The sequence below is a fragment of the Abramis brama genome, assembly GCF_963993115.1.
Source record: "Abramis brama genome assembly, chromosome: 3".
NCBI lineage: Eukaryota > Metazoa > Chordata > Actinopteri > Cypriniformes > Leuciscidae > Abramis > Abramis brama.
Window position 1 is genome coordinate 24381646 of NC_139965.1, and position 61879 is coordinate 24443524.

The 61879-nt window shown below is 37.9% G+C and overlaps 6 protein-coding genes across 15 annotated transcripts in view; 2 read left to right on the top strand and 4 right to left on the bottom strand.

The window, feature by feature from the left end:
• The window catches only part of herc1 (HECT and RLD domain containing E3 ubiquitin protein ligase family member 1), a 51163-nt gene extending 47102 nt beyond the window's left edge, over positions 1-4061 (bottom strand). For 5 of the 8 annotated variants that reach the window (XM_084107474.1, XM_084107476.1, XM_084107475.1 and 2 more), the window contains exons 1-3: positions 3850-4054; positions 1150-2093; positions 951-1046 (exon numbers count right to left, since the gene is read on the bottom strand). In XM_084107474.1, the coding sequence (XP_083963600.1) occupies positions 951-1046; positions 1150-2064 (1011 nt within the window). In that variant the 5' untranslated portion in view covers positions 2065-2093; positions 3850-4054. Of the gene's footprint in view, positions 1-950; positions 1047-1149; positions 2094-3849 lie in introns of all 8 variants that reach the window. The other 3 variants (XM_084107478.1, XM_084107477.1, XM_084107473.1) reach the window with 1 other exon arrangement.
• Positions 4062-9917: 5856 nt separating this feature from the next.
• Positions 9918-18550, bottom strand: dapk2a (death-associated protein kinase 2a). 2 transcript variants are annotated; one of them, XM_084107479.1, is made up of 10 exons: positions 18262-18550; positions 16934-17001; positions 14218-14439; positions 13939-14077; positions 13638-13767; positions 13263-13311; positions 13143-13169; positions 12907-13059; positions 12175-12220; positions 9918-11638 (listed from the first exon to the last, which is right to left on the bottom strand). In XM_084107479.1, the coding sequence occupies exons 2-10, from the start codon at positions 16993-16995 to the stop codon at positions 11012-11014; spliced, it is 1455 nt and encodes a 484-aa protein (XP_083963605.1). In that variant the 5' UTR covers positions 16996-17001; positions 18262-18550; the 3' UTR covers positions 9918-11011. The 2 variants fall into 2 exon arrangements, with proteins under 2 accessions (XP_083963605.1, XP_083963606.1); XM_084107480.1 differs by having other exon boundaries at positions 14218-14455; positions 18262-18396.
• Positions 18551-23156: 4606 nt separating this feature from the next.
• Positions 23157-26842, top strand: sh2d7 (SH2 domain containing 7). The gene is made up of 6 exons (XM_084109858.1): positions 23157-23431; positions 23602-23691; positions 24077-24260; positions 25262-25453; positions 25584-26231; positions 26327-26842. Exons 1-6 carry the CDS (start codon positions 23226-23228, stop codon positions 26369-26371), a joined length of 1365 nt encoding a protein of 454 aa, XP_083965984.1. The 5' UTR covers positions 23157-23225; the 3' UTR covers positions 26372-26842.
• Positions 26843-29426: 2584 nt separating this feature from the next.
• On the top strand, positions 29427-35143 carry rab8b (RAB8B, member RAS oncogene family). Its single transcript, XM_084108947.1, has 8 exons — positions 29427-29714; positions 31407-31467; positions 31822-31882; positions 31986-32063; positions 32160-32249; positions 32405-32470; positions 32592-32642; positions 32840-35143. The coding sequence occupies exons 1-8, from the start codon at positions 29591-29593 to the stop codon at positions 32930-32932; spliced, it is 624 nt and encodes a 207-aa protein (XP_083965073.1). The 5' UTR covers positions 29427-29590; the 3' UTR covers positions 32933-35143.
• Positions 35144-35288: 145 nt separating this feature from the next.
• Positions 35289-57785, bottom strand: trpm1a (transient receptor potential cation channel, subfamily M, member 1a). 2 transcript variants are annotated; one of them, XM_084108944.1, is made up of 27 exons: positions 57570-57785; positions 53961-54037; positions 53403-53601; positions 53070-53283; positions 52419-52543; positions 52146-52317; positions 51621-51795; positions 51251-51374; positions 48864-48936; positions 48554-48654; positions 48218-48391; positions 46767-46901; positions 46374-46424; positions 45928-46068; positions 43842-43871; positions 43402-43694; positions 42509-42737; positions 42286-42417; positions 41176-41313; positions 40938-41066; positions 40606-40857; positions 40324-40498; positions 39081-39101; positions 38835-38979; positions 38509-38711; positions 38278-38410; positions 35289-36725 (listed from the first exon to the last, which is right to left on the bottom strand). In XM_084108944.1, the coding sequence occupies exons 1-27, from the start codon at positions 57657-57659 to the stop codon at positions 35522-35524; spliced, it is 4935 nt and encodes a 1644-aa protein (XP_083965070.1). In that variant the 5' UTR covers positions 57660-57785; the 3' UTR covers positions 35289-35521. The 2 variants fall into 2 exon arrangements, with proteins under 2 accessions (XP_083965070.1, XP_083965071.1); XM_084108945.1 differs by lacking the exons at positions 35289-36725; positions 38278-38410; positions 38509-38711; ... (15 more) ...; positions 48864-48936; positions 57570-57785 and adding an exon at positions 54802-54892 and having other exon boundaries at positions 51238-51795.
• A 1038-nt stretch (positions 57786-58823) lies between these two features.
• On the bottom strand, positions 58824-60393 carry gtf2a2 (general transcription factor IIA, 2). The gene is made up of 4 exons (XM_084109569.1): positions 60208-60393; positions 59539-59643; positions 59262-59388; positions 58824-59160 (listed from the first exon to the last, which is right to left on the bottom strand). The coding sequence occupies exons 1-4, from the start codon at positions 60277-60279 to the stop codon at positions 59135-59137; spliced, it is 330 nt and encodes a 109-aa protein (XP_083965695.1). The 5' UTR covers positions 60280-60393; the 3' UTR covers positions 58824-59134.
• Between the last annotated feature and the right edge of the window lie 1486 nt (positions 60394-61879).

A 61879-nucleotide genomic window follows, 5' to 3' on the forward strand; every position in this document is an offset into this window, starting at 1 on the left:
AATTTATTTAAATTTATTTTGGTCCACATTTCCATGTATTGTTATGGTGGCACATTGAGCTTTGGCAGCAGCTGCTACCTTTTAAGGATGAGAAAATAAAATTAACAGAAAACAACAAAGACTCTTTTGTGTTGATGAATTACATCACCAAACATTACAACCATTTCACTCTATTCTAGGTCATAAACAATTGCTTATTTGGACTCTTGAGAACTTGAAATAAACTGAATGTGTAAAGTCCTTATGAAAGACGTCCTACATTCCCAACAGAATAAGAGTGATAACATTCAAATAGTTTTGTTTTCTTAACCCTATAAAGCCTATATATATACTTAAGACCTCTAAATTATCAACATAATAAGAATCAACATAAAAGTAACCTAACTATACTGTTAATAAAATTGCAAAATGAACACTGAAGCAAGGTTAGGTAAGGTTAACTTGATCATCCACACATTATTTTTTAGAAAAATGTTCAAATGTGAGTATCAAATATGATACATTAATCTCATTTAAGGAATGTTTATTTGTGTATTGTATAAATTACCTATTTTGCTCAGTTTAGGCTACAGAATAAATCTGGGTATTTTTTCCTCCTTGAGTATGAGCTCCATATTCTCCATAAAGACTAAAGAGTCATAAAGCCTGATGTATCAAATATGATCCTCAATTAAAAAAAAACATAGGCTATGCAGTTTTTTGAAAAAACATTTTGCCTAAAGGTTCAATAAACTTCTATTTCGAAATATGTGATTTTTCTATTTTCTGACTTTTATTTCATATGTCAGGCTTTACATGGTTAAAAGACTATATCAAAATACCCACACTGTAATAACATTATTATTTCAATGAGTAATTCATGTAAAAAAAAAAAAAAAAACCTCTCAAATGGCATGGCCTCTTCTTATCTATACTACAAATATACATAAATATATTAATGGGTATGTTACCTCCTCAAACAAACAGAGCGCAGCCTCATATAGGGAACAGAGTCCATCAGGCGTGCGTGTTGGTTCCCTCCACTGGCTACGATCAGCAGATGAACCCTACAACACCAGACATCCAGTCATTTCACAATATCCAAGACTATGAAAAACACTTGTGTAAACAGATTGGTGTTAGCGTATGAGAGTTTTAGTGAGGACATACCAGTGAACGTCTCATCTGCATCAAAATGTTCATGAAGCAGTCATATCCCATCAGCCCCTCCTGGCTCTGCTCCAGGCTGCTGACACCGGCTGATGCTGCCAGGGCCATTTCAACCCACTCCAGCAGGTAGCGCAGTGACCCTCGTTGGGCTGCCAAGCCCAGCAGCAGCTCACATGCCAGCCTCCTCCCCACCACATCAGCCCCGGAGTTCCGCATGGTCACCCCTTTCAGAAACGTGGTGACTTGGGCCAGGCAGTCCAAACCCATTGGTGGAATCTTGCTCTCATTGGCCAAGGAGAGTGGTGGAAGAGAGCCCACCACTTCAATGGCTGTGGTGATGACATCGTTGCAGAGGTTGATCCCTGGACCGGCTGGAGGAAGCGTCCAGCTTTGCCTGAGCAAAGCGAACAGCAAGCTAAGACCCGTTCGCACGCCCATCTCGATGAGGGCGTCTGTACTAGAGCGCGGCCTCTCGTTAACTGCTTGTAAGTCTGCAGAACCCAGAGTATTTTCAGTCGAGTGCTGTTGCTGTTTGACCTTGCCCTTGTCATGGTATTTGTTGGAAAGTGCATAAAAAACCCGCTGCAGGACCAGCAGGCGTTTACGTAGGGCAGAGGCGAAGGGCGAGTCCGAGCACACTGTCTTGGCCAGAGCCAGCTGACTGGCCAGCAGCGCGTCAAGATAATGCTCCTGTTCATCGCTGGACAGACACTCTCGCTCAAAGTCCGGCAGCTGAGGGCCCTTCAAACATAGCACCTGCTGAGGGAGAAGAACCACCTCCTTATTGGCCAGCAGCTTGCCATACAGCAGAGCGACGCCTTCACGGGTGGAGATGGACTCGCTGTCCTCAGCGATCCAGGAGCTGTTGAGATGCTCCAACCATTTTAGTTTTACTGGTGGTATCATCACAGCCATGGTGCCACCTTACACCCTCACCCTCACATCTGAGAGACAAAGAGGTACAGTGACTTAAGGGACACAGAAACATCAATATTTGATACAGATAAGTCAATAACTACTTTTATGTTATAAATATATTAAAGATTAAGTGGGCAACCACAATTAAGTGGGAAAACGTTTAAAAACATTCAAAAATCATACCGATCCCAAATGTTTAAATGGTAGTGTACAATCTTAACTGATAAAGACAAATTAAAAACAATCTCTAACACTGGTTCGAAACCAATATTTAAACCTTAACTGTTAACCTTAACCTCTAGCTCTATAAGTCTATCTCTCCACATTCTTGTATACCAAGGTCCATAACCAAAGATTAACAATACAAAGTGAAATATGCATTCGTCCTAAAACCAGTTTGATTCTGAGAAATGGACTTCAGAACTAGAAAGTTTATCAATTGTAGATGATGTTTTGATGACACATACTTGTCATCTTTCTAATGTTCCTAATGATGCCTGGAGTACTTCCAGCAAGATGACAGCCTCTGCCTACACAGCATGAACACATGTATAAATGTAGGTCTTGAGTCAACCCATTGATTATTAACTTATTTATCTAGTCAGCAAACTTTCGTAAGCAGGTTGACGTTAGACTTTTTTGGGTCTGATCTTCTTTTAACTATGGTTTGTTGAAAACCTGACCAAAAGTATGACACTAATGAAAGAGACATGCATATCTAATGTATGCATGGTTTACACCTGTTTACACCCCCCTTTTTTTGGTGCTATATAGACAGAATTTTGCTTATTCTCCCCAGGTACCTGTGGAAATATAAGGAACCTGGGTGTATATTCCAATCTGATCTACCCTTCAGCTTGTCATAAGGATAAAACAGTCTTGCAAGTTCTTACAGCCAGTTATATAATATGACATGACTCTATAAGTTACAGGTTGTCAGCTAAAGCATTAGTAAAACAGCAAAGGAGGTTATTTTAAGCCATTCTTCTGCTCCGAACATTATCATATCTTGCTAATAAGCACTTTGATTGTATATGAAAATTAGGGTGACATTTCCACCCAGCTGTTTGCGTTGCGATTAACGGTGTTTGGCTTTGACAACCTTGTGGTTTGCTTATTCATTCAGCTGGCTAACCCATCTTATCACATAGCTTGCCTTGCATAGCCAGCGTACGTAAAATACATTCTCGATGAACATCTGTCAACTTAAATTATTATACGACATCTGCAGCATATTTTATATGCATTCAAAAGGAGTGTAACGTTACTTCTATGCTAACGTCTGTGAGTGAAATGGAACTTATAGGCGTTGTTAGCTTGTTAGCATGAGAACAGCTAACAGACCAGTAGAAGCCAACAAGCTAAGCTAATCCACTACACTGAGATGATTCTCTAACGTCACAATTTATGTTGTGGGCCTAGATTGAATTATCACATTGATAGAGCCTCAAGTAAAATAGTAACGTTATAGAACTATATAGCACAGGTAGCCCGGCGCATTAGCCCGGCTGTAGAGCTGCTTATCGGTTGCCAGGCTGTGATCAACTCCCTCCGCCACTCACTTTACATGAGTCAGCTCAGCAGCTGATATTTCACATTAAAATCATGCACCCAAACAAACATCTGGCCCATGTACAAGGCATGCATTTGACACAAATGCTGCTACAAAAACAGGGATGCCAATTCAGAAGATTAGGCTAAACATAATGTCACATTTGAAATGGTTTGAACCTGTCGGCTGTTGTGGTAATAAAGAACTGAAAAGGTGAGGCTGGAGCTTACCATAAACTGCCAAAGGCCTATTCAGTGAATGAACGAAAGTGGCTTTCATGGTGATTAATGATCCCTCGGCACCTGCATGTGACCGTGCATGATAGAAAAGACTCGTAATCGCTGGATTGAGGATCTGGTTAGGCTGAATAATTGAGAGTTGGGAGTGAGCAGAGCAGTGCTCAATCCCTCTCGACTCAGCTACTGTGAAATAAGCAGCAGGCTCAGTGTTCAGTCCCTCCCTATCATTCATTACCCGCTGCACAGAAAAACAACGCTCACAGCCCTGAGCGACTATACACAACCATACCTGTCCTTTAGAATAAATATATATTGTTTAATTTATAAACAATATGCTAGTGGTGTCCGTTATTTAAAATGCGCACACCCTCAATGCAAAATTCACACTACGCTACAGTGAACAGTGTTATTTTTGAATTATTTACATACTATTATAGTATATATTAATATTTTGAATTAGCTTTTATTTTTATATTTTCAGTTTATATTTATATCTTCATTTAAATGTAAGTTTTGGTATTGTTATTGTCATTTCTATTCGTTTTCTTTTCTTATGGTATTTCTAGCTTTAAAAAAATCAGTTTCAGTAATTGAAGTAGGCTGCTTTAACTTGCAATAATTTCCCTTAGTTGTCAAGACAGTATTTCAGTTTTTTTTTTTTTTTTTTAAAGTTTTTTTGAAGTTTTCATTTATTTATATTTCAGTTCAAAATGCATAGGCTAAATAATACTGGCTACATTCAACCGCTAAACCTAAATCGGGTCACTGGATATTTACACATTTTGATAATGAAACCAGTCAAACTTAATAATAAAAAAAATAACAACATTTTTGTTTTTATCTATTTAAAACGTCATAATAATTTATCATTTCAACTCGATTATTTCATGTAATTAAATAAGAAATTAAGTTTAATTTTTAGTGGGACAACATTGTACAGAATGAATAAAACAAAAATAATGGTTTAAAAAATTGGTGGCTACTGCACACGTACAGATAAGCATTGTCCAGAACTATCTGAGTACACACAGCAGTTGCGCGTGCAAGCTTCTGCAGTCTAATAAAAGGTGGATGTGGTTGTGTAACAGAAGAATTGGCACACGTTTGTTCTTTAATTGCAACAAAACATTCGATCATCCCTGACCTGTCCAACCTTTATAAGGGACAGCTAAACACCAGTGAGTCACTGCCCTCAGAGTTATCTAACAACAAACACATTATGAGGCCTTTAGATGAAACTAAACCTACTTTTCATGGACTACATGTCTGTGGGTTCCAGAGGAAATAAGATGTAAACGCTGCCCCCTGTAGGACTAAAATAATAATGCAAAAACAAGTTTTTTTCGTGCTGCTTTGTGGTATGCTGTATAGAGACTCGTGGAGTGGGGAGTGGAAACCACAAGCGTTATTGCAGCAGAATGTCTTGTGCTGATGTCTGTGGACACTCTACTTTATTACTTTGTAAACACATTCTATTGGAGTTGAAAATGACACACTTCCTAGGGTTCTGCCTTTTCTGATAAAACCATCCACAAATTGTTATTAAAAGGGTTAACAGCTGCAGCATATGAATGAAGAGCTCTGTTGCTCACGAGAAAAAACAAGTCAAAGTAGCATGACAGTTTCATTTAAGGATCCTGGTCAGTGGTTTAGCTTTACGGTTGCACTTACACAACACAATGTGTCCTTTATGACAGCATGTGACAATGACAAATACATTGGGGGAAAACCCAAATAAAAACACTGCAAAAACTTTTTTATCAAGAGAAATTGAAAATAAAGAAATACCATGTACCCTACAACATGCATGCATTTGAATTTATCAGAATATAGCAGTTAGTCCTTAAAAGGATGCTTTGAAGAAATCTTGCAAAGAATGAATGCAACATAACACTGAAAATGACAATGTATCTAACATACTTTGAGTATTAGAACAATTCTAACAAGACAGTAATGCTAAAGCTTCAATGCAACTCACCAGTAATGGACACAATGTAGCAGAGTGATCATATGGTTATGGAATAACCTCCTTTAGGGGTTAACAGCTTCTCCCAACAGTTCACTGAGAATCAACATCCCTTTCCAGTAGTTCCAATAGTGTAGTCAACTGTTTAAAAGAGTCTGCACTCTGATAGGTCGATGAGTACATGCTGGAAGGGGCATCATTCCACTAAGCATAGCAACTAATGTCATGCAGACATAACAATCAGTACTTTTTAAACACAATATAAAATAAAACACTCATTCCTCTGGAACGTTACAGTAGACGGCAATTGAAAAAAATGGAATCTGAAACTGAGGCATATTCAATAAATTAGCAGGGTTTAATCAAATAAGCTTGTTTCACTTCCCATTTCAACCTTATTTAATCAGATCTGGTAAACAAATAACCAAAGGTTAACCAATACCAATAACCAAACCACCATGTTCTGTGTAAACACAGCGTGAAAAAATTACAGCTGATGACTTGTGTATATAAAGCACCATGATTCTAAATACGCCTACTACATAACATAAAATCAAAACATAAAAGCACAACATCTTGCTTTATGATTTTACAACTTACGGAAAAAAAAGATCAGATCTATTTTCTATTTTTAATAGAGCAAAGAAAAAGACAAATAATTTGTTTTGTGGCACCATTTTCCCCTCAACTTTATAGCAGTAATCTTAAACTATATATCAGAATCATTATATAAATGGTGATTCTGATCATTATATACTATTATAGCGTCTTCAGGTTGAGAGTCTCCTCAGGGTCATTAACATCTGCCTGGCATCAGCTGGAGAAGGGCATAATCACTGGCTGTTCAATCTCTGTGCCACTCTATTCATTGGCCATGAACATGATTATCAAGTCAGCGTAGGTGGAATGTAGAGGCCCCATGTCTAGATCTGGTACTCGGCAGCCCCCCATAAGAGCATTCATGGACGACCTGATGGTGATGGCAACATCCGTGCCCGGGTGCTGATGGCTCCTTAGAGGGCTGGAAAAGCTCATCTCATGGGCAAGGGTGAGTTTTAAACCAGCCAAGTCCAGATCTCTGGTCCTGAAGAAGGGAAGGGTGGCTGACCAGTTACTCTTTAACCTGGGAGGGACCCAGATTCCAACGGTGACAGGAAAAACCGGTCAAGAGCCTGGGCAAGATTTTTGACAGCTCCATAAAGTACACAGCCGCATTTCAGCATACCAAGAGCGACCTGACTGCCTGGCTTACAGCGAAAGACAATCGGGGCTTCCAGGAAGTTCAAAGCCTGTCCTGCCAAGGCTACTCTGGCTCCTGCTAGTGTACGAGGTGCCAATCAGTCAGTTTCTCTGGAGGTGGTTGGGGCATGGGGTATGGGCATTCCACCAAACTGCAGCTCCCCATCAGCGGCCTGGTGGAGGAGTTTAAAGTTGCTCGAGCCAGGGAGGATATGATGTACCGAGACTTCTCTGACGCTAAAGTTGCAACTGCAGGAATCTTCGTGAAGACTAGAAGGAAGTGGCAGGCCCAGGAAGCTGTCGACAGAGCGGAGGCATGACTGTGGCACAATATTTTGGTGGGCACTGTGGCAGTGGGGCGGTCAGGACTGGGCGGTTTTCCCAAACCTCGCTATGACAAAACCCATGGAAAGGTGAAGCGTCAACTGGTACAGGATGAGATAAGAGCAGAGGTGGAGGAAAATTGCTGCACCAAGATGGTTGGTATGTACAAACAAGGAGCCTGGACCAGATGGGAGCATGCAGAATCTCACAAGATCACCTGGTCAGAGCTCTGCTATGCATTCAATTTCACATCCAATCAGTTTATGACGTTCTCCCCAGCCCGGCCAACCTACATAGCTGGGGAATGCCAAAAACTCCAGCGTGCCAACTGTGCAAGAGGAAGGGCACCTTGGAGCACATCCTCAGTTGCTATTTGAAGGCAAAGTGTGAAGGGCGATATCGCTGGCGCCATACAGCCTTTGGTGGATACAATCAACACAGCGATTCAAGATAGCAAGAACCAGCACGCCCCCAAACAGCACAACCCCTTCAACAGAGCTGGGGAGAAGGCACCTCATCGGTCTAGCTCCGCGGGAGGGTTTATAGCCATTGCACGGGACTGGCAGCTCCAGGTCAACCTAGGAAGGCAGCACAAGTTCCCAGAAAACATCGCTACCACTCTGCTCTGCCCAGACATGGTATTAACAACGGAGTCGACAAAGCAAATGGTCTTGCTAGAACTGAACCATTGGCCCTGGGAAGACTGGATTGAGGAAGCCAATGAGCAAGCGCAAGAAGGCTAAATACGCAGACCTTGTCACAGAGTACTGGAGCAATGGTTGGAGCCCGATGTGAGCCAGTTGAGGTTATAGATATATATATATATATATATATATATATACACAGTGAGGAAAATAAGTATTTGAACACCCTGCTATTTTGCAAGTTCTCCCACTTGGAAATCATGGAGTGATCTGAAATTGTCATCGTAGGTGCATGTCCACTGTGAGAGACATAATCTAAAAAAAGAAATCCAGAAATCACAATATATGATTTTTTAACTATTTATTTGTATGATACAGCTGCAAATAAGTATTTGAACACCTGTCTATCAGCTAGAATTCTGACCCTCAAAGACCTGTTAGTCTGCCTTTAAAATGTCCACCTCCACTCCATTTATTATCCTAAATTAGATGCACCTGTTTGAGGTCGTTAGCTGCATAAAGACACCTGTCCACCCCATACAATCAGTAAGAATCCAACTACTAACATGGCCAAGACCAAAGAGCTGTCCAAAGACACTAGAGACAAAATTGTACACCTCCACAAGGCTGGAAAGGGCTACGGGGAAATTGCCAAGCAGCTTGGTGAAAAAAGGTCCACTGTTGGAGCAATCATTAGAAAATGGAAGAAGCTAAACATGACTGTCAATCTCCCTCGGACTGGGGCTCCATGCAAGATCTCACCTCGTCTCAATGATCCTAAGAAAGGTGAGAAATCAGCCCAGAACTACACGGGAGGAGCTGGTCAATGACCTGAAAAGAGCTGGGACCATCGTTTCCAAGGTTACTGTTGGTAATACACTAAGACGTCATTGTTTGAAATCATGCATGGCACGGAAGGTTCCCCTGCTTAAACCAGCACATGTCAAGGCCCGTCTTAAGTTTGCCAATGACCATTTGGATGATCCAGAGGAGTCATGGGAGAAAGTCATGTGGTCAGATGAGACCAAAATAGAACTTTTTGGTCATAATTCCACTAAACGTGTTTGGAGGAAGAAGAATGATGAGTACCATCCCAAGAACACCATCCCTACTGTGAAGCATGGGGGTGGTAGCATCATGCTTTGGGGGTGTTTTTCTGCACATGGGACAGGGCGACTGCACTGTATTAAGGAGAGGATGACCGGGGCCATGTATTGCGAGATTTTGGGGAACAACCTCCTTCCCTCAGTTAGAGCATTGAAGATGGGTCGAGGCTGGGTCTTCCAACATGACAATGACCCGAAGCACACAGCCAGGATAACCAAGGAGTGGCTGTAAGAATCATATCAAGGTTCTGCCGTGGCCTAGCCAGTCTCCAGACCTAAACCCAATAGAGAATCTTTGGAGGGAGCTCAAACTCCGTGTTTCTCAGCGACAGCCCAGAAACCTGACTGATCTAGAGAAGATCTGTGTGGAGGAGTGGGCCAAAATCCCTCCTGCAGTGTGTGCAAACCTGGGAAACGTTTGACCTCTGTAATTGCAAACAAAGGCTACTGTACCAAATATTAACATTGATTTTCTCAGGTGTTCAAATACTTATTTGCAGCTGTATCATACAAATAAATAGTTAAAAAATCATACATTGTGATTTCTGGATTTTTTTTTTTAGATTATGTCTCTCACAGTGGACATGCACCTACGATGACAATTTCAGACCCCTCCATGATTTCTAAGTGGGAGAACTTGCAAAATAGCAGGGTGTTCAAATACTTATTTTCCTCACTATATATATATATATAATTTTGTAAAAATTATTATTATTATTATTATTGGGTCAATCCATCTCAAGTGGTCCAATTGCAAATTTACATTTTTTCTATTTTTTTATGAATGCATATTTGAAAAAAAAACTTGGTTTAACCACAGCGCCTGTCAATATTTGGGATATATGGAAGTTTAGGATCTCCAGTGCATATTTTAAAATAACAATAAAAAACTGGTGACTTTGCAATACCAATACATAAGAGGTAATCACAAAAAAAATTAAGGCAAATTTAAAATAGTCAAGCAGCCAAATTTAAATTGGATTAAAAGCGCTTGAGATGGAATGACCCTATTAATATATATTTTTTTAAAAAAACATTAATTAATGAATACAAGGTTCCTACACATTTTCAAATAAAAAATGTCATACTTTTCCAGACTCAAATTTCCAAACCTCTCTAGATTTCTCAGACCATATTTAACATAAATTGTTCATACAGCATTTTATTTTATATATAGTAAAATCATCTGAAAATACTTCCTAAGGTTTTTTTCATTGGTTTTCTCGAAGTGATAGCATGCACTTACATAATGACAAGAAACCTACAACGGTTTATAACCTGCATGTATTCACCTCTGACAAATCAGTTTGATACTGTAAATGTGGTTTGATGTTGCACGATCACCAAACAGCAAAGTACAGTCTGAATTAAACATTCAGTACAGTATGAATTAAATGATCATTTACTCCTTTATCTGTTGCTGGTAATTTGTTTACACATTCGTGTGCCTTTAATTCATTCAGTCGTGCTTGACAATCACCAAACGATCACTAAACTTTAGCCATGAAATCACTCTGCTTGTATGATAAAATTATTTTTATAAATTATTCAATTTCAATTTTAGAAAACTGAATAAGGGAAATAGTTGGAAATTACTCAAATCAAATTTCATACTTTTCCAAACTGCATAATAAACCTGTTAATATATTACTTCAGTTAAGATTATGTTAGGATGACTGTCTATATCTTTAAACTGTTAACCATAAATAATCAGAACAGACACAATAGTTTTATATTTAATGTATAGCTCTCTCTGACTGACCATACCTGCTTTTATTCAGATCAATATGTCCCAGTGCAGTATCTTCAGCATGTTTACCTCGCCAGTGTTTATATAACGATGTGTAATCAGTGGATGGTGGGTTATTAATATGTCATCTCTGCTGGTCCAGGTTGCTGCCGGTCAGCAGGTCTCCTCCACAGGATCTATTCAGCAACTCTTTCAGTGCTTCATTGACATCGGTATTAAACACGCTGCTAAAGCTACAGTTTGGGAAGGTGACCTGGAATGAACCCACCACTTCCTGTACCCACTGCAGCTCGGCACAGAGCTCCTTCTGCAGGGCCTCAAAACGTGTCTGCCTCTCCTTGTATCGCTCGCTCACTCGGCTAACGCTGCCATCCACGCTCCTCATGTCTTCGTGAACGCCCCGTCTCTGGGCTTCGACTTTACGAAACTCATAACGAAGCTGGGACAACTCGTGTCTGATGCTTTCGCTTTCTTCTTTGTACCACATCTCCTTCTCATTGTAAATGGACACTAGTGCATCAATGTCCTCCTGCAAGGAGTCGTGGGCCGACGCCAACTGGCAGAAAGTGCCCTCCATTGCTGACACGTCCTCTTCCACCTGTGCGAAGCGTTCAAAGTTGATGTAGGTGTTATTAGGAGGCATGCTGGAGTGGGACTTGATGGTGTACTCTTTAAGACGCTTCGTCTTCAGCTGCCTACGCTCTCTCTTCCTCTCTGGTGCTTTACTGCGCTCGTCCTTATGCTCATTAGACTGCCAATAGACAATGGGGTTAAGATTGAGAGATATTTAAAGATTAAGAGAGAGAAAGCATGAAATAGAGAGGGAATATCAAAATGCACGGTACTATAAAGACAAGAATGATAACTATAAAGATGACAATAATGATGACTATATTAGCAACCACACCAAAGCACAGTAATGTCTGCGACTTCAAATGCTCGAGCTCTTTAAAGCAGTATGGACTCTGCTTTGGAATGGTATCCAAACTGCTTTAAAGAGCTCAGGCGTTTAAAGTCGCAGGCGTTATTGTGCGTTGGTGTGGTTGCTTATATTGGCGGTCAATGTTTTTATGCTTCATCAGATGGAAAAAAGTTATTCCAATTATACAATTCCTCTGTGTTATTGTTGTGTGGATGGTGTGAACTGTTATTTTACATTTAGAACAGTTTTTAAAACTAAATCTTTATTGTTATCTTTACTGATATTGATATTGATATTGTCCTTGGTGTGACTGTGAAAGGGCCTTAAATGCCTTTCAGGTAAACAATCTCAAGCTGATAACATACCTTGATCCAAGGGTGGTTCAAGGCATCTTGAATTGTAAGTCTCTTTCTGAAATACATAATTGAGATGGTAATTAATGCCATATTACTTAAAAACAAGCATCATATTGTTGTAAAGTTTTCTTTTATCGAAGCAGAGACCAGTGAGACAGTTGGGATCGCGTTCAACGGAAGTTATTCTTTATTGAGAACTCCGCTGTACGTTGCTGTAGAACTTCCAACATGATCTAATCTAACATAACTTTACATGGTATCTTATAGGCATTTTAGGAGGAGGGACTTTTGGGGGTGGAGACAAATTCAAACAAAGCATGTAAATGAGTATACAGGTTAAGGTAACACCCTAGACTGAGGGTCTAGCCAATCCTAATTCAATCAGCATAAGGCTCCAAGGGCCATTTGGGTCCGAAAGCCATTTGCAGAACAAAAGGTGAGATTCTCAGTGAATCATTCGTGTGCTAATCCCATCAGTTCTGAGTGATACTGGGACTCAAAGAGCCATTAAAGACAATGAGGTTAGAGTCTGTGTGATCTGACTCATTTAACTTAAACTGGTAAGACTCAATAAGCTTAATTTATACCTCAAATGCTAAAATCAGTATTCTTCACCGTGATGTTTATGTAAGGAAGCATATTTGAAATAGATTCTTAAATTTGGAACCCTTCAATATTTTGTCACAAGCTCAAATTTCACACTCAAATACACACGACCTCAGATGATCTCAGCTCACTCACTTGGTGTCCTTTTCTAGCAGTTGTCGTATAAACTTCTTGGCAAGCTCACTGGTGTGGCCAAAGAATTCATCATCAAACTCATAGTTCATGGCTGAGATGTTTCCCAGGGTGTCTTGCTTCGTTTCTCCTAGGAAAGGGGACGCCCCGCTCAACCTGCATTTAGAAAGCATATTAGCAGAACATCGCTAAAATCACACATTGTTATATTTATAGGCTTAAAAAAATTGTGTACTTACAGAATATATGTAATAACACCAACACTCCTATAAAAGGAAAGCACTTAATTATTTGAAATAAAAAACAGCATCAAATTATTGAGATATTTTATTTAATATACATTAAAAAAATTATCTTACCACATATCTGCTTCCAGTCCCAGTGGTTCATAATTCACAATTTCTGGAGCTGAAAACAGCAAAAATGATATGTAGTATAAAGAGGAACAAAACAATAAGAATTTAAAAAAGTGTGATAGTGGTCGTTCACACAGAACGTGTTTTTGCATTCCACTGTGCTGCTTTTCCATTGTTTTTTCTATGTGAACATGAGCTAGACGGATGTGTTTGAATGCCGCTGCATTACACCGCACTCTAAAAATGCGGAACTCAAGTTCGTTCCACAACCCTGCGTCTCACGTTTTTCAACGCGAAAACATTTTCTGTGTGAATGGCCCCTTAGTGTGCACGGTTAAGGCTGCAGGCTTTAGGGTTTAAACAGAACACATATCATACCAACAAACTCTGGTGTTCCAAAGATGTTTTTAAATTCAACCCCTTCAGCAATCTTGTGGGCCAAGCCAAAATCAATGAGTTTGATCCGGGGAAGTGGGGCGTTCTTATCCAGAAGCATGATGTTTTCAGGCTGCGAACCGGAAAATAAATTATACACACAGGAGCACACCCACACTCATATGCACACAAAGACACACTGTTCTACTGACAGAGAATTCTTCAGTGTTCCACATCTGTCAGCGCAAATATGCTATACTGTAATAATCTGAGCAGTGTTATGAGACCAGTGGGTGTACTGTACCTTCAAGTCAAAATGAGCAATATTCCTTGTGTGTAAATAGTGAACACCCTCAAGAATCTGTTTAATAAACTGTGTAGCTTCCTCCTCACTTAAAGACTCTTTCTGTGCCAGAAAGTCGAAAAGCTCTCCTCCAGACACCCTACAAAAATACATAATCTCTTCTCAATAAGCATAGGCAGGTGAACTAAAACTAAAATATGCACTTAAAAAAATGATGCAAGCGCAAACTAATATAATAATTAAATCATTTGTATTAGCATTAATACAAGCTTTACTCACAGCTCCAAAATCAGCACCACATCTGTCTTGTTCTCAAACACATCATGTAGCATGACAATATTGGGATGCTGTATCTGCTGTAGGATGTTGACCTCTCGCTCAATCTCTTCTCGGAGCACACCTCGCCGGCTAGCATTACTCTGGCGTTTCTTTATGAACTTAGCTGCAAAATCCCGGCCTGAGCACTTTTCACGACACTGCTTAACAATTGCAAACTGCCCGCTGAAAGACACATGAACTGTTATAAAACACACAGACAACAATTTCATATTATAAATATAAATAAATAACCATATACAAAAGCATATATAAAGGCATATATAAAAGGTATTTCTAGAAAAGATTTTCAGATTTGAAACTACACTGTGGAATCACAACAGTCTTAAATTGAGACTTAATACAAGCAAGGCACCATAATGCATCTTGTGAGTGTAAAGGAAACATGGGACATTAATTTAAATTGGTGCTGTCAAATTGATTAATTGCGATTAATCGCAACTAACATAAAAGTTTTTTTTACATAATATATGTGTGTGTGTATATATATATATATATATATATATATTGTTATATTTATATATATATTATATATACCGTATACACACACACACAGACATATATTTATACATATACATAATAATATACAGTGAGGAAAATAAGTATTTGAACACCCTGCTATTTTGCAAGTTCTCCCACTTGGAAATCATGGAGTGATCTGAAATTGTCATCGTAGGTGCATGTCCACTATGAGAGATCTAAAAAAAAAAATCCAGAAATCACAATATATGATTTTTTAACTATTTATTTGTATGATACAGCTGCAAATAAGTATTTGAACACCTGTCTATCAGCTAGAATTCTGACCCTCAAAGACCTGTTAGTCTGCCTTTAAAATGTCCACCTCCACTCCATTTATTATCCTAAATTAGATGCACCTGTTTGAGGTCGTTAGCTGCATAAAGACACCTGTCCACCCCATACAATCAGTAAGAATCCAACTACTACCAAAGAGCTGTCCAAAGACACTAGAGACAGAATTGTACACCTCCACAAGGCTGGAAAGGGCTACGGGGAAATTGTGAAGCAGCTTGGTGAAAAAAGGTCCACTGTTGGAGCAATCATTAGAAAATGGAAGAAGCTAAACATGACTGTCAATCTCCCTCGGACTGGGGCTCCATGCAAGATCTCACCTCGTGGGGTCTCAATGATCCTAAGAAAGGTGAGAAATCAGCCCAGAACTACACGGGAGGAGCTGGTCAATGACCTGAAAAGAGCTGGGACCACCGTTTCCAAGGTTACTGTTGGTAATACACTAAGACGTCATGGTTTGAAATCATGCATGGCACGGAAGGTTCCCCTGCTTAAACCAGCACATGTCAAGGCCCGTCTTAAGTTTGTCAATGACCATTCGGATGATCCAGAGGAGTCATGGGAGAAAGTCATGTGGTCAGATGTGACCAAAATAGAACTTTTTGGTCAGAATTCCACTAAACGTGTTTGGAGGAAGAAGAATGATGAGTACCATCCCAAGAACACCATCCCTACTGTGAAGCATGGGGGTGGTAGCATCATGCTTTGGGGGTGTTTTTCTGCACATGGGACAGGGCGACTGCACTGTATTAAGGAGAGGATGACCGGGGCCATGTATTGTGAGATTTTGGGGAACAACCTCCTTCCCATACATTGTCATACAGTGTGATTTCTGGATTTTTTTTTTTAGATTATGTCTCTCACAGTGGACATGCACCTACGATGACAATTTCAGACCCCTCCATGATTTCTAAGTGGGAGAACTTGCAAAATAGCAGGGTGTTCAAATACTTATTTTCCTCACTGTATATTAATATTAATAATTATTATGAATATTTTATTAAATAGTATTAACATAACTTATTGATTAATATTATTAATAATATATTATATATTATTTCATACTATTTTTTCACACAGATTGTTAGTTGTTGTTATAGTCAGTTTATATCAGTACTCAATTACATTGTTGATGTTTTTACACTGTTAGAGCAGTTTTAATCTCTGATTTTCACAAGCACTGTGCTGGGATGAAAGTTTTGGGTTGGGAGAATGACTCAATATGTCCCCTATACATGGCACCTATGAATGCATCTGTGTAATGTGTATCACCAGTGTTGCCAGACGTATGATAATTATCGTATTTGCGTATCAATAATGAAGAAAAAAAAAACATAATGTATGATCATTTCAGAATTGTGTGACACTTCAAATGATGGTCGTTGTAATCATAGGGCTTCTATACTCATTGATCTAGCTGTGGATTCTACGTCTACCGTGAGAAGAACGTGAACGAGGTGTTACATGTCTTCCATCTCATCTCACGTTATGTCTTCTCTGCCAGTCATCGTGGAGAATGACTCTCTCATGAGCACAAGCTAATGTACTTTTTGTATATTGTATACAAATTTGTAAGTTATATCATTAACATGTCATCTCTGTATGTTTACAATAAATAGCTATATTCTGTACGTTTGACTCGTGTACGATAATTTTCTTCCAAATACTATCATTTTGAGCTTCTGGTATGATACTTTGACATTATGATGATCAGTGTTGCCAGATTGGAAATGTCAAAGTATCATACCAGAAGCTCAAAATGATAGTATTTGGAAGAAAATTATAGGCTATTGCACCAATCAGCAAGTAAATCAATAAAACACTAAGTAAACAGCAAAATTCTTACCTTCCAAGTTCCTCTCCAATCTCATAGAAATTCTCAACCTGCTGCTGCTTGAATACAGCCATTGTGATCTTATTTAAAACAAAACAAAAACTCTTAGATTTACTGGACTCATAACACACAAAGACTTAGAATTGTTTAAAGAACAATATAGCCTAAATGATCTGTGCATGATGTCAGTCAAAATGGCCCTTTATTGCATAGCCTATAGGCTACAATAAAGCTGACCATACAGTATTATATAGTTTGTTGTGACCTAAATATTTCATTCATGATGGAGGGACAAATTTAGATCTTACTCAAGTGTGCAAGATAACGACGAGGCCTCAACTATATTTAGCCTAAATTTATCCAAGGAAAACGGGTGTCTAAAATGGAAAATGAAAAAACAAACTCACAAAATGCAAATTGGAAAGATCTGTTTTGACAGGTATTTTCTGACTTATAAGATGTGCTTCCCATGCTATTAGCAGATCTGATGTGCCTTTTGATGTTACGACAGATGTTAAAGGAGCTCATCTTGAGTAGGGCTGCACAATATTGAAGAAAAATGCGATATGCGATAACTCATTAAATAATGCGATATTCGATATGCGATACGATAATGCTTAAAGTGTGTAAAATGAAAAAGATCTTAAAAATATATTTAAAATTATATAACCTACATATGTGTTTCACATTATTTTTGTGACAAGAAAACGTCCCCACAACTTCTGAAAGTGAACAGCAGTGTTTTACTGTAGCATAAGAAGTGTTATTTTAACATCACGGGTTTCAGAGCAGGATATCCGACATTAGGTTTATTTAACAACAGAAATTGAATAATCAAATGTAAAAATAAAACACTGCTTAGTTTTTTACTATATGAATTAAAATATACTGATTATTATTAAAGCTTCAAAAGTTATTCAGCCAAGAGTAGTGAGTGATTTTCTCTTTGTCTTTTGTTCATGATCCCAGTTATTGCTTGTCGTTGCGATATGCATTGCGATATTTGCGATATTTCGATCATTTCGATATATTGTGCAGCCCTAGAAAGAAGCATTTTTACCTGACAAACATGACAGCTTTATCTAGCCTAGCCTACTAGCAGTCACCCTAAATATGTCTGATCGTCACAACACCGGATTACCATATGATCTCAAAAAGACGGTGTAGCCTACTGCACTTCTTTAGGCATTCGAAAAAATATTTAAAATATTCTAGTTACACAAGCACGAGCAGACGTTCTGTAATAAAAAAAAAGTAACATTTAACGGCTTAACCAAAGGGTTTGTGCGGAAAAAAATGCATATGTTTAAGATCATTAGTACAAGCACACGATAGCCTACCTGTCATCACTAACAAATATGTTAGGCTACGTTCTGAATCCTTTCATGCGTTTTTCATAGAGGACAGCGCACTCGTCGTGAGACCCAGCAGCTTGTTTCTAAAAGTGGACACGCCACCTGTTGAACTCATGCCTGGGCGTAAAAACGACAACACACTGACAGGCTTGTCCCATGACTTAAAAAAAAAAAAAAAAAAAAAACACACAAAAAAATAATAAAGGATTCTTCTGAATAATGTTGTCACCTGCCCGTTTAGTCGCTATGTCGCTCACTGCAGTCAGTTTCAGTCAGATTAATCAATGTTGTTTGTTGTCTCACTCCTCTCTTCTCTTTACTGCTGCTGACATGTGCTAAAAATTATCACTTTTAACACGTGGAAAATAGATGATTTAGTTTTTGCTGAAGTAATGAAACCCTTGCAAATAGGCAAGTTACTTTTAAGTAAATATAATAATAAAGATCATGTCATACTTTTAACCAAGATTTATTTTAATAAGACTTTTAATTGTACAGCAAAAGCTATCAAAAATATTAAATTAATTCAATAATTTAAATGTTCATCATAGAAGAGGTGTATTCAAGTCATTGTTTGTATGATTGCTATAAATTCAAGACTAGTTCCTGTCCTGGCTGTAAAGTAGTTTTATGATCTCCTCCATGTGGATTTTGATTTTGATTTGGATACTCCTTTGTTTCGTCATGCAATTTACACAACCACCGTTACAGAAAACGAACCTAGATTGGATCATTTTTTTGTAGCCTTAATCTTTCTTTTTTCCCTCTTCCCCCTCACAATAGACCTACCCGCTATCCAACTGCTATGCCTGGAGTAGAAAGACCGTTCAGTGGGTGACCACACAAGGGACTCTTTAGAACTGGTGTGCCTAACTTACTATCTGAACCGTTCGCTCTGCATTTTTTACCACAACAGTCCAAGGCACACCTGCCAGTGAACGGTCCTCTGGGATATTTCGCCGCGTATGTGGAGGGTCATCGTGATTTTGCCAAGTAAGACATGTTCCTGGATCAACATATTTTGTTGATCCTGGAATAACATTCCTGTCCCAAAATTTAGTCCTTACCCTATCCCTAACCCTAAACCTAACCCTACCCATAACTTTTCCCTAAAATCAGAGGGAAATGATAGGTGAATAAGACTGATGTTGAAGCACCTCACCCTGGTTGTAAGCCTAAACTTGACATAAACTGTAAACTTGTCCCTCAAATCTGATTGGTTGATTGGAAAGTTGTTCCAGGATCAACAAAGATGTTGATCCAGGAACATGTGGTACTTGGTGAAATCACGTTCACCGTATGTGGAGTGGGTGCTGGTGAATAAAGTATCAGCATTCACCATCTGCCCCACTGTAGATGACATCACCAGCCCCACTTCAGCCCTAGAGCCCAGCCCCCCTCCGCCTCCACCTTGGCTCCTCCCTCCCTCGGCTCCTGCATGACTATCACCCTTACAGCTCTAGCGGGCTCCCTCGTCCCTCCGGCTCCGTCTTGGTCAGACGTCACTCTGCCTACACTATACGGACTTCCGGGTCTCCGGCTGCGCCCTTCGGCTCCGTCGGGCTCCACCTTCCCTCCGGCTCTGCTTTGGTCTTCAGTCCCACTGGCTCCGCTCAGTCCTCTGGCACCCCCTCAGACACTCGTCGCTGCAGCGGCGCCTCGGTCGCTTGAACCTTCAGTGTGGACCTATCAGCTCTCCATCTCCGCCTGTGTCTTCACCTCCCTCGGCTCTGTCTCCGTCTGATGTCCAACTGGTTAAACTGGCTCCTTCCTCCGTCGACTCCGCTGTGGGCCTTTATCCTGGCTGTTGTCTGGGTCCCCACCTGGCTTCCCCTGCTCCTGGCTCCTCCCTCTGTCATCTCCTCTCATCTCGTGTCCTACCCTTCGCCTGCTACACGTCGTCCTCCAGAGCTCCCTCCTCGATTAGACTTTTTATGGCATAGGGACGTGCCTTCCGGGAGGGGGGACTAATGTAACATGTAGTTCTATGTCTGTTTAGTTTTGTTTCGGTTTTCCCTATTCTGGGATTCCCGAGTTCCCTGTGCTTATTAGTTTCTATAGTTCCTAATTCACGCACCTGTTCTGTTTTCCGTTGAATACTCCCTCTGTGTATGTAAGCCTTCAGTTCATTCAGTTTTTTCTTCAGTCTTGTTTACGCTTATCTGTTTTTCTATGTGATAGTTTTTGTTAATAAAGACTGTTTATTTTGGACACTCCTTTGTTTCATCGTGTTATTTACATAGCCAACACTGTCATATTATTTTTCAAATTTAATCTAAAACACTTACTAAAAATGAAATGCAAATATAGAGTCAATAAATATTTGGTTGAAATGTCTTTATGCTTTGAGGTCAATAATCAATATCATTGAAATGACTTCTATTAATTATAAGACTCTGAAACTCTGAGACTTTTTTTCCCAGTTGAGTATATTCACTTATGTATTAATACTGTATAGTCTATGAAAATGTGCAGTGGTTGGCCTAGTTCCTGATCCAATCTATATTTCTTTTAATCTTTAATATTTATAAGGATGGCAACTCTGGCGGAAGAACCATCCAAAGATAATGCAATGAACTGGCACGGATTAATGCACAGGCTTGCCTAGGCTGCAGCCTAGGGGCCCCACGTGTGCAGGGGCCTCGGATTGGCCAGACAATTTTTTATTTATTTTTTTTTTTATTTACTTAAGCGCAAAGGCACGGCGCCAGGATTCCAGTTTTGGATGGGCCAGACCAATTGTGGGTGGGCCTTAAATTAAAAAACGTTAAATTAAAAACCTTATCCAATCACTGTTTAACCTAATAAAAAATACTGACTATACTGTTATATTATCTGTGCGTATACATAATATAGATTTTAATAGCTTGATGCTCTTAAAATATTTTGTTGCATTGTAAAAAGTTTCGGTGCATAGGACGGACATATCCGCGATCGCTCTCCATGGTTCTGACCAAAGAAGAGTGCTTTGGAATCTCCATTACGCATCATACGCATCATACCTGGGCTGCGTTTCCCGATAATGCTGTCTCTTAGCGCGCTACGAAGACTCATAAGGTATAACTTAACTAAAGGTATACTACCACTAAAGGTATACCATTGCTAGGCGTCTTCAGAGCTATCATCCACTCGCAAGGCAGAGGCGCTGAGAGGCAGAGGCGCTGAGAGGCAGAGGCGCTGAGAGGCAGGGGCGCTGGCGCCCTTCTAGCAACAGCGCTGGTCGCGCTAGCATCCTGGGGTGGCAGAGACGAAGATGTGCTAGGTGATGTGGATCTCAGCTCTCTTCATCTCCTGGTTGCAGCGATGACTCCGAGACTGTGTGCGCGTTTAAGGTAGCCTACCTAAACAACGACTGTTGCAACAGGGCCGAGGGCTGGGTTAGAAAATATGTGACGTCATTATGTTTTTTAATTTAATCAATGTTGATTATGAAAGTGAGCATGCAGCATGAGAAAGATATTATAGCCTACATCATGAGATGTGCAATGTCTGGAGACATGGAGTGGGTAAAACATGATTTTGATCTCTTCATTGAGTCTTGTTTTGTAGAAAGTCTCTTTTTAAAAGATTTTAGTTTTGTATAAATTGTATCTTAATTTTTATCAATGTTTTATCAACCAATTGCCTGTATTTACTAAATAAGAAGCAAATATATAGCAGACAATGTAATAAGGCGCCGACACGATCACTTGCATTGCACAACTGGAGGGCGCCGAAACTCAGCTTGTGCCTCACAGATTTGAGAAATATAGGCTATCTATTATAGAAAGCTTCAAATGTCTACTTTCAAACGAAAATATTCAAAACCAAAAGAAATAGGCTATTCTCTGAATATGTCATCTGAAATGTGCATTTCTCTCTGGCGTTCATGGCGAATCCGCATCGTCAACTTCATCTTTGCAGCGACACAGAAAACACCAGTATATTAATAAATAATTAAATGTCTCCTTGCTATTTTAGACACATTCATAATCATTACTTTTACCGGTCCTTTGTGGCAAGCTTTATGCGTGCGTTCGCGCTCTTAGGGTATATAGCCTAAGTAATTAAATTAATCTAAAGGGGCGATTTGTCCACAAATGGCTTAAATGAACAACTACTAGTCAAAAAAAATGTAGTCGGAGGCAGCCCTTATTCCACATATTTTCGAGCCAGGCAGCAGGCCATTCTTCTGGGTTGAGCGTGTGACCCTGCGGAATGAACGAGCGGAATATTCAGAAATGCGCTCTCCGCTCACGAGCTCTGAACGGAACAAACCCGAACCTCACTGTCTGCTGAACTTGCGCAGAAACATCAAAATAGACATAGCCAGCTTTTTTAAATTGTTCTTAAAACTAAACATTTAGACTATTTTAGCACAAATTATGAGCTTATTGACGATTTTTTATAATTCTTGACAAAATTAGAATAATATTAAAAGTTTGTTTGTTTTTTTTGAAGAAAAGTTTTGGGTTGAAAAGTGGGTGGGCCTATAGGCCCGTCAGGCCCACCCATAACGCCATGCCTGGCGAACAAAAAAAAGACCCTATTGGCCCATAAGAAAAAGAAAAAAAAACAAGGAAAAAAAAAACAAGCAGGTGATTGGGTAGATGTGAATTGGCCACCACTTGAAGGACTGTAGTGTTGGCTCTCTCAATGTGTGTATGACAGTTCACCGTAGTTGTGTTTGGACCATGTATGGCACTAAATGTATGGTATGGCTCACACAAAGAGCAGCCTAGGGGCCTCTGACCACCTTAATCCGCCCCTGGCAATGAAATCACATTACCTGTAAGTTGTTATTGACTAGGCAGATAAACTCAAACAATAGAACCTTTTATACTAGCAAGATTTACGTATGAGGAAACTAGGCAAATGAAGTGTGCCATTCTTCCTGTCGCAGTGAATGAGTGATGAATTTTTGAAGATGGTTTATTGGATGTGTGCAGTGCACTTGTGAAAAACTCACAATGGAGCAGATAGAGGCAGCTTTGTACCAGAAGATGAAGATATCTGAGAGATTAAATGAAAAGCAGATGGAAAGAATGGAGGGAGATCTCACCACGGACGGAGGACAGAGGGAGCCCATCATTAAGTGGTTTGTGGAGACTCAGGCTGTGCTCATCCTGTGTGACGGAAGTTTTCCACCCTGGTTCCAGGGCTTCATCTCCAGGCAGTAAGAACTAATGAGAAATAAGAAGTTTGGTAACAGTAACTGTTTCACCATGATATGTAAAACCATCTGAACGTATACTGTTCGGGTGCAGGCGACTGAGATCCAAATGTTTATGATTGTGTATTGAGGCAGTTGTACTGGTACATTGTGGTAACTGTTGCTGTTTGCAGTGAAGCAGAAGATCAGCTCCGAGACAAGAATGTTGGTTGCTTCCTTATCAGACTCAGTGAAAAAGCCAGTGGATATATTCTTTCATACAAGTAAGAATAAAGATTTCTCTGTAGCACTTTACCATAAGATCTAATTTGTTTACATTATTTATGCATTAGCTAACATAAACTGCAGAATAAACAATATCATTTCTCACATCTTCTTTAATGTTAGTTCACAGCGCAATAACAAATGTTAGCAGATACAACTTTTGGTTTTAAAAATGTAAATGTTAACAAATTAACAGTAGCTAAGTTAATAAATTATGTAGAAGCGTTGTTCTTTCTTAGTTCATGTGAACTAATGTAGTTTACAAGCAAGATTTTGTCATTTTTAGTAAATCCTAAGTATATTATGGCAAAACCCCCCACAATGTACAGTTTGAAGCTGCTATGTTTCGAGTTGTTTCATTTCTCTAATGCTTTATGTTCACAGAGGACAGGATCGTTGTCGCCATTTTGTCATAAATCAAACCAAAACTGGCATGTTCATCATTTCTGGTGATTCCACCACACACAACAGTCTCACAGAGCTGATCGATCACTTTAAAACCACACCAATCCAGCCTTTTGGAGAGTACCTGACTTCATACAACACAGAGATGGATTCTGTAGGAGAGGTAGTCAACCATTTTTGCATTCTTTGTAAAGGTGCACTCAGTAATTATTCTTTATTAAAAAAAACTTTTACCCATGAAGAAATTGATACTTTTAAAAACTGTTTAAAGTCAAGTTGATGCATATTAGATGAAAAATACATTTAATCATAGCCTATTATAAGCCGTTTTATTTGACACGCAGACCAAGCTCCATATTAAACGAACACGCCGAATTTTTGGGACTTTAGCTTATTCACCGTATCCCCTAGAGTAAGATAAGTCCATACATACCCTTTTCGTCTCTGTGCGTGCTGTAACTCTGTCTGAGGCACCCACCGCTAGCCTAGCTTAGCACAAAGACTGGAGGCAAACGGCTCCAGCTAGCACACTGCTCCCAATAAATCACTCCGCCCAAGTAGCAGTGCTTCACCTTCTGAGAATATAGTTCCCAGTATGTATACGGTTAGAAGACGGCTGTGTCTCATGTGACCTTGTTATTTGTACACGCAGTGACTATACAAATCACTACATGTAAATAGGAAAATGTTGCCATTATTTTGTCACTTATTGGGAGCAGTAGACTAGCTGGAGCCGTTTGTCTCCAGTCTTTGTGCTAAGCTAGGCTAGCGGTGGGTGCGTCAGACATAGAGTTACGGCACACACGGAGATGAAAAGGGTATGTATGGACTTATCTAACTCTGGGGGATACGGTGAATAAGCTAAAGTCCCAAAAAGTCGGCGTGTTCCTTTAAGATACCTAGCCAAATACTATCTTGGTAATCTTTTGTTATTGGACAGTTTTGCTTGTGGAAAAACTAAATCATTGCTTACTGTGAATAAAGCACTTCTATAAAGGCATCAGAAAGGAAATTGTTTGCTTTAACATCTAGGTGTTGGGCATATTGGCCAGCACAATATAAACAAAGAATTACTAAGTGCACCTTTAAATACATAACAAATAGAATACTAGCATGTTAAGAATTGTTTTACAATGTCTGTACTTTTGTGTTTCTTTCTTCTAGGATGCCACAAATGAGCTTTATGATGTGGTTAAAAATAAGCCCTGGGTTAATTCAGGAGTGAGCGTTAAGGCTCTAAGAAGTTTATGGGAACAAACTAACAATGTCCCGTTTAGCACGCCTCCCGCTCTGTCTTCTAAAAGTGGACGGAAACTCACAACCTCCACCTCTATTGACAGGAACAGCCTGTCACAGGTAATCATATCAGCTGCTTCCTTGGTTACTATCTCTCTGGTAACCACGGCTAATTCTCTGGCGTACATTTTTTTTTTTTTTTTTACATATGTTAAAATTCATGTATGTACTGTATGGCTTCAATCATTAGGGTATGAAAATTCCACCGGTGCCAAAGAAAAGTGCACCACTTCGGAATGCCTTAAGCGCTGGTTTTCCAGGTAAAAATCCTTCACATGAACAACCCAGCTTTTCAGAATCAAGGACATCTGGAAGGTCAGGTGGAGACGAAAGAGTAAACGGCAGAAGTGATATCATATACACTGAGGGCTACAACCCTCAGTTAAAGTGGCCTCTCCACCATGAAAACGATCAGTCTCTAACCTCTAACTCTTGTAATCTTATGCCCTCCCCCTGTAAACATCCCTTACTTCCACCCAAAACAGCCACCTGCTCTTACGCTGTCCTCGAACTTAAAAAACACCATACTGGAGCTGGCCGAGTGCCACAAACTGACAAAGTAGCCCTACAGCCCAATCCACTCTACCAGGCCTTGTCCGTGGTTAACTCGGGGCAGAAGGACCAGCCAGGGCTAGTGTATGACAACCGTGCAAAGCCCATCGACAACATCCTTTTAGCAGAAAACCACTATCAAGACATACTTGAACAACGTGACAATGACACCTATCAACACATGCCTGAGAGCAACACCTATGAGGACATTCGAGTGACAGACAGCAATACATATGCAAGTTTGGATGAGATGCAGCCACACACACAAAACATCCTGGGGAAGAAGGTGAGATGAGACCTGACATAATTACAAACAAATATACATCATTTTTGCATGAATTTATGTTGTGAAAAAAATGCTGGAACTGTTGTTTTTAACAGAATCATAAGTGGTGGAAACTTCGTCTGGAGAACAAGAAGTCATAGTCATCATATTATTTGAAGAAACACCACAGTTGTAGGTGAATGCAAAAGCTACACATTTAAGTTTAGAATTATAAAGTCATAATTTTCATGTTAGTGTGTGCAGTATATGCGTAACTTCAGTACAGTATGGCTTCAACAGTTACAAAATGCATTGTTAATGCAAATACAATGGTACAGAGATATTATTACGATAAAACATATTTGGAAAATGTATTTGAATATCTGCTCTGATTATACATAGTTTTTGTTGCATTCCTGCTGTTTTCTGTTTTCCCAAGACTTTATCTTTCAATGGTAGATTATGTGAGCACAGCCTGTCACTTTTAAACCTAGAGTTTCTATAAACACAATCCAGCAACTCTACACTGTTTGTATGATACAATAGTCTTTGCCTACACATTAGAACCCATAACACCACACAGCATAACTCAATAAAGCATTGAGATAATATTACAGTAAGTGCTCTGTATGAGATTAGTATTGAGTAGATTGATTGCATGGTTCTTGTCTCCTTTAAAGTGATGTGTTCTTTGAGCCACTGAGCCATTTCCACTGGGTTTGGACTCTAAATACTGATACACTTACAACCTCATGATGGACTGGTGAGCTGCAGAACAGCTATTTAATAAACTATGCTTGCATTGTTTTAGCCATCAAAATGACCTGCCCTGGGCTTAACTGGCTGTAATAGATTAATGTTTAATGTTTAAAGAGAGTTGATGATTAATTTCATGATAATTATATATGCTTATATTTTAAATTGTACAGTTACTTACATGACAAAACAATTTTACTTGTTCTCAAAGTCAAGAAGTGATAGCTTCTCTCTCTCTATCCAAGCCTGCCTCCTTTATTACCCACTGGGCAACCAGTCTCCTCTTCATTTGACTGAGAATGGAGAACATGTACACAGATCATTCAAGATAGAATCAAAACAATCACCCCTTTAGAAAGTGATTAAGACAGTTAAAAGCAAATTTATACCTTTAGCTCTGGCATGATGGCAATGCAACATGACAGGTTTATGTGGAGTGTAGAGGTACAAAATTGGCCATAAAAATGACCTTTACTTCAAGATTTGAACTATACAGAGATTGAGAAATGGTGATGTGTACAAATTAATTATCTCAGCCTAAAACAGGACTTTGAGAATAGTAACAAGCATTTGTTGAATAAAATTTTAGGTTCACACAATAAAATCCTGCTAGTAAAAAAAGTACTAACCTGTAAAAAGAGAATCATTACAGAAATGATCAAGTGATTTCATGTCAGTTATCTGGTTACACACACCAACCTCACTTTCTGAACCAGTGAAACAAACTATAAGTATGCTGTATTTTAAAAATCACTATACTATCTGGTATTCTTACACGACAGGCTATCTGGTTCATCTTAAGTTAATTGCTGTCGCCAGACAGGCCCATACCAGATTTTCAAATCTGCTGCTACCACTTTTTTACATTTCAGGGTAGATTAAATGCAAACACGTCCAAAGCACTGACGCAATTCGAGATTGTTTACTTATCATCCCGTTGTTGCTCCAGAGAAGCGGACTATCTCAGGGACTCTACGGCGAAGTACCGGTCTCCTCCAGCAGGCAGTGACACAACCACAATTCACACTTTATTGTTTACAAACCTTTCAGATTTTTTTTCCAGTATTCTAGTTTATCAGTTATAATAAACTTGGTAGCCCTCATTGTCATAAATAAAATTACAAATATATATAAAATTTGATGTCATAATAATTTATTAATATTTTTACAATAGTATTTTTACATTTGTCCTAGGCAAATGCTTCCTTTGGCGGAGAATATTAGCATATGGTGGATTCAAGGGAAATTCGGGATAAACAAATGGTTTGTACCTAATGATATCATAGCTAAAATTCAGAAATCATGTGGTTATTACGACAAAGTAAAATTACACCACATTATGAATAATTTGAATCAGAAAGTCAGGTATTTCCCTAAATGTAAGTAAAAGTAACAGCTATCTCAATAAATTGAAGCTGCTACATTTCGTGACCCCGGAAATCGATGAAAGAGCTGCGAACAAAGGAAACTCCCAAAGTATTTAGGAAAAGGAAGAATACGGTTGCATCCCATGCGGAAGTCTTTTTTTGCCGAAATAACGTTACCTGACGGACGCATAAATTCACCACCTCCTTTACATCTGGGACAACCATGGGCACAACTGCTTGCAGTTAAAGGCTACCTCTGAAACGGCATACATTTCACATATAGGCCTACTTTAACAGTGCAGTGCATCGTTCAATTAAACATTAAAAATGTATCACTGAACAAATCAGTGAAATGATCTTATAGTGAACGGGTTTAAAATCCCCAGCACTATAGCACAGCTTTTTAGCCAAATCAAATAATTAATATATCACTTAGCCTACATATCAAAATACAAAACTTTGCTGAAAGAAAAGAAAAAATGGTACAAGATATGAACAAGCTTCACCAAGAGTAGGCCTACAGTACGTTTTGTTTTACTATTTTTCAAACCAAGAAGTAACTCAAGAATATGGAAGCCTAAATTCATAAATTTAAGCATGTTTTAATTTTTTTTATGAATACGAATCACATTATACTAACGGTCCATTAACTTGTTCCATTAAGATTTATACAAAATGTTTTATTAAGCTCGTTTTTACTGATTTAGAATTAAATTATTCATTCAGTTTATTCAATTCAGTTTGATGGAATTTTACTATAGTCTACAATTGAAATTTAAATGTAAAGAAAAATTCACAGGGAAAGAAATCGTAGGGTAAGCAACTAGGAGGTAGGCTAAATAGGAAATAATAATTATTATTTCAAGTATAAACTAATAAATAAAAAATAATCATAATTATGACAGCAAACGCAGTATATTATGACTTTTTATGTCATAATTGTGATTCTAATCTAATAATTTATATGTCTTTATGGCATGGTCGCAGGGACTTTTTAAGTCATCATTATGAAGTCATCATTATTGTTATTTTTCTTATGTGGGGGAAAGGGACTTCCACACTTGTACCTTCTGTCGCTCTTGACGTTCATGGCTTCGCGATGGCGTCACGACAGACACGCCCAGTCTTTTCCTCACTGCTGTGTGCAGAAAAGTCAGGAAACACAAGTTCAATCGCATCTTTTATGTACCGTTAGCCGAATACCGTTACTCTGCTACCGATCCGAAGCAAGGTAGCCAGGCAGGCGAAACAGGAAACATGGCGAAAACGTACGACTATTTGTTCAAATTGCTGCTCATCGGAGACAGCGGGGTGGGCAAGACGTGTCTGCTGTTTCGATTCAGTGAGGACGCGTTTAACACCACTTTCATCTCCACTATAGGTCAGTTTAACACTATGACTATTTGAATTGTATGTAGCTATACATTACAGGAATGTTTACTGTGTAGTCCTGCGGGAGGAGAAATACGCTGTTATAGAGATACATGGAGGTTTACATACATGTGACTGTCTGTTGGAGTGACAGGAAGAGGCCGTGAATGTGACAGCCCGTTTACTGAGCTATTCATCGACATGTTTTTATTAGCGTTTAAAATGACAAACAACCGATTTTCCATGTCAGGATCAGTTGGCATACTACTTTTATATGTAATTTGAATAAAACGTGAGAGTATGCTGTGTTTATATAGCTAGCATGATGGCAGCCTGATTAGCTGTTCGCTAGCAGTGTGGGCTGGACTGCACTTTCGTTTCTGTGGTTAAAGAGACGTTTAGGTGTTTAGATTCACATTTCACCACTAAACAAAAGGTCAAGGGGGCCATAGCCAGCATTTTACTTGGATAAGATTAAAAAGCGAATTTGTGTGCAGTCACAAGTGACTTATCTCAAATATTAGATTTTTTTTTTTTTTTTTTTTTGAGTTCTTAATTGCACTTTAACCTTAAAGTTGGCATGAAATTAAAATTATTTTCATGCCAACTTAACGTTTTCTAAACTCATGTTATTGATTGTACTGTGAACAATTCATCTGTGCATGTTTCATGTTTCATTCATTCATTCAATATGTTTTGACCTCAGAATGTCTTAACTGGACCTTCCTGTGAAATGACAGACTTTTCTCTGGTGACGTATACACGACTTCTCCAATAATCATTAAGTCTGCTTAAACTTCGCCCCAGCAGACGCGTGTTCATCTGCCTCCACTATTGACTGCAATGCACACATCTCAAAATCCAATCTGCAACAGTGAATTAAACCAAGACCCGCCCTACATATTTTCTTCTTTTTTTTTTTGATAATCTGATTAGTCATAATACAGGAAGATGTGTCACTACTTCCGTTTCATTGCAACTTTAACACTATTATTACCTTGAAGCAGTAAACTGTTGAAGTCAGCTAACCTATATTGTTATTCTGGGATAGGAACCCCTCAAAATAAGAATGTGCAAAATCATACGTCACAAGCAATTGTACACATGGACTAGTTCACCAGGCTTATAGTTCTTGAACACGTTATTTGTTGTGATATTTTTGACACAACTTTGGGAAGGCTCGTCTCTACCGTGGACCAATATGTCATTTCCTGTGTGAAACCTGTGCGAGAGTTCCTTGACCTTTTGTCATTGTTATGCCACAGACTTCCCCTATTGCCATGGACAATACTGCTGTGTCACATCCCGTCCCATGTCCTGTCCGAGCTTTCACTGGTGGCAGGATTGTATGCCTCAATACACACACTGCCAAGTTTTCTCATAATTGCCATAAGCAGAGGATCACACTCTGTTGCTACCAAATTCAACAGTTTTACATGCATTGTGTGTAAAGCCTTTTGCAACACTGTAGTAATTTAGTTGGTCAGGCATATGTTAAACCATTCTGACCTTTCTACACATTCCATATCCATGGTTACACCATGAAAACGTGCTAATGGGTCGATTCCCTTTTCAGTGGAAAGAGTTGTGATGTGTTCTGAGATGAGTCAGTTTTCACAACGTGTCATAATAGGACTCCAATGTGCGGATACAAGGTATTGAGATGCAGTGTTTCACTTATTTCTAAACATTATTATTGCAGGAATTGACTTCAAAATCAGAACAATTGAGCTGGATGGGAAGAAGATCAAGCTTCAGATCTGGTGAGAGAACAAGTCTGCATTATACATTATAAAGCACTTAGCAGAGATGCCCAAACCTGTGGAAAGATTTGGCCTGCCGTGGCGTGGGGAAAAACATGCCATTGAAGCATATCTTCATTTGCTGGATTCATCTACTGGCTTCCTCTTATTGTTTGAATGTGGAGAATTTAAGTAAATTTGATTTTTTTAAAACAACAACAAAAAACATTTTATAATATGATATTGTTGGAAATTATGCAACATTTTTCGGCCCACAGCCCTCAATCAAGTTTTGATTTATGGCCAAGACTGGTATATAAAGTATCATTGTATACATACAATATTTAAAATGTGTGTTTTAAATTTACCTTAAAGGGATACAGCTGGACAGGAGAGGTTTAGAACCATCACCACTGCATATTATAGAGGAGCAATGGTAAGCTATAATGGCTTATTATTTTGAGTGAATAATGCCGGATATTCTTCTGCATGTGGTTACTATTCATAAGCTATGTTTTTGTTTTCTTTCACTTTCACAGGGAATTATGCTGGTGTATGATATCACAAATGAGAAATCATTTGACAACATCAGGAACTGGATCAGGAACATTGAGGAGGTGAGAAACAGAGCTGATGCTGGAGAAAATAAGCATGACGTTTTCATTTCATTTTGTGAGTCTGTCATATGGATTCACTTCTGTCTGTTTTATCAGCACGCATCATCAGATGTGGAACGGATGGTATTGGGTAACAAATGTGACATGAATGACAAGAGACAAGTTTCAAAAGAAAAAGGGGAAAAGGTATGTATAATTAAAAAATAATTTATAAATGACTGAGATTACTGAAAATTCTATTTTCTAAAACAAACCTTGATCAAAGGAACTTCCTGAACAAGCTGTATGTAAAATGCTGATGTGTTATTTAAACAGTTCCTTTTTTGTTGTTGTTGCTACAGCTAGCTATTGATTATGGAATCAAGTTCTTGGAAACCAGTGCAAAATCTAGCACAAATGTTGAAGAGGTGAGGGAAAATTGTCTAATGTTGATCTAATTTGATTCATTTGAATGAGCAAGATTTGCATATTTTACAAGGTATCATACCATCTTATCTAGTGTCATATCTCTGTTTTCTTCAATTCTAGGCCTTTGTCACTCTTGCTAGGGACATCATGACCAGACTAAACAGAAAAATGGTGAGAATGCTGATGTAGAAAATGTTTATAAAAAAAATAAAATTGATCAACATCTTTAAAAAAGAAAAAAGAAAATTGATGCGCTTAGTACTGCTCACTGACTCAAACACAATAGTATGTTAATATTATTGAAATGTGGCTTTATCTCTGACACTAATGCTGAATGGGTTCTTGTTTGCTTGCATCTTTGTGTTTAGAATGAGAATAACCCTTCGGGTGGAGGAGGAGCAGTGAAAATCACAGAGAGTCGGTCCAAGAAGCCAAGCTTCTTCCGCTGCACTCTGCTCTAACCCAGCAACTCCTGCAGCCTCAGTGTGTGAATGACTTCAGTCATTTCTTTGTGTGTGTGAGCTCGGTGTGTGTGTGTTTATGCGAGAGTTTACAGTACCACTGGACTTTCAGCTGTTAGCTGCTGCTGAGAGCTCTGGACTTTAGTCTGCCTCATCTAAGGCCTGAAGAAAGTATGCTAGATAAAAGACTATTGAGCTGTTCCCAAAACATTTCTTTTAAACCAAAATATCCATCAACCTTAACCCACCTTGGGCCAATCACAATTTAATGTAGCCTGATTTCAATTCGATTAGATTTTTTTCCACTTTAAAATGTCAGTAATTAATTATATATAGACAATTTATAGTTACATTGATTTTAAAGTGCTTTGTTAAAGCACAGTTTAATGAAGGAAAGAATATGAAGAGATTACAGATATCAAACATCTGCCATTATGCAGTTTTTGGCAATAAAGTAGCGACTGAAGAACCTGATAGTTTGACAGCTAAATATCGGTCAAACTGAAAGACATATATATAATTTTTTTGTTGTCGTTGTATGTTTTTTATCTACTTAAATTTGTTTTTAGTTACTGTTCCAAAGCAGCAATAAACTGTTGAATATAAAGCAGCATTCCACAGGTTGTAGTCTTCCCCCTTTCCCTGACTTTACGCTATTAACCTTAATTGTAACAGAGACCAAAGTAAAAAGAAATCAAAACTGTGATTAATATTAAGTCAAAATTTCTCTTTCTTTTTTGGTTGTAATTTCTCATATATTACATATTGAGCATGATAAGAGAGCGAAAGAATGAAAAGAGAGGGCTAGGACCCTTTTCCTAATGCTTGTTGAAGCAGCAGCAGCCAGCTAGGCCCTGTATATTAGTATATACAGTATTACATTTACTAATGGTATTATATTTTTATACGTAAGCATCTTTTACTCACCACTTCATATAAAACTTGTTAACCTGTGCTTATGTGAAATTTATTTGTTAATACTTATTTTTTAAACTCATTTAAATGTCGTCACAGTATTCTGTACATTGTCTTTTTTTAATTCCCTCTTTTATAAGACTCTTATGAGTGTGGAGTCATGTAGTGTTTACAATAACCACACTGCAACAATATCTTTTTTTTTAAGTCGTGCACTGTTATCTGTGTGTGTGTGGGTGGGTCTCTCGTAGAGCCTCCTCACTTCATAAACCACTTAAAGTCCTGCTTGTGAAGGCAGCCACTCAAAAAAGAGTGCAAGATTGCACTAGCTTGATTGTATTCGAGTGTCCTCTGAGCTTATTGGGCTTTTACCAGGCCCAAATGGAACCTGCAGACTCTTATCGCTGATTTCTGAGGGGGACATCCATTGAAATTCTGCTGAATGGTTTTAAACATGGTCAGATTTGTTAACCAGAGCAGAGAGTACTAAACTCTTATTACCTTTGAGCATATCAGACGTTCAATTTCTGCGTAAATCTGCTAATTCTTCCATGTACAGATTCCATGTGGGCCTGTTACAAATTCAAACACAAAATTCAAACTGAAACGTTGAGAATCTACAAATTTCAGAATTCACAGTCACTTAAGTTACTCAGAATGAATGAATGATTGATTCTACTGTTTGTGTTTAAGGGTGTACGATTGCTCGAGTTCCATTGGCTGTTTTGTATCTGTTTGATAGAACCGCTGCTCGGAGGTGTGCCATATCCACTTAAAGGGATAGTCCACCCAAAAATAAAAATTCGGTCATCATTTACTCACCCTCATGTCATTCTAAACCTGTATGTCTTTATTAGTTCTGTGGAATGCAAAATAACATATTTTTGGAACAAGAAATGTATTGTTGTTTTTTGTCCATACAATGGAAGTCAATGGTAACCAAAACTTTTGTGTTCCGTAGAAGAAAGAAAGTCATACAGGTTTTGAATAACATGAGCATAAGTAAATTATATATTTTTCATTTTTGGGTGAGCTATCCCTTTAATGGCCCTGTAGTCATGTTTTTGAATATGCATGCAGGCACATTTGCATATTTTTCAATGAAACAGTGACAGCACTCAACCTCCCATATGAGCATAAAGTCTTACTGACTATTCAATGCAAGCTTTTATGTCCTATTTTATAACGTCTTCCTTGATTTTCTTGTCTGTTCTATAATATGTCAGAATGTCTGTTCTATAATATGTCAGAGTTAACTGATTATGTAAAAAAGATTAAAATATCTTTTCTAAGTTATTTACATGTGCCCAATTTATTTATTTTTATGGTGCTTTACCATATAAGATGATATATCATTTATATGATATTATAATATTTTTCTGCTTTATTTGGAATATGAATTTGGAAAGATGTGAAGTTGTTGAATAATAAATAGCATCACTGAAAGTTAAATTTCCCTTTATTTTGAAAAATGGGATATTTAATATCTACAGCACAGAGGTAGACCCTTATTTCCCTTTTCATTACCAGGTTTTATTACGTACCTCATAAATATGAATGAAGTATGCCTTTTAGCTAAGATGTCAGTGCATGAGCATAACTAGTGTTAGTTAGAAGCGTAAAATAATAAAAAACCAACACTTTATCCGTTTCTTTAAGCTTGCACTCCTGCAATTATGTCTCTCTAGAGGGTCTGGAGTTATTGGTGTTGACTTCAAAGGCCCCAGCCAGGTCTTTCACACTACTGGCTGCTCGAGGTTTATCCAGGACGTCCCTTGCAGCCTTCACCTTTCGTGGATTAGTGTTCAGACTCTTAGATCTGAGTGAGGGGTACATCCTGTCCTCTGCTACATACAAGTGATCTGAGTCTGTCAGCTCTTCTCTCTTCTCTTCTCCCACCTCTGTTTTGGTGCTTTCGCTATTTGCCTCCGTCTCATTCTCGTCATTCTTCTTCTCCTCGCCTTCCTCTTGTTGCGTTTTTGTCCTCTTGCTCTCCTTAGAAGCTCCTTCCTTATCTTGGTCCTCTATCTGTCTTGATTTCTCTGAAGATGTCTTGGGTGAAAGGCCGAACGGGGAGGGATGAACTTTGTAATCGAAGCGTGGAGGCCAGCGACCTAGCGTTGGCGATCTGCTTGCTTGATCCTGTAGGCCGTGAGGCTCCGAAGCCCACGTGTTTTCCGAATTGCCCAACCTCGACTGTGCAACAGAGACATACAGTGTACTGCTTTGGGATCTGTTCCCGTACGAAAGTGAGTTACTTTGAGTTTCAGTTGGGTACTGCCTCAGGGACTGCGCCCTTTCCAGAGGATGTGCCATTGCTGCGTCTATCCTAGCTTCTAGCAGAATATGTGGGTCTTTAGGGAGATGAGCGGAGGTGAGTTTTGGGGATTGAGATCTCTGGCCTCCGCCTTGTGACTCACAGGGAGAGATGAGGATGTCCACACTGGAGCTGGAGCGTGACCTCTGCCGAAGGGGGACCACTTCTAATGTGGGACCGTAGGATGAAACATGTTGAGGATTTAGAAGGAGCTCGCCGCTGCCAATACTGCCACGATTCTCTGTTTGGCCCTTCCTGTCCCCTGACATCTCATCACCACGGTCCTCGGCATCCAGGTGCCAGCGGTACAAACTGTAGCCGTCAGCACTGTTGACACTGCCGCGACGAAGCAGGCCGGATTGGTCGACGGCCACTGTGCTCCCGGATCGAGAGCGGACCAGCTCGCAGCGGTCGATGCCAGCCAGCCGCTCCAGCGCGTGCATCATGCGGCCAGAGAACTCCTCCAGCTGAGCCAAGCGCAAGTCTATTGTCTGAAGAGAGGCTTTCATGGAGTGCTCTCGTTCATTCACCTCCTCCAGGCGCATGGACATGTTCTCGACCCTGCAACAGCAAGAGTTTCAAATGGTAACTCGAATGGTAATGGTAACTGGTAAATGGTTTAAACTCAATTGTTATTCTAAATGCAGGGCTCAACAATAAGAACGGCCTGTTTGCCCAAAGCCAGTGTGCGAGAGTTTTGGGCCAGCTGACAGAACTGTCACTGCATCTTTTGGGCCAGTGCTACATTACCGGTGAACATTTTACATTCATTGATTCAGTACATCCATTTTTTGTATGCTTTTAAACTTAATTGTTTGGATTTCTGTGATGTATTTACATCGTTGTTGCAAATTCTGCTTATTTGTCACCAAAAGAAAGTTATCAATCTGGCTAGATGGCAAATCCTGGATTTGGTGAAATTGCAAAAATAATAGTCTTGAAAGCATTTGTATGGGTCTAATGCATGATGCCGCTCAAGTTAAAAGCTGTTCATGTTTTTAAAAAACGCATCTCAGGACCGTGCTTTTTTTTTTTCTTTCCACTGTTCACGTCTAGAGTTTTTCAGCGGCCCAAATAGAAAGAAAAAAATTGCAGGGTCTTTTTTTTTTTTTTTACTTGAGCATCTACAGTGAGGAAAATAAGTATTTGAACACCCTGCTATTTTGCAAGTTCTCCCACTTAGAAATCATGGAGGGGTCTGAAATTGTCATCGTAGGTGCATGTCCACTGTGAGAGACATAATCTAAAAAAAAAAACCCAGAAATCACAATGTATGATTTTTTAACTATTTATTTGTATGATACAGCTGCAAATAAGTATTTGAACACCTGAGAAAATCAATGTTAATATTTGGTACAGTAGCCTTTGTTTGCAATTACAGAGGTCAAACGTTTCCTGTAGTTTTTCACCAGGTTTGCACACACTGCAGGAGGGATTTTGGCCCACTCCTCCACACAGATCTTCTCTAGATCGACTAGAAATGGAGTGGAGGTGGACATTTTAAAGGCAGACTAACAGGTCTTTGAGGGTCAGAATTCTAGCTGATAGACAGGTGTTCAAATACTTATTTGCAGTTGTATCATACAAATAAATAGTTAAAAAATCATATATTGTGATTTCTGGATTTTTTTTTTTTTAGATTATGTCTCTCACAGTGGACATGCACCTACGATGACAATTTCAGACCCCTCCATAATTTCCAAGTGGGAGAACTTGCAAAATAGCAGGGTGTTCAAATACTTATTTTCCTCACTGTATATTTACCACAAAATACAATGTGAAAGCAGTGCAGTGGAGTGCAAAAACACATTCTGTTGAAAACTACATACCAGCCAGTAATTTTTTACATTGTATGCCATAGTTAAAAAAAAAACAACGATATTCATTAAATGTTTATGAATATATGGAGTTACATTTTAACTGTATAATTTCCAGACTGTTGCAAAATTTCTTTTCCATAATGAAAAAAATTAATTGTTAAAAAAAATTGTAAAGAAAAATGAACATTTAAGAACAATGCTAAAAAATAAAAATAGATCATTCTGCAGTAGAAAAAACTTGTTGAGCCCTGAAACTACATTTGCAGGTGCAGTTGTTATTTTTCATCCAGTACCTCTGGGAAGTGATTCGGATTCGCTCATCATTGGAAGAATGCGTTTCGTCCTCCTTCTCTCTAAAGTACTCCTCCACACACTGTTCCTCAAACTCATACAGACCCTTCAGCTCCTCCAGACTCAGAGTCAATTCTGTAAAAACGAAAAAAGATGATAATAGCCAGTTTTAAAATAAGTTGCTATAACATTGATAGACTGAAGCAGTAAAAATGAGTAACAGGAGTAATAACTAAGCCCGCGGTCTCTCTCGTCCAGTTCCCCTTCTTGTTTCTTTCTGCAGCGGCAGCACAGGCGCTTCAACACAATGTATATGTGGCTAAAGATGATGAGAGGAGGAGGAAGCACTGGTCTGTCATGGAACGTCATGATAAGCTGGTAGCGCTGGAACTTCCATATTTGGTTGGAGATGGATTTCACTTCAAAGAACGTGTTACTGTGAAGGGAATGAGTTCTCTTGATGAGTTGATAATGAATAAATGAGAACGTAATACAGTGCTATGGCTCACATCACTGCTTTATGTTACAGGGTAACCGTTATATTTAGTCTTTGACTCACTTGAATACAGCAATGAGCAGGTTGACCAGTAGGATGTTGGCTACCAATAGGTAACAGGCCATGATTGCAGGTGTGAGCCAGGCCCCAGGTATACACGGAGGGAGCTTTTTTCCATCTTCATCATACATATTTTCACCACAGGGTGCTGTCATACATAACAGAGGTTAAGATGCAATCATGACGTAATTCTACAGTATTTGATAATTACACTGAATTGTGGGTATAGTGGAAGAATTTTACACTCACGATTAATCTCCATCGCATAGACTAAGAGAATGTAGAAAAGAAAGAGAGAAAGCACAGATAAAAACAGTTTTTATCATTTCACAATCAGCCAACTATATGTTGGCAATATCTTACAGTGCATTATGAAGATTAGTTAAAGAATTTTGTACACCTCTTTTTAAGTGAAGTTAGAAAAGATACAAAGGTTTTTGGCCAGTAAGATTTACTTTTATTAAGCAGGGATGCATTAAACTGATCAAAAGATTTCTATTTCAAATAAATACTGTCATTTTGAACTTTCTATTCATCAGAGATTCAGGGACAAAGATTATCACAAAAATATTAAGCAGCACAACCATTTTCAGCATTGATAATAATAAGAAATGTGTCTTGAGCAACAAATCAGCATATGAGAATGATTTCTGAAGGATGTGACACTGAAGACTGGAGTAATGATGCTGAAAATTCAGCTATGCTATCACAGGAATAAATTACGTTTTAAATTAAAAAAAATTAAAAAAATTCACAATAGTATTGTTTTTACTGTATTTGTGATCAAATAATTGCAGCCTGGGTGAGCATAAGAGACTTCTTTCAAGTTTGCACTGACCCCACATTTTTGAACGGTAGTGTACTTCATGACATTCAATAATTTATGTTTTAAGTCATTTCATAACAATACTTTCACATATACATGTGTACCATATAATGGTACAACTACCATTTTGTGTTTTATATGTCCTTTGTTATACTGTTATAGATATTATTGTTATATATATTATAAAAAAATGTACTTAATGTAATTTTTAAATATGAACTACTATACTAGTTACTATACTATTTATTTATATTTATTCATTTAGCAACTTGCAAATGAGAATATACAAGCAGAAGAAATGTAACCAAGGGATACAACAGTTAGTGCTACCACACATAAATACCAGAGTAGCACAATGCTTGAACAGAAATGTAAAAGTGAAAAAAACAAACATCAGTCAACAACTATGAACCATTAGAAGACACAGCTACAAACCTAAAACTCACAAGCAGGGTAGGTAAAGACCAGCACTGTCACACACTCAGTCCATCACACATGATTCAGTAGAGGGCGAAAGCCACGGCAGTGTGAATGGTCACATGATCAGGAGATGAGACACAAATCTTTCTGCAGAGTTCACAGATACAGAAAGGGTGGAATGGAGACCAGACGTATCATCCACACATGAATCAGGAAACAGAATCTTACTATGAATTCTAGTCTTACGGTCTATCGAGTCAGCAAACACTTCTCCATAGATCATCCAGTAGGGCATGTAGAAGATATTCCTCGCCAGACGCCACGTCGGCTCCTCGTCCGGGTGCAGGATGGCCTGACGTGCCACGCCGAAGCTCATGAGAACCACCAGCATGATCACCACAAAGTACAGCATGTCAATCATCTGCACACAAACACACACACACATAAAAACACCATTATTGTTAGGAAAAGCAAACAAACAAAAAGCTTTTGAGCAATTCATATTCAAGTTTTCATGTTAGTTCTCACCATTTTACCAATCATCATGACATATGGTCCCAAATACTTGTTAACTCCAAAGATGTCGAGGACACGAATGTACCAGAAGATGATGTCCACACAGTAGATGACGCGTCCGTAGCCCAAGTAAGGCTCATTCTGCAAGCGCAGTAAAAGTCCCATCAGGAATGTGGTGATGGCAGCAAGGTCAGTGATATTCCAGTACTCTTCAAGCCATACGTTTATCTTCTGTTTCAGCTTTCCCGGCTCTGACATCAGGATCTACACACAAGCACATGCGTCCAATGAAGGAAACACAAGAATATAATGATATAGCAACTTCACCTATACTAGTACTTCACCTGTCTAACTTTCTCCAGTCCAAGAGTGATGATGTAGGAGATGACGATCCATTCCTGCAATGATGGCCATCTCTCCATTTTCACCAGGATGATGTAATTATACAGCATCAGGTATACCAGGTAGGCAGTCTGAGTAGATACATAATCATTGGGGGTTTTTTTTCCTTCAGTTTATGATGTTATAAACATGTGCTACAACAAAATTGTGATTTTTCGGGTGTGTTTTGACTTCACATACCGTATTGAACCAGAACTTGGTATATGGAGCGTTAAAGAAGTAGTAAATCTTCTTCCCAACAGGCACTCGTTTCTGTCTCTTTTTACCATCTTCCTCATCACCTTTCTTAGATGCTGCGTCCATGCTCACAGTGCCATCCTGGCAATAAACATCCATGATGAGAGTTTTACTCACTTTCACCTCATAAAGGCCTCATAAATATATATATATTGTATATACTCTACAGTTCACAAGTTTGGGGTTGGTAAGGTTTTTTAAAATGAAGTTAAAAATCTCTTATGCTCATCAAGGCTGCATTTATTTAATCAAAAGTAAAAATAAAATTATAGTAAAACAGAAATATTGTAATAAATAAATAAATATTACAAATAAAAATAACTAATAACTTTTCTATTGTAAAATATTTTAAAATGTAAATTATGTCACAGTGTCTGGTTTGTGTTTCTCCGGGTGTCCACTAGAGGTCTCTTTCCCTTCCTGTCACCATTCACTCTAGAACTGCAATTCCCATAATCCTTTGTCTGTTCCCATCACTTGTGATTGCACTCAGCTGTTTCCTATCACATCGTTAGTGTCTGTGTATAAATACCCTGTCTGTTTCAGTTCATGTCACGGAGTCATTGTTGTATGTCACTTACACTTCTGAAGTCTGTTTCCTCGTCTGATCTTGTTTTGTTCCTTGTTTATTTATTTATTGGACTGCTAAAATGGATTTTGACCCCTGCATGGATGACTACGAATTGGATTGCCCTGACAATAAATATGCTGTATTTGGATCCACCTGTTTCTCTGTGTTCCCGTGACAAATTATGCCTGTGGTGTCAAAGCTGAATTTTCATGAATCTAATATGATGATTTGCTCAAATACCTTTTTTTATTATTATCAATGTTGAAAACAGTCATGCTACTTAATTCTTTGATCAATAGAAAGTTTAAGAACAGCATTTATTTGACATAGAAATAAAAAAAAAATAGATCTTTTAAAACATTATAAATTGTTTTTTTTAATCCTTGCTGAATAAAAGTATTATTTTTTTTCTTTAAAAAAATAATTTCTGAAAAAAAAAAAAAAAAAAAAAAAAAGCATAATGGTAGTGTACATAAATTTACCTTGCCAGATTTGTTATCATCCTCTTTGTCTTTGAGCTCTTCTTTGTCTTTGGAGTTTTGGTAAGACAGATCATCTCCAGTTCGGAAGTCAAGGAGAAGGATGGCTGGAGGAAAAATGATTCCAAGGATCACCTAGGAATGATATTGAATGATAAAAACGTTGATATATAATACTTAGAGTCTATGGCTTATAAATGTGTTGTGTTTATTTTTTATTGCAGACCTTGAGTCCATTGCTCTTGCCCACCCGCAAGCATCCCATCCACATGTCAGTGAGCAGCATCTGGCTGCAGGTGTGGGCTATAAAGTCTCTGTGTTTTGCAGCCACAGCCAGTTTTAGACAGGTGGAGTTACTCCAGTTCTTCAACTCATATGTCAGCAGCTTCATGGCCACCTGTTCATCATGTTTGTATGACTGATCTAGCAGCTCATATGCTAACTGACCAAATTCCCTGAGTGTGAGAGGGAGAAGAGATGTTTTATGTGAGAAGTGACTGTGTGACTGCTTGATTTAGAAATAATAGTGGGGGAAAAAAAAATATTTAAAAATAGTTATATTGTATTGTATTCTGTCCCATGCATCCTAGTACTGTTTGCCCTTCCTAAATAAAATGATAGATACACTATACTATACGCTAGATTTTTTTAAAAGAAATTGATACTTTTACTCAACAATGAAAGTGTCAGTAAAGAAAGTGTCAAAATATTTCCGTTTAAAATAAATTCTGTTCTTTTGGACTTTCTATTCATCAAAGAATAATGAAAAAAATGTGTCATGGTTTCCACAAAAATATTAAGCAACAGTTTTCAACATAACAATAATAAAAGGTTTTTAAACACCAAATCGGCATATAATAATGATTTCTGAAAGATCATGTTACACTGAAGACTGGAGTAATGATGCTGAAAACTCAGCTTTGCCATTTTAAAATACACTAAAATATATTTCACAATATTACTATTTTACTGTAATTTTTTTATCAAATAAATGTAGCCCTGGTGAGCATATAAGAGACTTCTTTTTACCAATCATTAAAAACACATTTTTTTAAAAAAATCTTACTGGCTCTAAACAATTAATAATATTATATAACAAAATATAATAATATTCCTCACTTTGAATTATTGTCCAGATCTTGTGAGATGTCGTCTACAAGTTCACTCCGTGAGGATTCGTGCGCCATTGCTTTATAGAGTTTACATGCCACCAGCGCCTTCGCCATGGCCTCCTCTCCCCTCTGCCAGAGAAACAGCGCCATCTTCTGGCGTTTCATCAGAACTGCCCACACCATCAGCTCATGGAAGGGGTACTGGAATCGACTGACCTCTGGGTCATCAACGTCAATATCGATTTCTTCCTCTTTCTTCTTCTTCATCTTCTTTTTGCCTTTAGGTCTTGGGTCATCGTCCTGTCAAAAACAGAAAGAATCGGTTGCAAATACAAGTTTTAGCTACCAGTCCCATTTCTTTTGTGTGTGAGAGTACACAGCACTTGCAAACATTCTGAATACATAAAGAAAATCAAAAACATAAGGTTTGATTTTTTAGTGGCTTACCTCCATACCCAGAAGTTTCAACGCTTTGGGCTACAAGAGAACAGAAAGTGGGAGTCAGTCAGCCACTTGTTTGAGCTTTTTTGAATATTTAAAGACGCATTGGAAAATAACATTTTAAATTAGAAATACAAACAATAGAAAATCTTTATGCTAAAAAAAAAAACTGCATAAGAATTATTTTATTTTTATACTTCTGTTAATCATTTGTGATAGAACCTAGCAAAGACAATTAATTAGTACAGTAATCGAAAAGTTATTTGTACATTTTTCTGTTTAAATTTTGAGTAAATATTTTGTAAAATAATATTATTCCAGCACCCAGATCTAAAAATTTGAGTTTTTTGCAGCCAGTGGAAAAACCCATATTGGTTGGCCGCTGTTACAGTGAGGAAAATAAGTATTTGAACACCCTGCTATTTTGCAAGTTCTCCCACTTGGAAATCATGGAGGGGTCTGAAATTGTCATCGTAGGTGCATGTCCACTGTGAGAGACATAATCTAAAAAAACAAATCCAGAAATCACAATGTATGATTTTTTAACTATTTATTTGTATGATACAGCTGCAAATAAGTATTTGAACACCTGTCTATCAGCTAGAATTCTGACCCTCAAAGACCTGTTAGTCTGCCTTTAAAATGTCCACCTCCACTCCATTTATTATCCTAAATTAGATGCACCTGTTTGAGGTCGTTAGCTGCATAAAGACACCTGTCCACCCCATACAATCAGTAAGAATCCAACTACTAACATGGCCAAGACCAAAGAGCTGTCCAAAGACACTAGAGACAAAATTGTACACCTCCACAAGGCTGGAAAGGGCTACAGGGAAATTGCCAAGCAGCTTGGTGAAAAAAGGTCCACTGTTGGAGCAATCATTAGAAAATGGAAGAAGCTAAACATGACTGTCAATCTCCCTCGGACTGGGGCTCCATGCAAGATCTCACCTCGTGGGGTCTCAATGATCCTAAGAAAGGTGAGAAATCAGCCCAGAACTACACGGGAGGAGCTGGTCAATGACCTGAAAAGAGCTGGGACCACCGTTTCCAAGGTTACTGTTGGTAATACACTAAGACGTCATGGTTTGAAATCATGCATGGCACGGAAGGTTCCCCTGCTTAAACCAGCACATGTCAAGGCCCGTCTTAAGTTTGCCAATGAACATTTGGATGATCCAGAGGAGTCATGGGAGAAAGTCATGTGGTCAGATGAGACCAAAATAGAACTTTTTAGTCATAATTCCACTAAACATGTTTGGAGGAAGAAGAATGATGAGTACCATCCCAAGAACACCATCCCTACTGTGAAGCATGGGGGTGGTAGCATCATGCTTTGGGGGTGTTTTTCTGCACATGGGACAGGGCGACTGCACTGTATTAAGGGAGATTTTTGTATTGCGAGATTTTGGGGAACAACCTCCTTCCCTCAGTTAGAGCATTGAAGATGGGTCGAGGCTGGGTCTTCCAACATGACAATGACCCGAAGCACACAGCCAGGATAACCAAGGAGTGGCTCTGTAAGAATCATATCAAGGTTCTGCCGTGGCCTAGCCAGTCTCCAGACCTAAACCCAATAGAGAATCTTTGGAGGGAGCTCAAACTCCGTGTTTCTCAGCGACAGCCCAGAAACCTGACTGATCTAGAGAAGATCTGTGTGGAGGAGTGGGCCAAAATCCCTCCTGCAGTGTGTGCAAACCTGGTGAAAAACAAACGTTTGACCTCTGTAATTGCAAACAAAGGCTACTGTACCAAATATTAACATTGATTTTCTCAGGTGTTCAAATACTTATTTGCAGCTGTATCATACAAATAAATAGTTAAAAAATCATACATTGTGATTTCTGGATTTTTTTTTTTAGATTATGTCTCTCACAGTGGACATGCACCTACGATGACAATTTCAGACCCCTCCATGATTTCTAAGTGGGAGAACTTGCAAAATAGCAGGGTGTTCAAATACTTATTTTCCTCACTGTATATTATTACTAAACTAAGCTATTATATTATAATGTGCTTGCAGGAAAATTTGATTGTGTGTTTTCAGATATACATGAATGTATAAAGGTATAAGAGGTTGGTGATAACTCACTCTTTTCAGTCCATAGAGGTTATTATAGAGTGTGCGGAAACTTTTCCTAGTATAGTTACACCGATACGCTCCTCCCATGAGGTACTCCAGAACCAAGCCAATGTCAATCAGAGTGATCTGGTAATCTGGTGGAAGGTTTCCCTGGAAACATTAATGTCATAACGCCATAAAATAACTGGTCCTTCTATTGCTGCACTTCTGGCTTTGCTTATGCTGCTGAAACTACTGAGAGAAAAATAAAACTATTGATGCAATGCTCTCACAATCACACACACAAACACAGATTCAAACGCACACTTGCATTCATTCACACACTGTCAAGAAGATTAAAATCTTATTCTTTAGAACAATAGGCCATAAAAGAAAAGAAAAACAGTGTGTTTTAACTCATGATAATCTCAATGACAAGAATGATCATGGCACATATTATGAATAATAAACTTTACCTTTTTTACATCTCTGACCACAAAATGCAGTGTGTTGATGGGTCCTAACCTCTGAATGACAGAAAAAAAAAAATCATACATAGTTGACTGAAAAGCTCATCTTCTGTAAAACACACAGATGTTTGTGGGCTAAGTGCTTTCTCCTCAACAACAGATTACATAAAACGATATGATAATGGATAATACTGAACACACGACTGACATTTTCAAATCATATTGCTTAGAAAAAGAGGAGGGGACTGGTGAAAGCTCTGATAACTGGACACGTGGTTCACATTCGTCAATGGTTGTATCGTTAAAATATATAATGCACTCTGTAAAATGGAGAGCACAGTAAAACACAGCGGCTACGTGACCCTCTAATATGCCATTAATTGATGATTGTGTGCTAACTGTGTTATAGAGCTCTTCCAGCCGTGGGATTGTCAGGAAATGGTGGATGTTGACTCCATTTTCAATGAGGAGCTTCACAAAATCCACTCTGTCAAGCACGAGTGCGTCCATCATGGCCTGCTCCAGAGAATTAACCTATTTTACACATCAACACACAGAGAAAAATATTACATTTTAATTCACCAGAAAGAACATACACGTATAAACAGAAATAATTACTTCAGTTAAAACATACACACACACACATATCCCTGTTTATTCTGCACTGAGTAAAGCACATGCTTATGGAAGCTTGTTTCCGCCACAGAATAAAAAATAAAAAAGGTAATTGCGACTTTTTAATCTCACATTTTATATATTGCAATTCTGACTTTATAACACGCAATTGCGAGTTTATATATCACAATTCTGACTTTTTAACACGCAGTTGTCAGTTTATATCTGGGTCATTCTATGGAAATGTCCATTTCTTTATATTCTTTTCTTTATATTTTAAAATAAAACAATATGCCATTTGAACAATTACACCTTCTTGAGCCATCAATGTGGCAATATTTGTTTTTTAATTAATTATATAGAAGCACCACAGAAGTGCACCACAGAAGTGCTCGTCCCCACAGTCATGAGGGAAAATGCTTTATTTTGAGGTCAATAACAGGTTTTTCTACCATTTAAATTACAATAATGTATACATAACTATCAAATATATGTAGCCTAAATGACATAAAAAAAAATACAAAAAATGCTGAATAAATATTATAAAATGTATAATGAAAGTAGTGATCCCCTGGAGTTGTGTCACTGGTGTTACCATAAAAAAAAAATCTCTTATTTTGAAATAAAAATCACACTGATGACATCACTTGACTTCCTTCTTCCAGTTTCAGTTATGCAAAATTTTCTCATTTATCACATGATTTCATATGAAGCTTTTAGTTGAACTCATTGGTATGACCTACTTCAATTCCCATGTTAGGGAATTGTAAAAAACATCTATTTAATTCTGCTACACTCAAAAGTTAAGATTTAAAGGATTGCATCATTCCTTGATTTTAACTGGTTTTCAAATATTTTCATTGTTATATCAAATACATGGTTGCGCAGATGAACTAACATAATTAAAGCACACTTTTAACAAACCTGATTAAAAAATTAAAATAAATAAATAATGGTAGGCTATATGCGGTCTTTAAATAAATGCACAAAAAATCTAATAATGTGGTCTAAGTTTAAATGTTAGAAAAAGAAATACATTTTAAGACATCTTGCCATACCAAAAGTGGACGTTTCTGTAGAATGACCCATCTCGCAACTCTAACGAATTAAATAAAGTCAGAATTGCGAGATGTAGGACTAATTATTGTAGGACAATTATCTTTTAAAATGTTTTATTCTGTGGAGGAACAAGCTTCCATACATGCTCACTGACTCATTACTAAAAAATAAATTACCCAGTTAAGCAGCTCTAGCTTTCTGGGGTCTGTCTCCTCTGGAGGCTCAGGTTTGGATTTGGCACCTTTGCCCTTCTTGCCCCTGGCAGGTTTACCCTTGCTGGGACGGGCGGCGATGGGGCTCTTTGGTTTATCCTGCTGGCTTGTGGAGGAGGTGGGCAGGGACCTAGCAGTCTGGCGAGGTAATATATGATAATGTATTGAAACAGGCAAATGTAATTTTAAAAAAATATAATTTCATTGTTCTATACTTTCTATCGACGAGTATACTGAGTCTATAGGAAACCTGTGTGCTGCTATGTGCCCCATAACCCAGCTGTGCACAGCGACACCTACAGGCCAGTGTTGTCCGTGGACGAAGATCTGACTGCGAGCGATATCCACACGGTTCCAGGCCAAAGCCAAACTCAGCTGGTCTGGAGCTGAAGCATTTGTGCCTGATAAACCCAAAGAACAAAATGATCCAGAATCTTAATAGAATAGAGATTAATAGATTTAGAGAGAAAAAGCTAGAAGAAAATTGTATAAAAAATAATAATATTCTGATACAAAACAAAGTTCTTTTCAGGGATATTTCATTGCTATTTTAATGTTCAGGATTAGTGTTATTGTAAACTGTGTGAATGTGGTCTGAACATGATTTCACCTTTCAGCAGAGCAGTTAAGATGGCCATCTCAATATCCTGCTGACCCTCTGAAGCCGTGCGGAAAACTGTGATCTGTTTCAGCACAAAAGGTAAAAACTGTGTGGAATATGTATATTAATATAGTATACTATACATAGTAGGGTGAATACTGGTAAAGTGGGACACTTTCTGATAATTTACCTTCTGCATAATGTTTTATTTTGATCCAAATGTCTTAGCCCCTCATATGATACTATTCTAAATAGCTTAAGTGCTCTACTCTACTATACAGAATAAAAAAGAAAGAAACATTAAACACAGGATGGATGACTCTTCCTCAAACACACATGGACCCCAAACCACATTTTTCCAGGCGCTACTGGAAAACTGGGACACCTTTATTGGCAAACTGGGACACTTCAAACACATTAAATTGATATTCAAATGTAGGCCCAATTAATTAAATACACAATAACAATATAAACAACAACAACAAAAATAATAAAAATCACTTTTTTTAAGGAGGGGTGCAGGTAAAGCAGATTCTTTCCACCCCTCCCTCCCTCGCCTGTCCACAATATTTTGTTTTGGGTTTAGTTTATTTCATATAAATTTAAAAAATAGAAATCTTCATAAACATTTCTTCTTATAGGCTAATTTTTTTTTCACACAGGCTAAGTTTCAATTCTTTTTGTTGAAAAGTTTTTTTGCAAATATTGCAAATGTCCCAGCCATCCAAGCTTGTACCCACCATCTTTCTTGTTTTTGTTTTTTTTTGGGAATTGGCATTGTTTTTTAAAATCAGATTACAATCTTTGTTGAAATATCTAGCTAGCTAACTAAATTTATAACTAATTTTACTAAATTTAAGAGGAGCATACAAAAAGGGAACTCAATTCCCCCATTAGAATGGCTTAAATGGCTGTCCCAGTTTGCCAGTAATACCCTGTCCCAGTTTAACAATACGCTATTGGCAAACTGGGACAGTGTCAAAATCACATAAAAAACAAACAAAAAAGATTCATGTGAATGTGATTTTTACAAATTCCGATTCACCATTACATCCTATAACAAAATATATAACAATTACAAATGATCCATGAGTGTTTTAATTTTTATCTTAACATTATTCACCTCAGAATGCTATGTCATTTTACTTTACCATCACGGTTCATTGTAAGGTTGTTGAATATGGTGTGCCACACCCCCGGAAGTGATGTCATAGCCACAGAATCTATATTTTTTTATCACATACTTGCTTATGATGAGCTCAGTGTTGATTTTTAGTAATGGAATCATTTACATGTAAAGATAGAAATTAAGAAGCTTAACTGTCCCACTTTACCCATTGTCCCACTTTGCAAGTATTCACCCTATATAAATATAATTATACGCTTCCATTCAAAGTTTGGGGACAGTACGTTTTTTTTTATGTTTTGGAAAAAGTTTATGTTCCCGAAGGCTGCATTTGATGAAAAATACAGCAAAAATATTAAATTATATTATGTAATATGTAATATTAAATAAATAAACAGTTTTTTATTTTAATGCATTTAAAAATCGAATTCATATCTGTGATGGTAAAGCTACTATTACTCCAGTTTCAGTGTCAAATGTTGCATCAGAAATTATTCTAATCTACTGATTTGGTGCTCAAAAAACATTATCAATCTTGAGCTGCTTAATATTTATATAGTACTGTGATACACATTTTTTTTCCAGATTTTTTATTCTTTATTGTCACTTAATAATACTGAATATTAGCTTCTATAGAAAACCAAAAAATCTTACTGACCCCAAACTTTGGAATGGTAGCCTATAACTCATTAATGACAAGCACAAACTGGCCTAAATGGTCATAATACATACTGACAAATGGAAACATGAAATATAGTTTATTAATTTTCCCACAGCTGTTTTTAATTATCATGGTTGGACAGAAATGTATTATGTATTTGATCTATGACTCTTTGATACTACAACGCCACATAGAACAGCCAAGATGCACATGCTTATTGTTACATGTTCATTGTTAGATGTTTTTTCAGTTTCTCTAAAATGTGTTCCTCATATGGTTTTGAGGAACTTGCCTCAGTGTCCCTGGGTTTTGTAAGGAAATCGATATTTTTTCTTGAAGGGTACAAGCACTCAATGGGATGACATGCAAATGAAATGAATGTTGTGAAAGACAGAAAAAAATGAGAATAAGAAAATAAGAACAATGTATGATATGAAAAAAGCAAATGAGGCTGAATGAATGACAGTCATGTTTATTATCATATCTGTGAAATATAACAATGAACAAATCATTTTTTCAATTTACATTGCATCAAAAATCTGGAACAAACTTGTCCTTAATCCGTTTCCTCGCCATTCCATCTTTTTTTGCTTTTCTTTTTTTACTCACCAGCTCTCTTTTCTTCATGCACTCCATCACCATGAGATAAATCTGCTGTGCCTGATTGCGGTTGTAGTTGAATGTCTTCTGTATGGTTACTAGAAGCTGTTCTCTAACACTGTCATTAACCAACCTACACCAGAACATACATTTGTAGAAAACGTGAGACAGAGAGGAGGTAAATTGAAAAGGGGATTTTAATGTTAAAGGTCACCAATATGTTCTTTTTTTTTTTCAACAGCACAATAACCTCTCAGTAAAAACAAATCTTTTCTCCTGCTCTGTAGTGAATATGCTTAAGAAAAAAAACTTTTACAGAACTACACCTTTAAAAGTCGTTAATAGTCACTAAACTACATCATCATCAATATTTTCTCACCCATCCTCCTCAGAGTACTTGTGAGCGAATGAAATGATATCTGATGCTCGGCCGCTGCCGTCGCACACCACCACGGGTACAGGAGGGTCCTCACGCAGACTCTCCAACACAATGGAGATTACATTCGGCCCGCCTTCAAGAATCAGACACACCAAAGGGACCCCCTGACCTAGACCTATACAAACACACACATAAAAACATACTCATGTACAAATATGCACAAAATAAGCAGTGATTGGACATGAAAAGATGCTTTCGAGCATGATTGAGATGGTTGTTTTGACTGCAGTATGGGTCGACGTCTGGACCTCCCTTTGCTGTCCCAGCCTCATCAGGAACTCCAGGCATAGGATGACAAAGGGAAACCCAGGAGGCCACAGACACAGACTAGGCCTTCCAACATTCATGGACTCCAACAGTGTTTGATTCCCTTTTGACTTGGTGGATTCATTAATATTATTTTACTGTCTTCAAAAAGTTGACTTCACTACTAGTTGTTGTCAGAAAGTTGTTTGAGTGACTCACGTGTGTTGATCTTCTGCAGAGAGATGTGTTTCTCCAGCTGCCTGCGCAGACGGACCTCCGCGCCATACTTTCCGTGAGTGCCGTTGTCAGCCAGAATGAAGTGGGAATGGCTGTTGTTGAGCACAGAAAGTTTGCTGAGGGGGTTGGACATGGTTTGGTAAGGTCGCGTCACCTGGTCAAAGCGAAAACGCATGATACATCACTCAAAAACCTCACAGAATCCATTAGTCAAACGAGTGCACGTATTCCTGTGAAATGACACGAATGGCTTACATCTCGTCCGATCAGATCCTCTTTATTTTCCACAATACCCCACGGTGCAATTCCGATGGCACACACCTTCCCACGGGACTTGGAGGAGTGATCTTTCAACGCATCTCCTACATGGCGAATCACTCCTGTGTAATGTGACAAGAGGGGAAAAACATTAAATCATTAGTGTCATGTGGTGGAGGCATTCACAGTTTATTGCTCAAAAGGAAAGCACATGATTTAGCATCTGAAACTATAACAGATGACCATTTAAGTGAGGTCAGTTAGGTCACACCATGATTTGGTCCTCAATGACCACCTTCTTGTTCACGAGTTCACTTACATAGAATTAGAGGGGGTAAAGTTCAATGTGTATTTGGCGTGCTGTCCAGGGGGAGGGCTCTGAGCTCGGAGTTCGGCCCGAACCCAGAGTACTCCCCCCCGTATGTAAGTGGTTAGGACTAGAAGCGTGGAGAATGGGTGGTGGAGGGATGCTGCAAAACTGTCAATGGATTGAGGTGAGACTGCTGAATGTATATACACCTCTTACCATTGATTGCTGTGCTCTCCACTTGTGTTAATTATCTGAACGTGCTCCTCCCGAACTTTGTTAATAAAACATAATTTTTGGTGCCATTTTAATTGCAATTTTCAGTGTAGTCCAACACCCACCTGTACTAACTCCTCCAGTGAAGATCCAGGCCCCAGTGGTGACCGCTGCTTTTATCAGGCCCTTTCCGAACACTTGCTTGAGTTTGGGCTGCAAGTCAAAGTTCTGCAGGCCGCCATGCACAGAGATGAGCAGGGTGGGCAACTCTAGCTGCCAGTCTTTCACCATCAGATGCAGAAGGCTATCAGGCTTAGTATCATAGGACACACGGACATACTGATGATGCACAAGGAAGAGGAGAGAAAATTATATGACTTTAGTGTATAAAATGTTCAGGACAATTTCTAAGATGACTCCCAAAGTATATAGCACATTTTGCAATGAAAAATAAATACCATGGCCTTGTTGACATGACCTCCTCCCTGGAATTCAATGATGCCGTATGCGTCAGTGGCCGTGGCTTGTGTGTGCTTAGCAACTGACCATTTCTCTTGTGAAGGCTCATTCTGCACCCCCTGACCTTCATCTGCGTTCTTATAGGTGGAACCAGGAAGAATAGCCACATGTTGGTTTACCAGTTGGCCACAACAGCACCTACAACAGTTAGCAAAAAGGAAAAAATCCACATTTAACCAACTTGAGTGCCGAATGAAGCATGTTTATAGATTATAACTATCATGTTGCAATAAAAAATTTTTTTTAGTAATTTCTTGGTCTAAAGTACTTTGTAAATGTTACAAATAAAGCAAATGAGCTTTTATTTTTATATTTTCAGTTTTCATTTGAATATTAGTTTAAGGTTTAGTATTTATGTTATCTTTAATATTTCTATTTTCTAATTTTAAGTTTTTTAAGTTTAAATGTTTCCATCTAATATTTGAATTTTATTTAGATTAATAATGTTTATATAAATAATTTAAATTTTAGTTAACAATAATAACACTGTTACTGACTTGTTGGGCTCTTTGCTGGGGAATATATGAATGCACTCCCTTTTTAGAAATGTCCTGTCAATCCATGCCCTCTGAGCCTGCAAGACACAAAACAGGAGAATTCAGTATACTCATACTCAGTCATTTCAGGTAGAATGTCATGTCTAAACATTTCCTAAATCACTTATGTAATTCGTTACTTTCTTTTTTTTCCGGTAGCTACAAAAATGAACAAGCTGTTCTGCAGCTTATCTGTTTATTAAATTATTTCTGACTAATGATGTGGAAAACAATAAAAACAGCACTTGTAAAAAGAATTGTGATTATATATAGGTTATCTGCGTATACAGTATATTTTCTAGTTTTCATAACAGCTGTAAACCACTCTGGGTAAATGAAATCACTTTATACATATTACAATTATGAAATCAACTGAACTAGGTCACATACATAGACAGAACTTTTTCCACTCTCATAAAAAATAAAATAAAAAACATAAAAAATATATTTAGCAAAATTACAGAAGACATAGCAGTGAAGAGATGGAACTTTAAATGCTCTCAGCTTAACACAGTGTAACACAGGGATATTTACAGAAATATGCCTGAACCTCAATACCACAATAATAAACCAAACAGAAAATGTAAATTCATGCTGTGGATACAAAAAATATGTATTTAATGGAACAAGCTCTTAACAAAGCCCAGACTGGGATGCAAACAGGTTACAGTGACTAACCAAAAGCTTGTAAACTCCACCTTTCCCTTTTATACCAGACAACATTCAACCAATAAACATTATGTATCATCATTAACATTATCTATTAAGCTCTATTATCTATATCTATTAGACAGGCACTTACCCTTGAAGTTAAAGAGACAGACAAAGGGCTTACATAATGGCAGGCTTGCTATGAAGTCTTCTTCCAGCTTGCCATGCCTTCAACTGCCTGTGGCTTTCATTTATGGAGCAGTGGTCTTTATTTCGACCTGGACCACGTGTTGCTGGACCTCATTCTCAGAGTCTCATGACCACTGCTGAAGATAATCCTGCTGGGACCTCATGACCAATCCACTGGAACACCACAAACTAAAGCCCACTCTGAGGCTGTCTAATCTGCCTCATTGGTCAACATGCTAATCTCACCATTAGCCCCTCCATAACTCTTCTATTAATGCTGTTTGTTAAGGTAAACTGGGAAGGATAGGAATTATGTGAAAGACACCAATGCAATAAAGTCCTGCCATTAATTTAGCATTCATATTGGAAACAGTAAGTTTTTACCTGCTTCAGAAAGGTGATCTATAAAACTGTTCATTGTTACTGTAGCAGCACCACATTAACAAAATAAATAAACCAATACAGAAATCAAATTAAGCACAAGCACTCTCATTCACAAAGAGCAGTCTCGCTGAAATACAATCTGGCTCTGTCCCAAGTACATGTGAGATTTGTGTTTAGACATCTGTCGACAGCTTTTGACATCTTTGGATTTGGGCATTTTAGAGCTTCATTTCTCTCAAATCCTAAATGGTTTAGTCATAGAAACACACATGTGGAATTTCCCAGAGGTGAAGCTGGACAGTCACACAGACCGTTCTCTCAAACTACATTCTTATGGGTTTTCATATACATTTATATGATATAGTTGACTGAGTAAAACAAAATGTGAAATTATTATTTTATTTTTTTTAATTGGAGGAGAAATTACCTTACACCTGTAACGTGTATACTCTGTTTTGGTTTAGTTCTAGTTCCTGTACTTGTTTCCGTTGTTCTCTTTTTCCCGCCACTATAGTTTGTATCTATGGTTACTGATGAGTTACACACCTGTTTCTGTTAGTTAGCTTCCCATTTGTATTTAAGCCCTCAGTTTCCAGTGTTTCATTGTTCTGTCTCGTATCTTTATAATTGTTCCCAACGTGTTTTGGCGAAAAACATTTATTTCATAATGTGATTTTCCCCCCACTTTCAATTCTTTTACTTCAATGAAAGGTTAGATTTTTAAATAAAATATAAAAAGGATAAACAATGCAGTTTTATTGTTTACAGCCATCTTTGATCATATTTACCAAGGGGGCAAATAATTCTGACCAGCACTGTATTAAAGACTGTGTTTTTGATCTTACTCCTTTGTCGTGCGCGGACTACTGAAGCAACAGCCGATTGTGACAATGCCTTATAAGAAAGAGTTTTAATGACACATTAAATTTTCCTTGTTTTATCTACACTGCCATCCAAAAACGCATAGATATTGTCCCTAGTCCACAAGCTTCCTGAAACAGATTGACTAGTAAATTAAACAGAAAGAGAAAACCAGAAAAATCTGCTCCCGCTGATCCATAATTATAATTTAGTCCCTCAAAGCTCTCACATTAACACATGTCTACCCCGTGAGCAGCTACATAAAGGAGCTCTGTGAGAAGCTCAACTCAGATAATCCTAATCTAAGCAAATCAAGCAAAAAGCAAATCAACTCTGTCTGCCAATAGGAAACAAAGGCTTGCATTTCCACAATGTTTACAAGAAAGATAATTTCACAGGAAAATACAATGTATGCTCATTGTGAGTTCCCAAAAACATATGTTTCTGGGAGGTAATATTAGTCCAACATTATATGGACTATTGTTGAGCATGGTGATTTTTTCATTCCTACAAACATTCAGGACTACTATTTTATAACATCTTTAACATTAAATTTTAAAATAGCTTTTTCGTGAACACCGAATTAACAAACATTCTGTTACAGAACATGTTCAGTTGCAAATGATAACTTAAAAGCATGTATTTATTTGATAAGAGAAAATGGTGTCGGTCAGTTTGTAGGCTACCTAGTTTACAGAGTTGGAAGGTCATTTGAAAATGACAGTGCTGGATATTTTTGATGCAACCTTGAATTTTAATGAACTCAGTACACTGTTCTCCATTCCAGTGCAAACAGAACACAAACTGATTTGCAATGATTTCAGGTCCATTGTAAGCCCAAGTTTGTTTCTGTCCACTTGTGTTTGGATTTATTCCACAGAACTCTGCAGTAATCACATAAGATTGAGAATTACAGAGAACAGGGGTTTAAGCTACCCGGGCCAGTGCTCTTTACTGGGCCATTATCAGAGATTAGAGGACAATGCTGAAAACAGGTTTTTGTTCTGTATGTATGCGTGCAAGTGTGTGAGCACACCCTCGGAGATCAAGAGCACCATGGGAATCAGTGCATTCACCAAATGAGTTTACACATGTATTTGACCATCCAAAATCACTGGCAATATAAAAATATAACAGAAATCCCAATTTTTCGTTAACATTATACAAACCTGCAATTTAAGCTGCTTGATTTTACAGTGCAAAACCAGTCAAATCTTAAAAAAATGTGGCGAATCCTAAACAAATAAAAAATTCACTGCATACGACAGTGTAACTTCGGTTAATTAACCATGCCCAAAGCAACCAAAGCTGGCCGGGTTAAAAGTGGGAACGATTCTACAAGATTCCCACAATTTAAATGGGACAGAGGGCCCAAAATTCCTAGCTACAGCTCTGATCCCGAATATAATTCAATACTCAAGATAACCAAATAAATTGCAGTAGGTGGAGAATGGGGGGGATTCAAAGTTTGTTGGGGTCTCTTACCTTCTGAGATCCAGAGGTAGTGCGTTTAATAGATGCACGCTTAAAGGACCCCTCTTTGCCCCTTTTTCCTGCAAATCCCCTGTTATCCATCTTTATAATGAGCTCCTAATGTCCAGCCATCACAATGTAGCCTCAGAGGCTCTGTGACCAGCAGACAAAATGTTCAACAACTGAAAATAGTGATGTCCTCTTCCAGCATCCCCAGCCAGACACAGCGAGATGCAAATAGTATGACGCTGACACAAAGACCCCTTCCTCGGCTACTGTATATGTGTGTGTGTGTGTGTGTAATCAGGCTTAATGGAGTTGCCCTATGAGTGATGCTCTTTAATGCAGGAGATTTAATAAATGGTGATTGAAGGTAAATCTACTTTGGGTAAAAGTCAAATAAAAAACAGCTCTTATGCTAAATAAAAAAAAAACATGACTTGGGAAGTATTAAGAAACCGAATTGTAGGGCTTAGCTGTGAATAGGACAGTGCAGCAAAATCACTCATGTACTGATGTTCAGGTGATGAGATTAGTTGACAGCACACATCTGCTATCAACACAATTTTTATCACCATTATCAGGTAAAAACTCAAGATTCTCAAATTATGAGTTCCCACATGGCTCAAAATGAAAATGCAGCCAACCCCTACTTGTTCCCCTCCTATAAATGATACAGATTAATGAATAAGAGTCATTAATTCTACTGATTGATCATATTCATGCCTGATTTAATGTCCAGAAACACTGAATTGTGAGTAGAAATCTTACATGGTTCAGCTAAACATCTTAATTTGGTTTTGTTACATTAGCCCCCGGTTTCACAGACAAGGCTTAAGCTAGTCCTAGACTAAAATGCATGTTTGAGCTGTTTTAACTGAAAGCAACTTGCACCGACCTATCTTAAAATAATATGTCAATGCCATTGCCACAGTTGTTTTTTCTCAAGATGCACACCAGTAGTTTTTTATCTAAGGCATATTTAAACAAGCTATTTAAATGTTCTAATTGAACTAAGGCCTAATCCTGGCTTAATCTAAACCCTGTCTGTGAAACCGGGCCTTAATGTTATTGGTCACAGATAATAAAGATTAAACTGCTCAAAAACATTTGAGGACGTGGCCCTGCACATTCAGAAATCGAAAAAACGATTCAGATCATTTCGTGATACAGCTCTATTATCCTGTTCATTTGAAGGAAAAAAGACCATAAGAAATAGTTAAAAAAACACACAAAAAAACATTCTCCACAACAAGAGAAACTAAACACCTTTAAAACAAGTTTATTAGAGAATAAGCTAAATAGTAACAAACTGAAAAGCATCGGCATTTCTATGAAAATTATATATATTTATTTATAAAAAGAAAATTTTCATGTGACATCCAAGGCCTTTTGTGCTCCATACGTTTGTCAGTCCTCCACTGAGCAGGTTGGTGTATGAAGACTGGAGAACTGTTTCTTGTAATAAATAATATATACACAGTCCCCTCCGCTGTGTGCCTCATCTTCAATTCTTGTCATCCTTCCCCACAAGCCAGCAACTCAATTCACTCCATTTCTCTCTCTCCACCTTGATTTCACTCAGCTGCATTAGACCCAGTGTCTATAACAGAGAAACATTCAATTAGGAGGATTGCGTCACACCATAAATGATGAAAATACAGAATATAACATCAGCACAGGCGAATCCAACTTGCGTCTTACTTTTGCCATCACACGCTACAATTTTTACTTTGTCCACCTTGACCAGATCAGTCACCTCCCGGAACTCAACGTCATTTAAAACAAACGTCCAGACGTTATCACAGAATCTGTATGTGTTCAGAGATCCCTATGGATAAAACAAAGATCTGTTATTTTTAGTCACAACCGTATCCAGTTTAAGGTAAAGCTAGTTATCTAAAGAGAACTTGCATAAGCAGGCAAAACTCTGTAAATACTCAACATTAACCTTAAGAAATAAGACATTCACTTGACTTACCCTAAAATTGACCCTGTTGCGGACCCGGTTGGCCAGCGCTGTGTTGATCGCTTTATCAAATTGTAAAAGTACTTGCAGGGCTAATTGTGGTGTGATTTGTTGAGTCTATGAATGGAGGGAAAATATAGTTAGATATTTCCCATTACTGAGATAAATCATAACACACTACTGAGCTTCATTCATTAAGCTTGTAGTTTTATTTTAATTAAACACAAAAACTTTCTGGTTTCATTAATGGACTAGTTAAAGTATTAATGTACAGAATGAAGTAATAAACAGCAAACTCTGCCTGTATGCTTGTTATTATTAAACACAGACAGGAATTTCCAAAACTGCGGTAATTTCAAAACAAAATATTCGAAGAAACACTATAATAATTCATTTATCCCTGACTAGAACAGTTAACTTATGACTTTTTCTAATAAAGCAGCTAAATTACAAACACAGCTGGTGTTAGCTAACACTCATTTACTAATAAACCAACACATTATTACCCACGATCAGAACAAAAACAGGCTTTAACACTAACATATATAATAAACCACTGAAGGTGGATGACTGGATGTGCAGTTATGGTCTTTATACCATCATGTTTGTTTATCAATTTATCACATCATTCTGCGCTGGCTAGCAATCAAGCTACATAACTTCACTTTGATTTAATCTTACCTGAATAAGCTCATCGAGACTCTCCTGTAGACTGTTTCCGAGTGTCGTGTTTCTGTACAGTTGATATGCCATAGTGTATTTTCAGTGCGAACGCGAATGTACTGTTTAAAATAACCGTAGGATCTTCGCTGATGCTTTGTGATTTACCCGCTGGATGAGCACTTCCTCAATATCCAAACTTAGACCGATCGCGCTACGGAAACTCGCGAGGGACATACATCTCCATCCGATCCTGAATCGAACGAGGAGGATGCATATACAATTTCTCTTTGGCAAGGAAAACGAAAATTATCATCCTAAAAAACAATGAAGAGATATGAGCGATTGTTTAAGTCACATAAACATTATTTGTCAGCCTTATTTCTTACCACTCTTTGTTTGTTATTCCAAGTAATGATTTGGCAAAGACTTCTGGCAATTTCTTAAACGGACAGTAGATGGCAGCAGATGACAAGTCCAATCATCGCAGGAACATCTCTCATTTGATTTCAAGTTTTCTTCTTTTTCTTTTTTAAATAAAGAATAATAATAAACAAAATATCACAAATAAATCTGTCTTGGAATGTTTTATGAACCATTGCAATAAATAAGTGCCATTTGCTTCACTGTAAAAAATTATATGATCAATACATTATGACAGCATATGTTTTTACCATGGTTTTTACATTACTTTAACTCATCAAAATAAGTTAAGAAATGTTCAACTTTTTTGTAAGTTATACAAGATTCAACTAATTGTTTTAAGTCAATTTAATGTAATTTAAGTTGAAATGACTTAAACATCCAAGTTGATTGTACTTAATAATTTAAGGCAGCAAATCTTTCTTTTCAGTGTTGTTGAAACGCTCTTTTTTCAACACTGAATCTAATAACATACATTTATCAATTTAAAATATGTGCTAGTCAATTTCAGGTAACTTTATTCGATTTTTTTTACAAGGTTCTAAGCAGAAGATTTTTTTTCAGTCCCAGTTATCAAAACTCACGTGTCTTTTAAAAAGCAAGTTTACAATGTGTGAACTAAAGTGTTTGTTTTAAATAAATGGTTGGGTACATGTTCAAATAACATGTCTTCATTATCTATTTCCAGCACAACTCTAGGCTACTTGTTTAGCAAGATGACAAAGCCAGTGAAAAGCATGCTTGATATGAAATATGAGACATGTGATATAGGCAATTTATTAAGCAATTTATGAATTACAATCAAGTTGTAATTTTGTCAATTTTGCAACGAAAGATTTTGACAATATAATATATATTTTTTATTTTAAATAAAATGTTAGCTTTATATAAATGTGTCTTATAGCGACACAAAGGAGTCACCCTTTTAATTTTAAAGTGTGAAATATGTGGTGGAAATGTTCATGACTTCTGAAAAAAAAAAAAAAATCTGTGTTATTCAAAAGATTCTCTAAACAAATATCATGCTAATCTCCGGAGCATCACATGTGGGCGATCTACAATTCATTAAATGAATTAAAATAAACTCTGAAATGAAACTTTGTGTGATGCCAGTCTTTTATGTTCTGCAACACTTAAAATAGATGCTATTGCATAGATGTTTCAAGGTTGTATTTAAATTTTTATTTTTAAGTTTATTTCAAGTTTAAAGTTTTAATAAATCATATTTAGTTAGTTAGTTAACTAAATTAATTTCTTTTAATTTTTGTAA

Coding starts and splice junctions, on each gene's coding strand:
- dapk2a (XM_084107479.1), bottom strand. CDS start 16,995: ATGGCTGTATTCAAGCAGCAGCAGGTTGAGAATTTCTATGAGATTGGA. Junction 13,768..13,938: donor TTGCTCATTTTGACTTGAAG/GTACAGTACACC, acceptor TCCGGTTCGCAG/CCTGAAAACATCATGCTTCT. Junction 11,639..12,174: donor TGAACCACCCTTGGATCAAG/GTATGTTATCAG, acceptor GTCTATTGGCAG/TCTAATGAGCATAAGGACGA.
- trpm1a (XM_084108944.1), bottom strand. CDS start 57,659: ATGGATAACAGGGGATTTGCAGGAAAAAGGGGCAAAGAGGGGTCCTTT. Junction 41,067..41,175: donor CCAAGTTCTGGTTCAATACG/GTATGTGAAGTC, acceptor GTATCTACTCAG/ACTGCCTACCTGGTATACCT. Junction 36,726..38,277: donor ATCCGAATCACTTCCCAGAG/GTACTGGATGAA, acceptor TTGCTGTTGCAG/GGTCGAGAACATGTCCATGC.
- sh2d7 (XM_084109858.1), top strand. CDS start 23,226: ATGGAGCAGATAGAGGCAGCTTTGTACCAGAAGATGAAGATATCTGAG. Junction 23,692..24,076: donor GGATATATTCTTTCATACAA/GTAAGAATAAAG, acceptor TTATGTTCACAG/AGGACAGGATCGTTGTCGCC. Junction 26,232..26,326: donor AAAACATCCTGGGGAAGAAG/GTGAGATGAGAC, acceptor TGTTTTTAACAG/AATCATAAGTGGTGGAAACT.
- gtf2a2 (XM_084109569.1), bottom strand. CDS start 60,279: ATGGCATATCAACTGTACAGAAACACGACACTCGGAAACAGTCTACAG. Junction 59,644..60,207: donor GTCTCGATGAGCTTATTCAG/GTAAGATTAAAT, acceptor CTCCATTCATAG/ACTCAACAAATCACACCACA. Junction 59,389..59,538: donor GCAACAGGGTCAATTTTAGG/GTAAGTCAAGTG, acceptor TTTTATCCATAG/GGATCTCTGAACACATACAG.
- rab8b (XM_084108947.1), top strand. CDS start 29,591: ATGGCGAAAACGTACGACTATTTGTTCAAATTGCTGCTCATCGGAGAC. Junction 31,468..31,821: donor AAGATCAAGCTTCAGATCTG/GTGAGAGAACAA, acceptor TTTACCTTAAAG/GGATACAGCTGGACAGGAGA. Junction 32,250..32,404: donor CAAAAGAAAAAGGGGAAAAG/GTATGTATAATT, acceptor TTGTTGCTACAG/CTAGCTATTGATTATGGAAT.